This window comes from Anolis carolinensis, chromosome 3 (genome assembly GCF_035594765.1).
Source record: "Anolis carolinensis isolate JA03-04 chromosome 3, rAnoCar3.1.pri, whole genome shotgun sequence".
Classification (NCBI taxonomy): domain Eukaryota; kingdom Metazoa; phylum Chordata; class Lepidosauria; order Squamata; family Dactyloidae; genus Anolis; species Anolis carolinensis.
Genome location: NC_085843.1, coordinates 115,593,030 through 115,665,118, shown reverse-complemented (window position 1 = coordinate 115,665,118; position 72,089 = coordinate 115,593,030). Strand labels below are relative to the sequence as shown.

General features: G+C 38.2%; 1 long non-coding RNA gene across 1 annotated transcript; it reads right to left on the bottom strand.

The window, feature by feature from the left end:
* Positions 1–17,123: 17,123 nt before the first annotated feature.
* LOC134297546 (uncharacterized) lies at positions 17,124–57,977 on the bottom strand. The gene is made up of 2 exons (XR_010004325.1): positions 57,672–57,977; positions 17,124–18,991 (listed from the first exon to the last, which is right to left on the bottom strand). It is a non-coding gene; the product is annotated as an uncharacterized LOC134297546 (long non-coding RNA).
* Positions 57,978–72,089: the final 14,112 nt, after the last annotated feature.

Genomic DNA, 72,089 nt, shown 5'->3' with positions numbered 1-72,089 from the left:
AAATGTCATTCCTCTCCAATCAGCCAGAAAATATCAACAGTAAACAAGGAACAGGAGAAAAATCCTCTGATTAAAAATATGGCAGAAGTGGTAGCAAAAGTGAAAACTCTGGGATCTTCTCAAGATTGTTATTCCTGTATCTTCAGTAGTACAGGTGGATGGCTTCTGAAATGTGTTATTACTTTTAATAAAGAATAACCCACAGTTAGCAATGTCACTCAAAAAATGCCTTAAAAAGAACAGAATTTTACCCATTATGGTTGTTTTTGTCCTGGCTTTGGCATTATAAAGTATGTCAACCAATCTTTCAGTCTCTGATGAGCAGTCACTAAATTCAGGACTAAAATCCATGGAATTAATTTGCAGGCTAAACATCCCTTGTCCAGAATTCCAAAATCTGAAAAACTCTACATTGTCCACATGGATAGCTAATATGGTGACACCTTGTTTTTTTTTTTTTTGGGTGATTCAGTGTACACAAAGTTTGTTTTGTACACAAAATCATATCAAATATTGTTAAAAGAATAAGAAGAAAGAACCCAAACCTTCAGCCTATGTGTAAAATATGTATATGAAATATTAATGAATTTTGTGTTTAGACTTCAGTCCCATCTCCAAAATATCTCATTATGTAAATAAAAGCAAAGACAGTTATTCCAAAATATGAAAAAAAACCCCTGAATTTATTTATTTATTTATTTACAGTATTTATATTCCACCCTTCTCACCCTGAAGGGGACTCAGGGAGGATCACAGTGTACATATACATGGCAAACATTCAATGCCATTAGACATATAACATACAGACACAGACAGAGACAAAGACACAGAGGCAATTTAACATTTTCCAGCTTCCGGCTTCATGAGAGTATGCTTGATTCTGGCCACAGGGGGGAGCTGCTGCTTCATTATCCACTTGTGACACCGAGTCCTTGATCGAGTACTTCCTCATTCTTCCGCACACACGCTGCTGGATGGTTTTATGGTGATGTAAATTAGTTAAATTAGCCTCCCCACATAAGTGGTCCCTAAATTTTCCTATTTGACAGATGCAACTGTCCAGGGCCGGCCCAAGGTAATTTTCAAGGGTAAGCGAACAGAATTTGGCACCCCCCCCAAAAAAAAACAACTAATAACTGAAAAATAAAAGCATTGGATAAGCAAATATGTTGAATAGTAAGGAAGGATTAAGGAAAAGCCTATTAAACATCAAATTCCATTATGATTTTACAAATTAAGCACCAAAATATTATGTTTTACAACAAATTGACAGAAAAAGTAGCTCAATACATGGTAATGTTATGTAGGAATTACTATATTTGCAAATTTATCACCAAACTGGGATATAGGGCAGTGTGGACTCAGATAACACAGTTCAAAGCAGATATTGTGGGTTATTCTGCTTTGATATTCTGGGTTATATGGCAGTGTGGAAGAGCCCTGAGGGTCCTTAGGAATCCATAGGAATTAAAAGGTCACTGAAAGGGAATTTGGCCCCCGGTATTTAAAAAACTCTAAAATCAGGACAGTAAATAAAGAACAACACTCTGAAAACAGGGGAAATCCAGACAGGAAACAATCAGGGCCAGCTAACACCTCCCAATCAAGGATTCCCCCAGGGAGGAAGCAACCAGGCTTTGAAGCTGCAAGGCCATTAGATTGCAGGTGAACTATATATCTCAGTCCCTACAACTCCTAGAAATCATGGTGAATTCTCTCCAAACCTCTCTCTCTAGTATGTTCAGTTACTGATCAATTCCTCTGTTTGCTGTGTGCTAGAGGAAAGGGTAAGAAAGGGTTAAGGAAGAGGCAGTGGGCAGGGTCATGCAAATGGCCAGGGAAAGGAACACTGAGAAGTGCTTGTTGTAACCAGCAATGTCCCTGGAGGGAGTGACTTATCTCATCTCAAAGTATACATTTCAGTAATATTTAGTTACTTTTGGAAGATCACAACTAGAATATTATAGAATAACTCCAGGCGTGTCCAAACATCATCCCACCATTGCTCAATAATTAATGGTCATTAGTTACCATGCAAGATATATTTTTGAATGTGTTGTGATACAGTTTTTGAGCTGAGTGCTGACCTACAAATTTCAATGAGAAGTAAATAGGATAACTATGCTCTAGTCCACACGGTAGTTTGAGAGGTGCAGATCAAGTCAAATTGCACTGAAATTTGTAAAGATCAAATTCAAAACTATTTAATGAGCATAATGTTATACTACCAGCAGTATTTACAGCTCCATTCTCAAAATTTGTAGAAGCAATCTTCTCAGCATCCAGATTGTCTTAGCTGATTGGGGTGGTTATCTGTAAAATATATTATATATATAAAATATAATTATCTGAAAGACAATCCAAGTGGATTCAGGATGAGTAAGGAAGGCGGTCATTCACAACAGTGATATATTCATCCTACCAGCCATGAGGATCTAATTTAATTGCAGGAAAGAGACACAGACTTCCAATTAAGTCCAAACAGAACAAAATCAAATATGTTGTTAGATTCTAGTTCAGTGATCTCATTCTGGAGCTTCCCTTTGACATCAAAGGGTGCTCCAACATGAAACTGTTCTTTTTTATCAGAAAATTAGGCTCCCTTTGTTCTGACAATTCAGTAATCTGTGCCATTTGGCCCACAGTTTCCATTTCCCCCTTCTGTACCCATGTTGATATATATCTGTCAACTGAAGATAACATTTCATGCATCTTGAAGAATGGGCTTTAGTCCATGGACGCTTAGGCCTGAATGAATCTGTTAGTCCTTAAGTTGCAATAAGGATCTTTGTTGTTTTTACTGCTACAAACTAATGCAGCTAACCCTTCAAAATAAATTAGGTAACTTTAGTGACCATAGCTGAAGGAGGATATGTACTTGAAGAAAGTGGATACCCTTATAGCAAACATTTTTTTTTCTACAAAAGCATACAGCAGTGCAGGAAACACAGCTATAAAGGCAACTAGTTAGCAGCTGTCACTATGACCTTTATCTGCATCCATGGTAACTGGCCTGAAGATGGAGATCCATTTTATTATTCTCACACCCACAATGTTAAGTCTATGAATCCCATTGCAATTTAATGGCTAAAATCAGAAGGCAGATCGGTATTCATTGGACCAGTGCCGACATCCGCTTAGCTAATGAGCGCTATAAACATTTTCGTGCCAGGAAACCAATGCGAATGGAAATATTATGCCATCCACCAAACACACACATGGAGACGCACAAAATGGTCAATGAAATCTTTGCGATCTTTACTGGGATGATCATTTCCAGGAACACAACACTTTGGACTTCCAGTTTATTTCTTTTTTTAAAAAAAAACACACACACACATTTCAGAGAGTGATGATTCTTCAGAATTTTCTAAATACAGTATTTTTATGTTTCATTTTCATTCATAAGGAATTTCATTCTTATATGTAATGTCCAGATATTCTTCAAAATGATGAAAATTACACCCCTCCATTGATGTGGCAAGAAAAAGCATAAGGAATTTCATTCTTATGTTTAATATTTACATATCCTGCAGTGATAAAAATTTACCCACCCATCCCTGATTTGGCAAGAAAACATGAGTTTTTCTTTTTATGTATACCCTATTTTAATTTTTTTGTACTGTATTCTAATTCTTGTCAAAACCAGATGGCGGCAGAGAAGAAAAGAAAAAAAATGGACATAATTGAAGAAAATAAAATATAAGAAGGTCAAAGTACATGTTACACAGGGGCCAGGCTGTGGCCAGCTGCAATAAATCACTCTGACCAAGAGGTCATGAGTTTGAGGCCAGCCCGTGTCGGGGTGAGCACCCGACAATTAAAAATAAAAATATAGCCCCTGCTCATTGCTGACCTAAGCAACCCAAAAGATAGTTGCATCTATCAAGTAGGAAATTTAGATACCACTTATATGTGGGGGGGCTAATTTACGACACCATAAAAATCACCCAGCTGCTGTTGGAATGAGGAAGTGCCGTCGCAGTGGATGATGAAGCAGCTACCCCCGCTGTGGCCGGAATCAAGCATAACCTCAGGAAGTTGGAAGTTGGAGAAGGTTTAAATTGCCTTTGCGTCTGTCTCTGTCTCTGTCTCTGTTCTATGTTATATAGCATTGAATGTTTGCCTTATATGTGTACAATGTGATCTGCCCTGAGTCCCCTTCAGGGTGAGAAGGGCAGAATATAAATACTGTAAATAAATACATAAATAGATACACATCACATCTATGATTTGATCTCATAGTATTTTCCATTTTCAGTCATAAACAGCTACAGTGGGACTTTGACTTAATAGCAACCCAAATTCAGAGCATTTTAAGTTAAGAGGCATTGTTCAGCCTGAGTTTTGCTTTGACATAAAAGCAGCATTTTGAGTTATGCCTGCTTTGTAGAAGTTTGGATTAGTTGATTTTGTGTGGTTTTTATTCCTGGTATGTTTGACTTCATGAAGAGAGAGAGGAAATGAGAGCAAGAGGGGCTGATATGACTATAGTATGAAGAAAATGATGCTTCTGCCTCTTCATCTTGTGCTTTGTGCTTACATGGCAGAACTTTGTGCTTCTATCATTTTAAAGTTGATCTTTCTTTTTTATTATTCCAAGTCAACGTGCATTTATACATTATTAGTTATTTATAAAGTATATTTTCTTATTTAAAAACATGTAACATAATGGGGGTTCAGGGGGCAGCAGAATGGATTAATAGCATTTCAATGCATTTCAGTTAAGTCACAGAACAAATTAAACTCTTAACTCAAGGTATTACTGTATGTGGCAGATGTCAAAACAGCAATACTGGTGCCTCTCTTCCTGGTATTTTCCCTACCTAAAAATCACACCCTAAAGCTGTTTTTAGATCTATAGGTGAAGAAATACTATTTTTTACTCTGGTAAGAAAAAAGGGATGGCAGGGTATTTTGACAGCACCCTCTATCTCAGTGGTTCTCAGCCTGTGGGTCTCCGGGTGTTTTGGCCTACAATTCCTAGAAATCCCAGCTAGTTATCAGCAGTTAGGATTTCTGGGAGTTGAAGGCCAAAACATCTGGGTACGCACAGGTTGAGAACCACGGATCTATCTCCACTTACATTTAATGCAGAGACCTCAAATTTAGACATTGCTTTTAGGATTTTTCATTGCACTACAAGAAAGGTCAAGCCTTCAGATGGTAAGATCAACACCCAGAAACTGAAACCTGTTTGATTTACATACATCAAACTGAGCAGAGTTATGGTCCTGATTTTAATTTGACTTTATTTGATTTATATGCCACCTTTCTCCCAACAAGGTAGCCACACCTTTTATGGCTTTCATTTATCCTCATGCATGGAACAAATCATTTAGAGATATTTTAAATCTTCCCCAGTGTTAATTGGCACAGAGTAATAACCAGCAACCAACTCAAGAACTGGGTTTCCAGTGATATTTCTTTGTGAGGTATCACAGAAAAGAAGCCTCCAGGAGTATATTGGTTTTCCATCATAGTTAAAACCTGTTGGTTAAGCCATGGAAAATAAATTGAAACAAATCCAACATTGGTTTTATCTAAACTGTTGGAACATAAAATAGTAAATCTCATTTGTTTCACTAGGTCAGAACTCACCCACTGTTTTTAGTTTAAAAAGTCTTTAAAAGTCCCTTTATGTTTCCCTCTCTTCTTTAAGTTATCTTTTGTCAGCTCCAACCTGACAATAATATATGCACTTATTATAGTTATAGTGTATGACAACCCATGTAAATGTGCAGCTGAGGGCAAAAGGTTGATGAATATATCTCCTTCAGCCTTTAGGTAAAGCTATCATATTTGCCTCAGTATGTGGCTGTCAATGACGTAAAAATGCATTAATACATTCATACAGTGTAATATATGAAACATTCCTGTCTCTCATAGTCAGTTTCCTTCTTCATCTTAAAACACCCTGAGATTCTACTTTTGCTAAAATGTTAGCCCAGCAGAAGAGGGGTGAGGGGAAGGCCTTAATAACTTCTCCTGTCAGGAACTATATATTTCTCTCATCGAATAATGCCAAATATTCTTTGTAATAAAAAGCTTGAACTATTTTGCTAATAAAAACTGCTTGTTCTGGTAACCGTAAAGGTCAGGCTGAAAATAATGTCGCTGGTCCTTATCTTTTAAAATAATGTCACATCCTATCATTACTGTAACATTTTGGGGGCAACACATTGCAGAGCAAACAAAAGATATAGTGTCTTGTCAAGGGGGCTGTGGTCCATTAGAAAGTGTTAGGTTTGTTAAACCTGTTAGCAGGCAACTAGCTGGAACCCCCTAAATGTCACAAAGGATGGTAATATCTCATAGTACCACCCAGAATAATTAAAATCAAAATCAGCTTATTTCAAATGGCAACACTAATTTAGGTGGATTGCCTCCAAAGTCTTTTGAGGTGTTTTAAGCTGTATAGTTGCTTTCTTTATGATCTCACTATGGATGAAAGTGTGGTAGAATGCATTGTTAAAGGCTTTCATGGCCGGAATCGCTGGGGTGTTGTGTGGTTTCCGGGCTGTATGGCTGTGTTCTTACAGCATTTTCTCCTGCCGTTTTGGCTACATTTGTGGCTGGCATCTTCAAAGGATCCTGAAGAACACGGTCATATAACCTGGAAAGCACACAACACCCCTGTGGCATAATGGTTTGAGTATTGGATTGAGGCTCTGGAGACCAGAGTTCAAATCACTGCTTAGCAATGGAAAGGGGGACATGAGAGAAGCCTCCATGCAGGATCATGACACATCCATGTGTCCCCTGGGCAACGTCTTTGTAGACGGCAGGTTCTCTCACAACCAGAAGTGATGTGCAACTTGCAACATGCAAGCAAACAAACAAACCATCTAATGGACCTTTTCAGGACCAACTATGACAATAACCTCAATCAACATCGAAGGCATGTCAGCTGCCAAAGAACAGCTCCTTTATGAACTGTGCCAAGATAAGGAATGTGACGTGCTGTGTGTCCAAGAAACACACAGGGATAAACAACAGAAATGACTAAAAGTCCCAGGAATGATCTTAGTGGCAGAAAGACCACATGCGCAGTATGGAAGCGCTGTCTTTGTCAAACTAGCAGTGTCCATAACACCGAAGAAAACAATATAGAGATTATAACAGTAGAGCTTAATAACATCACAATTACCTCTGTCTACAAACCCCCAAATGAAGAGTTTTATTTCTCCTCTCCAGAGAAATTTGATAGTCACCAAAGGACTGTAGTAATTGGTGACTTTAACAGCCATAGTCATGTATGGGGCTATGCTCAGGAGGATAAAAATGGAGAGGCTGTCCTTTCCTGGGATGAACTGCATAAACTATCACTTATTCACAATAGTAAGCTCCCACCATCCTACAACGGTGGGAGATGGCACCGAGGATATAACCCAGACCTCCTATTTGTGAGCGACAGCATTGTGCAGCAATGTTCTAAATCAGTGGGACCACCAATACCAAACACACAGCATCAGCCAATAGTATGCCAGATGTTCCCACCCATAAGGTCTCTGGAAGTTTGATTTAAATGAAGATTCAACTTCAGAAAGGCAGATTGGTCCAAATTCTTAGACATGCTAGATGACAAGATCATATTGGTCACCCCAATCCCTGAGGAATAGTATTTCAGTCTCTCACATGAGAACGTTATAGCATTGGTACTAGGCCACTCTCCACAGCACCATAATGTTAACCATAGTATTATGCAGCACTCCCGTTCAGCATCAGTAAGATACAGCATTGTCATTCCTGAATCTCAGTTTGGAAGAAGGTATTCAAACAGAGTCTTCCAAAAACATTATGTCCCAAAGGTAGCAACATTGAAAATCAATTATTTTGACCTCTGATGCTGCGGGAATAAGAGTATCTTGTAATCTTGCAGAGACAGAATCTTTATAACTGGGAAAAATCTGATTTCAATTAGATTGAGTTTGTATATCCACTGACGTCAATGGGATCTTAGGTAGTTTGTTACATCAGCTCACTTAAATCTCATTAATTTCATTAAGTGTTCTCTGAATGATCTGCATCCAACTCAGACAGAGCCGGCCCTAGGTATTTTTCAAGTGTAGTCAAACAGAATTTTGCCCGCCCCCCCCCCCCAAAAAAAAACAATCACTGAAAAATAAAAGTGTTGGATAAGTGAAAATGTTGGATAATAAGGAGGGATTGAGGAAAAGCCTATTAAACATCAAATTACATTAAGATTTTACAAATTAAGCACTAAAACATCATGTTTTACAAGAAATCAACAGAAAAAGCAGTCTCAACTGCGCCTCCCATATATTTTGCGCCCGAAGCGACCGCTTAATTCACCTCATTGTTGGACCGGCTCTGGCGCCGATTGTGTTTAAGTGCAGTCCAAGGTCTTTAGGCACTGCATCCAGTGTGCCAATCACCACTGGGACCACCTTGACTGGCTTGTGCCAGAGTCTTTGTAATTCAATCTTTAAATCCTCATATCGTATCAGCTTTTCCAGTTGTTTCTCCTCAATCCTGCTGTCACCTGGGATTGCAAAATAGACAATCCATACTTTGTTTTTTAACACAATTGTGAGGTCAGGAGTATTGTGTTCCAAAACTCTGTCTGAATTCGGAAGTCCCAAAGTCGCTTATAACTATAAGATAAATATTATCATTATTATTATGTATAGCTAACAGTGGAGAGAATGATTGGATTGAACTTTATGGGCTTTTGGGCAGCTTTTTCATTTCTAGTCCATTTCAGAAAGTTATATTTGATGGGAAAAAAGCATCTTTCTGATGCTTGTGTGTATATGATACATGTAGAATCTTCTAAAATAAAAATGAAATCCAATGTTTTTTAACTGATTGGAATGATCTTTTAAACAATTCTAGGTTATTTATTCCACTTTAACCAAGTGTGTTCTAATATGAATTCCTAAGAATTACTTGCCTCAGCACATTATATATAACAGAGACATAAGAACTGGATGATGTTGGATATACCGTATATTTTACGAGTGTTGATTCATTTGACCATAGCACAATTTTCTGTATAAAATTATATGTTACGAGGATCTCTGGGAGCTTCTTTGCAAGTCTAGCAAGATATCTCCTGCTAAGTGTTCTTGGAGTTCCAGTTTAAAGGATAAAGGACAAACTAACTGATTAATGATTAAAATGATTGCATAGCATATTTTTCTTGTTTCTTTTTCTCTAAAAATGCAACTCTGTTCAGAGAAGGGGAAAATTACAATACAGAAGCTGTGAAGGGGAAAAAGAAGTGTTTAAACCATTCTCCACCAGTTTGTCCCCTGTCCCACGTGGCTTTTGTTGCTGCTTCAAACTAGTGGAAGTGAAAATGTGGAATCTCACAGGGTGAAAAGTCTATTTTGTGGAGATTTGGAGCAGTTACATGCAAAGGATCAAGTTCTCCCTTCATTCCTACTATTTGTTTCTACTCAGTTCCTGCTTTTGTGGTTGCGGTGAAGCATATCTTTTAAACTAAAAACTCAATGTAAAATGTCAACATATATTAGCAACTCTAAACAAGAGAGATGATTATCCTTTCTGGATTTCTCAGTCTTTGAAAGCCTGTTCCTGGTTGGTTGCATGTTTGCTTGTGCTATGTATTTATTAGCCCATCTCAAATGGGGCCCATGTCATTGTTATACTGTCAACAATGTCCTGACTTTCTGTATAGTTAGACGAGTCAAACTGCAAATGGTTTTGTACAGCTATCCTAATAGTATTTCCCTGTTAATCTCTACTCATACGTATGTCCGATTGTTTTTGGTGGAGCTTCCTACTTAATTGGTGGGTTTAGGATTTCAGGGCTATTGTGGTCTCGTGATTTGAGTGGTGAACTAGATTTCCAGGAGATCTGGATTCTCATTCCCACTCAGCCATGGAAACCACTTGGCCATGGAAATCCATCTTGAGCAAATCACATTATCTTGGCCTGAAAAGAAGATGAAGGAAACCCTTTCTGAAATTACTTAGCCAAGAAAAGCCTGTGATAGGGTTGTCATATGACAGAATGACTTGAGGGCACACAACATAGGCGTCCAAGCAATTTTGACTGAAATCCTGGTACAAATGGGTTAGATCTCTCAACTTAGATCCTTAAAAATGAAAATTATTGGCTTTATAAGAGTTGAATAAGAAAATGCATTTGTACACTTGCAAAATTGTTGTAGGATTTATAAATGTGGTAGAAATGTTCAAGTTAGGCTATACTTAGTCTAGATTAAAGCAGAATGGAACTAACAATTCAGTGGTCTGCATCCTTTTAAGACATCACTGTGATACACAAAGAAAGAATCTACAACAAAACATTTGCTTAGGTCTTTTTTCATCTGACCTCTCATGTATTATGCAAGGATTGATTTAATTATCCTTAAAGCCTAACAGGTTACCAGCCTTGAACATCCCTAGCTTCCTCCATAGTCTAATTGCTGCTAAGGATATAAAGCTTTCTCTAATATTTACAGAAATATATTATCGGTGTTGCAGCTTGAGCCAATTACTTTGCTTCAAGTTTGGTCCCTTTTGGCTAATAAGACTAATCATTCCCCACTGCCTTGCCAATGGCCCTTTCTGTAGTTGTGGAAAGTTATAATGTCTCCCCTTTGCCTTCTTTTGTCTAGATTGAGCATGTCCACTTTTCTTAAGCTTTCCTCCTGGGTCTTATTTTCAATATATTTTATCACTGCTGATGATGTTCTTTTAATTACTTCTAATTTGTCTATATCTGGAGAAAGCATGGTGCCCTCAACTGTATGCTGCACTCCAAATGAAAGTCTAGCCACAGCATCAAATAGAGCGGAAAAACTGCTTCTCTTGCACTACATTGTGATATGCCCATTAGCATGAGCTTATCACAAATTCATCATCTTTCCTTGACACCTTGGCTCATCCAGCAGAGTGACCTTCTTCAGCTGCTTTTCTGTGTGGCTTTCTAGCCACCTGTCAATCCCCATTTCCCCCTTCTGAGCTTTGATTTAAGGGTTGCCCACAGAAGGAAAATGCAAAGGAGTTTATCAGGGTTGGACCTTTTTATTTATTTATTTTTGCAAAACTCCAGAGCTGTTAGGATTTTCTTGGAATCACAAGGGAATTTGCATAGAAACTATTTGTGATATCTACTGTAACTCATGCACTAATTTCCAGATTCAGCTTTAAGCATTGGTTTCTCATGGATTTTTGCCTTCTTATGTATGAAAAAAACTTTTCTAAGAAATATTTCAACTATTACTTGTAATTTTGCAGGATTGGCTCTAGCTCAGTGGTAAAGTGTGTGCTTGGCATAGTACCTCCTGGTAGCTTCCATGATGGTGAGGTGGTGAACTCACCTTGGATTTTAGTCTACATCTTAAAAGAATGTCATTTTAAAGCTTGGATTTATTGCCTCACTACATGGAAGTGCACATCCACCACTGGCTTTCATGAAACAATTCTAGGTTCTGTTCCCAGCATCTCCAGGACAAAGCAAAGCAGATAATCATGCCCAAAACTACAGAATCACTGTCAGTGCAGAAAATTATAAACTAAGTTTATACTAAGACTCAATCTAAACCAACTTTATTGCTGACATCTTATTTTTTCTTACTCCGGTTTTTTATCCCAGAATGAGTTGCAATCATTTGATATTTCAGACTTTCAGAGATGCTGAGATATTTCTGATATTCTTCTGAGGAAAACCCCTCTTGTGCATTATATCTACCCACTTCTGAGAAAATCACTTGCAGGTTATATTGTGAAAAACTTCCATATATCCATATCATTTGACCTCTTCTAGCATTACAAGAGGTCTAATATATAGTTTGTAAGAATATTTTTAAAGTGGGATTGTGTGTATTGCAGTTATTAATTACGAATAGATGAAAGGTCATGAGGATAGCAATCCTGTGACTGTTGGTTGTGTTTCATATCAATAAAGCATATACTATTGATGGGACTAAATTTCTCAGGAAAAAATGTGTTCCTTCGTTAACCCCCTGTCTTCCACGGTTAAATGTTGGAGAATCTTCCTTCACTTCCAGAGAATAGTTAATGAAATGAGAAAATACACACACATTTCACCATCCCTATGATAGAAAATGCAGGCATGACAATAGTCCCAGTTTTTAAAATGTTGTTTTTTAAAAATTCTTGGAGAACCTACAGACTTGCTTCCTATTCCTATTGGTCCTCTGCCCTGACAACCCAGAATGAGAACTGAAAAATTCAGAAGATGATTTCTGATCAGTCTATAGTTGTCTCCACAAGCCAGGACTTGAGGCCACAGTAAAAAAAAAATTCATTTCAGTGTTATACAAATGAAATAAATATTGGAATAACAATAGCAAACATCCTTGTTGATATGTTTGCCTCCACACTTCTCAAATGAACATGTGTAAAGTCCTCTGCATGACAGAGGCCATACAGATACTTCTAAACATAAGTTTAGAACATAAGGAGATATGTGAAGGCATGAAGATCCAGCCAAGGCAGTATGCTTGTAGAAGGATCTTTACATGTTCCAGTCCTTCACACGGTCTTTGTGATTCCCTTAACAGGAATAAGATTAAATCCACATTAGACACATATACACACTTCAGAAGATTGATATTTGTCTTGTAATGGCATGAAACCATAATGCAGGATTCTAAGAATAATTACACTGGAATTTATTGATGTAAGCAATCATCTGCTTTTCTCCTTTATTTTGTTGTTAGATTTCATTATGTCAAATATACATTTATTTCATTGGATAGAGAATGTATTAGGGTAGTAACACTTTGCCAGGTTTTTTGTGCCAAATTTTTTTAGAGAAATTTAATTTAGTGGCAACTTCAGATGATAGGAATTCAAAATGTCCAATTGGTTGTGCTCCTAACTGTCACTTAGATTGGGTCTTTGATCTTTCAGTACAAAGCTCTTTCGTGCAGGAGGCTATGATAGTGCACATCCCCTTGTCAAAGAGCAAAGCGTTTGAACTTCCTCGGGTGTAACTAAGAGAAAACAATAATGAACTGGCTACCAGCCAGCACTCCACACTGTTCTAAGTATACAGGCAGGTGAATCAACAGGAAATTGAGGTAGCAAGGTCTAGTGGACTAGGACATGCTTGAAGGTAAGCTAGAAAATAGAGAGTGAACATAATGTTGTTGGCTTTCAGACACAATGGTTTCCAAATGTGAGGACGACTGCAACCCCCCTCTTAGCAACTTATTATGTATGTACAAGAAAGGATTTTCTGATCACCTCTAAGTAAAATATGGGTCCCATATTGAGAATCCTATGTAAAGGTGCATCTACACTTTTGAATGAATGCAATTTGACACCTCTTAAACTGCCACTATTCAGTGCCATGGAATCCTGAGATTAGTAGACGTTTTGCAAGGTCATTAGTCTTCTCTGCCAAAGAGTGCTGGTCCTTCACTAAATTACAAATCCCAGATTTCCATAGCATAGACTGCAGTTAAAATGGCATCAAAGTGCTTTAATTCTATAGTGTAGTAGATGGACCTTATGGCTATCATCACCCTGACGCTTTATCCTTTGCTGTCTTCTGAGCCAGACCAGGATGAGTAACAGCTCAAGGGCCCTAACTGAGCTTCATAGGTGAATAGGATTTTGAACTTAAGCCCCTCTGGGTCTAGTATAATAACTTAAACTAGGTATGGATAGCTGTGTTTCTCCAAGTGTTGTTGTATTGAAGCTCCAAGCAGTTCAATCCTCACCATTACCTATATTAGCTAAGGCTGCTGGGAGATGAAGTCTGGCAACATCTGACCACATGATCCTCTCCCTTGATTTATATGGAAGAATGTTCCATCCAGCCAGACATATTTATACCTGGGATACTCATGATGTCTGTAAATGAGACATTTAAAAAAAAACCTGAAATCCAAATATGCTAGAAAATGTGTTTAGTTATGGCAAGAACAAGTAAAGACCAGTTTCTGATCCAACCAATAGCTGCACAGAGGAGCATACAGCTTTGCACAAATGACCTTTCCACAACAATGGTGAAAATTCCAGGATGAGGGGTTGTCCAATCAATATGTGCAATCCAACATACTATGGGAAATGGCGCATTCCATATCAATGTGCATGATTAATCCAATCTAAGTTTTAGCACAAGCTTTGAAGAAATTATTATGGTACTTAGCCTATTTTGGATACATGGTCCAACCCTTTGGATAGGTCCTTCAAAGTTTAGGCTAAAACCTGGAGTATTTCATTGACATGGAACCCACTTCAAAGAGTGTTTTGTTATCTTTGAAGTCAGAGAAGAAAACGGCATATGGAAAAAGCTGGGAATCTTTTGGACAGAGAGGAAATGACTAGTGAATAAAATAATGTATATCCCACCCATGGTACTGATGCGTAGCTAACTTCCTCTGGAATAGACCAAATATTTTGCTTTGGCTCACACAGGTCTTTTATATCCTTTCTTTATAAAAACTTGCCCTAGAATATTCCAATGTTAGTGAATTTTTTATTTAAAAAATTAAGAAAATTTACTTTCCAGGAACACAGAGAGTCAGTATTTCATTATCATATACATACTGGTACATTTACTTTGCTTGAGGAAACAATTTCTGTTGATATAGTTCAAGTAGACTGAAGGGGAGGGAAAAATTGTAGTTTCGAACAGATGGTTAGGACAGATGACTGACTGACTACAAACCATGACTAGGAAGTGACTAAATGTTACTTGCATTATGCAGAGAATCTTTTTTCCTGTACATCATTTCTCTGCCTGCCATCGTCTCCTCCTCATGAAAAAAATAGAAGTAAAATAAACTTAATACTTTCAACAGCTCCCCCGCATCCCGCCCTGCTCATTCCACGTATGGTTTTGTCTGCACAACAGCTTTGAATCACAAAAGGCACTTCCTTTATTGGTTTGTCATAAACAGGAAACATTTGAAGTTTATCAAATGGGATGCTCTTATTTCTCACAGCTTTTTTGTTGCTCTCTAGATTCATCTTTTAAATTATAGATGGTGCTGTATTGTTGTAGTATCAAAAATGAAGTCAAGCAGCAATACAACAAAAAGGCTTTAGCCCCATAGCAGAGTACCTGTTCTCGAAGGCAGAACTTCCCAAGTTAAATTTCTGACATTTCCACTTAGGGCTGAGGAAGAACTCTACCTGAATCTAGGAGAGAGAAGACCAGCAAATCTAAGTTTCTGCATGAATCAGTGATCTGACACAGTAAGGGTGTGAACATTTCTGCATATCAGAATAAGAAAATTGACCACATACTGGACTTCTCTGAATATTGCCTTCCCTTCCTTCCTATTAGAATACAAATTGGTGTTTTCCTCCTGCACTTATATGTGCATATTTTACCCTTTTCCCTGGAAAGCAAATTCATTTTGCAGTTTATCTGAGTTTTTTTTACATTTTTCTCCCATTGACTAAAGCTTGTTGTGCATATTTTTCTGCACATTTTAGCCCCATGCATTTTAAAATATGCGCATTTGTTGTTTTGAGGACACACCTTTGAAACTGCCTGTGATTTTTGCAGGGATACGATTCTGGCAAGTGAGGGGCACATTTTCTCACAACAAATCTCAGAAGGTGTGAAAATGCTGTTTTCTTAAGACTGTCCATTCCAGCTCAGTTTCTTTCTACCTCCCTGTTAGAGATATCCCTCATCCTTAGTAAAGCCCCATTTCACATGTTAAATTAAAGCAAACACCATTGATGTCATTGTGTGCCTTCAAATCATTTCAGACTTTAGCAACCCTAAAGCAAACATATCATGGTGGGTTCTTTGCCTTACTCTGAAGGTGAGAATATGTGACTTGCCCAAACTTAAACAGTGGGTTTTCATGGCTGAGTGGGGATTCAAACACTGGTCAGAAAACATATATCTTGAATGTTGCAAAACCCTGATGACCTGGACTGAGAAGATTATTTGCAGTTCTATGCAAAACTGACACTTTTCCTAGCATTTCTAAAATTATTTTGCTAAGGTTAAGTGGGGAGAATCTGGATGTTCCAGTCTAGAAAAAAAAATCCAAACTCTGACAGAAACAGGTTATCACAGAGTAATTGTCTTTTTGGATTTGGCTCTGTGTTCTCATAAGGATGCTGTGCAGCAAGAATTTGTCTATTGTTTCTGATGAGTTGCCCATTGCTGTTCCTGTATGTCTTTTCCCTGCCATGGGTAAGTAACACAATATTGATAGTTTTCTCTTAGAAAAATCAAGCATCTTGAGTATGTGTGTGCGCATTTTACAGCCTTGAAAAAACTATTAGCAGAGAAAAGAATTCAAAGGAAAATTGAAATGTATATCCAAGTCACCACAGGTTTCCCATTCATGCTACGCACTGATTTAAAGCAAGGTTGATTTCAGTTGACAGGACCAATCATTTGTTCAGCAGGGCATGCACGGAAACATTTACACATCCTGTGGTTGCACAGAGGGATTCTTTGGATCAAGGCCATTATTTATTTTAATTGATTTAAAATAATAATATAAACAGTAATTCTAATGCACTGAGTTAGCTTCTTATACTACTACGTGATGGTGTTTCCCCCCAGTCCTGTCTTCGATCATCGCATATCATAGTGAAAACTACTGCTCATATCGTAAGGACTCTTTACTCAGATCCTTACATCAACATGTGATGTAGCTTCATTTCCTCATTTTTTAGAAATCTAGGGAAAACATTGGTATAGCCAAAGAAAGCTCAGTAGTTTAATCACTCTTTTGGCTACTGAAATTATCCTGACATTTTACCATAGAATCATAGAGTTGTAAGAGAACACAAGGACCATCCAGTCCACCCCCTGCCATGCAAGAACACACAATAAAAACACTCCTGACAGATGGCCATCCAGCCTTTGTTTCTAAACATCCAAAGAAGGAGACTTCACCACACTTCGAGGCAGCATATTCCACTGCTGGGCAGCTCACACAGAGATAATGTTGTGAAGTGTAATTTCTTCTCCAGCTTCGGTTCCAGGTATAAAATAGCCATCCACCCCTGATAAAATTTCCAAACTACACAGTTATAATACAATCATTCCACTTCAGCTATCATAGTTCCATCCTATGGATTCTTGTGGTTTGCAATATGATTGGAGGCACTAAATCTCTCTGTGTTGCACCTCAAGGCAGCTTGAACACTGGAAACCAAACAGAGACCAATAATCATATAATATCTTTATTAAAACAATAATAAATTCAGGAAAGAATAAGTGGAAAGGATGAGTGAGCAATAGTCCTTTAAGGATTGGTATGAATTAGTCCAAAGCATTGAAGAGATATGTCCAATATTATTGTCCAAAGTCCAGAAACCGAAACATGCTCAAAACTGATGAAAAGTTCTTGAGTGGGGAAACAACAAGAAAGCAGGAGTAAATAACAAAGTCCAAAGTCACTAGAAAGTCTTGGATTTCAAGGCAGGCAAAAGACGAACCTAAAAGCAATCTGGATTCAGGAACAAGGCAAGGACGTGAATTCACTCCGGATTAAAACGGGAGTTGCGGCTCAGCTTGGCCACCAGGAAGCATGAGACTTGGCTTGAAAATCAGGGAACTGGAAACGGTGAAGTCGCTACGTTGACACCACAACTGGCTCACAGTGCAAGACACTTTTATAGAAGTTAGATCTAATAACAGCGAAGGGAACCCAACTCCCCAAAGGTTCCCAAAGCAATCTGCTATCCAGTATCTCCTCTAGATGCCAATCGTTGACTCCTGCGAAGCTGCTGTGTCTGGGATCTTTGTTGCTGCAAAAACTGTCTTCTGTTAAAGGATACATTCCCTGGGGAGCTTGGAACATCTGGTTCTTCCATGGGAGTAATGTTATCAGTATCTCTCCCAATTAAGGAAGCCTCGGAGCTATCCACAGCTCCCCAACTGTAATTGGAAGGAACTCGGAGGAGAAATGGGTGAAAAGTCAGAGTAAGCTTCATCCTGGTCAAAGTTCATTTCTGAACCAGGTTCAGAACCCAAAGGTGGCTGGGATATAACACTCTGGCTGAAAATTCAAAAGTTTTCTTCCTTAACTGACCATCTTAGGATTCCATGGAATAGAACCATTGCCATTGAAGTATACTAATAATACTATAATTTGGTAGTGTCAATGTGCTCCTGGGCTATGCAAGAATAATTTACCCCAAGTATTCTATTAAGTGTCTGTCAAGGTTAGAACAAGTAACTTTGGTTAGTGAAGAAACCACAGGACAAAATTCTCAATCCTTTAAACATCTAATGAATCCATACCATTCCTTCAGAAAACTCCAGGCCTATATATATAAAAAAATACTACCTCCTCTCCAAAAAGTTTACCCCAAAACAGATCTTACACTGTTTAATTTTGCTTTGAATGACACTTTGACATCAGCTCCATGTTGAACAGTACTAGCTCAAATGTCTACTATTTTAAAATGTTATTTATTATCAGGACATTAAACTTAATCCATGAAGCATAAACATTAAGAGTTACTGGTATTCTCTCATATTTGGATGAAAGCCTCTGCCCCTCATCTGGAATCCTTTTGAATAACATTGACCAAGAGCAGGAGAGAAGATCTGATCAAACATCAGCACTTTCACATAGTGCTAAACTGCACACTAAATTCTTTCTTACGTGCTTTTGAAATTATTGCGAATAAGTGCAAAGGCAGTGTACTCCATGATTACTGTTCTCCACAGTTAATTATAATCTTCATGTGTTTGTTGATGCTACACAATGAAATCAAGTATAGTGGTTGTGAAGAGTTGCCTTGCCTCCTTTCAGCAGTAGCTTTCATCTTTTATAAAAACAGCAGTACAGGGAGTGTGGGAAGGGTGTATATCTACATCTGTAGATTGCCATTAACTTGCCATTAATCTCCTCTCACTCAGAGCTGGGTAAAAGATGCTGTAGATTGTGGAGAACATTTCCAGTAGTGATGACAGCCCCTCAAAAAAGAAGAAAAAGGGTAGGCTGTTTTAGTAAATATTAAGGAACCTGTAGACTTGAAAGAGTATTCTCCCAGCAGGATGGCTTGGAAACACTTAGACAAAGATCTGCAAAACATAAGAAGTTCTCCAATGAAGTCATCCCCTTAAAAGTTCATTTACCACCCAAAACTTTGTACAGAGTCTTTCAGTTTGTACTTGAAAATGTTCCAGCAGTCATAACACATTGACCTCTTCCTTAAGTTTATTTATTTGAATTAAGTCGGGAGAATCACTTTACCTGTGTGAGCAAAAAATGATCACTCTGGCACCCTTTCTCAAAATGCAGCATTGGCATCTGTGTGAAATTGCCCTACTGGGGGAAGCATGTTTAATTAAATAAATAGGTGAGTGAGTGACAGTTTTAATATGTAGCTATGTGTGTATTTTTTTAAAGGATCATTTTTTCCTGGAATGACAAGGTTCTTTAGAGTGTGCATGCCTTTCTGCAAGAGATCTGTGATAATTGGACACTGTATAATTAGAAATGCCTTGTGAACCAGGAAGTCACAGAGCTCTAGTTGTTAAAACACAACAAGTTCAGCTTGTATATCTCCCCCTTCCTTCAGTTATCATAGAAAAAGAAATGTTTTTCTCTCTGACCTTTAGGAAATTCCTGACTAGTGATCATGGCAGTGTTGGCCTAGGTGCTGTGTCAATGCAAGTCAGCTTTCATTACAAGACTGCAGTACTGTATTCACAACTTCCCATTTCCTGACAACTAAATCACTGTGAAGCTAGTATATGATTGGTAGACCTCTGCAACATGAAAGATCATGGATAGGATAATTAGGCCAAGACTATCCCAGCTCCTGAGATTTCAAAGAAGGCCGAACAAAGACTGAGACCTATGGGCAATCCCTGGTGATGTCACAAGGAGAAGGTGTTCATGAGGTCACAAGGGTGATATAAAGACAAACCCTGGTGATGTCATTAGCAATGCTATCTAGATTTTCAACTACAATTGCTCAAAGGATGCAGTTTAAATAATAGTGACAAAACCACAAAATCTAAGATAGTAGGAATACCAAGAGACTGATTTTTCAAGGCAGCACTTTCGCCTTATGATTCATCCTCCTTGTCATCTCAGACTGAAGGTCCAGGCCCTGAGAGCAGGAAACCCTAGCTGGGAGAGGGGATAGTCAAGGTGATAGTAAACAATTGATTTGACAAAAGCATGACAATTCCATTTAAGATAGTTGCTGAGGAAGAAAGACTTGCTCAAATATCTCAAACTGAGAGACAGTTCCTTGAGTGGCAGTGGTGGAGGGGGTACCCTGCTCTCTCATTTAAAATCAACATATTCATCAAGTAGGTTTGCTGATTCATTAGTCACAGTTTATTCTTGCAAACACCACAGTGACCTCTTTCTCTGTGTATGAGATAGAGTATGTGAGAATTGTAGTTTGTGGGAGGAAATTATGACAAGCAATAGGCATGCTACTCATATAGCCCAAGAATGTCTATGAGATATGCTTATATGGATGATCTTAGAAAGATTTCAGCAACGGGTTCCTGGCTTACTTCTTCCAACAAGATTCTTGGAGAGGCAATGGCAACCACATGCATCCTGGACCCCTGCCCATCCTGGCTGATAAAGGAAGCCAGAGGGGGTTTGGCAGAGTGGGTGAAAGTGGTGGTTAATGCTTCCCTGCAAGAAGGCAATATTCCAGTGGGCGTAAAGGAGGCCGCCATAAAACTGCTGTTATAAAAACCACATCGGACCTCACGCAATTGAACAACTTTCAGCCATTTTCCAATCTCCCTTTTTTGGGCAAAGTCTTGGAACCTATGGTGGCTTCGCAACTCCAGGTGTTCTTGGAAGAAACCGATTATCTCGATCCAGCTTCAGACTGGGTCATGGAACTGAAACAGTCTTGGTCTCTGTTGTAGCCCAGCCTCCATCTGAGCTGTCAGGTGAGCCTGAGGTTGGGCCTGTTCAGCCTGTGATTGTCCCTGCACCTGCCTTGCCAGAGGACTCTGGGTTTGGGCCTATGATGCAGCCAGAGTTTGTCCCAGTGGATTCTGGGACCAGAGACAGAATGGTTGCAAGTAGGCAGTTTGAATTGTATTCCTCAAAGCAGTCAAGGTCAGATCTCCAGGTGCCAGTCTGCTATCGAGCACAATTCAAAGTGCTGGCTTTAGCCTATAAAGCCCTAAACAGTTCCTGCCCAGCTTATGTGTCTGAACATATTTCGCTCTATGAAACATCTTGGAGTTTAAGATTGTTTGGGGAGGCCCTGCTCTCAGTTCCAGCTCATTTGCAGGTACGGTTGGTGGGGACGAAAGACAGGGCCTTCTCAGTGGTGACCCCTTACTTGTGGAACTCCATCCCTAGTGACATCAGATAAGCCCCCTCCCTCTTGATCTTTAGGAAAAATGAAAACGTGGGACCAAGCTTTTGGATAATATATCAGTACAATATGTGAATGTGGAATGGTGCAATGATAATTGGAATGGCCTGGAATATGATACTTTATTATATGATATAATGGTTTTAATTGTTGAAATGTTTTAGCAGTTGTTTTAATGTATATGTTTTATTTGTTGGATTTGTGTTGTATGGCATCAAATTGTGCCTTTATGTGTGCCGCTCTGAGTCCTCTTTGGGGTGAGAAAGGCGGGATATAAATATGGCAAATAAATAAATAATAAATTACAATATGATGACATATAATACAAAATGAATTACTTAGATTGCTTCTCGATCTTGCAATATCCTATGTGATCAAATCAAGATGCACAAAATCTGGGTATAATTTAATATACTTATCTGCAACAAAGCCCTGAGTCACCATTTGCCATCTAAGGGCCTCATCGGATAGAGGTGGCCTCCATTTTTACATACTTCAAAGATGAAATTCCATGGATTCCATGGATCCCATCAAATGACGCAAAACCCATTTTGTGGTTTGCCTATGGGAATCCATCTCCACAGTGTTTGTAAATGGGTGGGTTTGAACGATCAGCAGGAATTGACTACACCCCTCTCCCTGAACATAGAAATTGTTATTTTTCAGTGGGATGAGAAATTGTATGATGCATGGCACACCCTGCCCAAAGTGGAGTGAATGCACTGAAAGGCACCTTCTCCTCCATGACAGGGAGGAAAGTGCAGTTTGGGTAGCTCCATTGGAGCTATTCACACTTTCTGGCCCATTTTGCCATGTGATAGCAGAAAGAGCAGCAGGGCAACACATGTTGCCACCCTTTCTGCCATGTGATGGGGGGATGGAAAGGGTGCCAAAGGACCCTCTCCTGTCCTCCATGTGATATGGGGAGAAGGAGGGCATGCAGGGCGCCATGAACAGAGCCGGTCCAATATGGAGGCCAATGAAGCCCCCGCTTGGAGCTCACGTTCCCCAGGGGTGCCATCGAGCCCCCCCCCCCCCCCGCGGGGACCACCGGCTCCCTCGCCGGCGAATGCAATAGGCCTCAGTTGAAGCCTTCCGCATTCGGCGACGGCAGGCATGGCTCTTTCTTCCCTTCTCTCTCTCCCCTCCCTGCTTTCTCTCTCTCTCTCTCCGACCTCTGAGGCCTGGATCCACCCTCCGGGGCCTTCTCCTGGCCTCAGAGGCCTGGATCCACGCTCTGGGGCCTTCTCCCGGCCTCAGAGGCCTGGATCCACCCTCCGGGGCCTTCTCTTGGCCTCCAAGGCCTGGATCCACCCTCCGGGGCCTTCTCCCGGCCTCCAGGCCCTTCGCTCACCCTCTGGGGCCTGTGGCAGGCATCCTCAGAGGTTGTGAGGTCTGTTGGAAGCTAGGTAAGTGGGGTTTATATATCTGTAGAAGGTCCAGGGTGGGAGAAAGAGGTTGGATGGCCATCTATAGGGAGGGTTCTAATTGTATCTCCTTGCCTGGGAGTCTGGGGAAATTTCCTTTCCTAGTGCCTTTTTAAAGCAGAGGCAGGGTGGCCATCTGTTGTAAAGGTTCTAATTGTATCTCCTTGCCTGGGAGTCTGGGGATGTTTGCTTATCTGGTGCTTTTTTAAAGCAGAGGCTGGATGGCTATCTATTGGGAGGGTTCTAATTGTATCTCCTTGCTTGGGAATCTGGGGATGTTTGCTTATCTGGTGTTTTTTTAAAGCAGAGGCTGGATGGCCATCTGTTGGGAGGTTTTTAATTGTATCTCCTTGCCTGGGAGTCTGTGAAAGTTTCCTTCTCTGGTGTATTTTTAAAGTAGATGCTGGATGGTCATCTGTCAGGACAGGTCCTTTTCTCTCTCTCAAGTCTCCCCCCTTTTTTTCTCTCAAGTCATCTGGCATAAAGGTAACTATCATGTCTCCAGTGGATTAGTGAAATGGTGTCCTTTTGGATTGAAAAAAATATTTTCAAGCTATTGATGGTTGAATATGTGGGTACAGAGTTGGTCCAGATAACTTCATATAGCTTTATCAAATGTTCTTCTTCTTCTTTTTTTAAAAAAACATTTATTCAGGTTTTACATATGCAGTAGAGTCTCACTTATCCAACCTTCTGGATTATCCAACACATTTTTGTAATCAATGTTTTCAATACATCATGATATTTTGGTGCTAAACTCGTAAATACAGTAATTACTACATAGCATTGCTCCGTATTGAACTACTCTTTTTGGTCAAATTTGTTGTATAACATGATGTTTTGGTGCTTAATTTGTAAAATCATAACCTAATTTGATGTTTAATAGGCTTTTCCTTAATCTCTCCTTATTATCCAACATATTTGCTTATCCAACATTCTGCCAGCCCGTTTATGTTGGATAAGTGAGACTCTACTGTATATGATAAAAGAAACATGGCAACGCCAAAAGACAAAAGAAAAAGAGAAAAAATAAAAAGGGGGAAAATGTGAAAATCAAATCAAATCAAAAAATAAAGTTCCCTGCTTCTGGTCTGTAGGATTCAGGAAGCAAGGCAAGTGGGGTTTATTTATCTGTGGAATAATGTTCAGGGTGGGAGAAAGAGCTCTTGTCTGTTTGAGGCAAGTGTGAATGTTGCAATAAAGTAGAGTCTCATTTATCCAACATAAACGGGCCGGCAGAACATTGGATAAGCGAATATGTTGGATAATAAGGAGGGATTAAGGAAAAGCCTCTTAAACATTAAATTAGGTTATGATTTTACAAATTAAGCACCAAAACATCATGTTATACAGCAAATTTGACAGAAAAAAGTAGTTCAATACGCAGTAATGCTATGTAGTAATTACTGTATTTATGAATTTAGCACCAAAATATCACTATATATTGAAAACATTGACTACAAAAATGCCTTGGATAATCCAGAACCTTGGATAAGCGAATGTTGGATAAGTGAGACTCTACTGTACTTTTATTTTTGAGCTATTGGTTTGGGGGGGGGCAAAATTCGGGGGGGGGGGGCGCCAAAATTCTGTTCGCCTACACTTGAAAATTATCTAGGGCCGGCTCTGATCGGCGCTGACAAAATTATCACCTGCCAACTGCAGAAGGCCACTTTACTGGCATCTGCACACATTATTCGCCGATACATCACACAGTCCTAGACACTTGGGAAGTGTCCAATGTGTGATCCAATACAACAGCCAGCAGATCGTCTGCTGTGGACTCATCTTGTTGTGTTTCAAATAATGATGATGATGATGATGATGATGATAATAATAATAATAATAATAATAACAATAACAACAACAATAACTCAATAAAGTTTCCTATAATAAACTGTTTCTCATTTGTATAAACTATATTTGCATTGCACTCATGACTGATGCTCTAAATTTGACATTTTGAAGTGAAAAGATCTGATAAAACAAAACAATACTGGATGACGACCACTGACCTCAATAGAGTAGTTTCCTCTCTGAACAGAACATTATCCTTTCAAAGGAAAAAAATATAGCATCAGTCATTATATCAGATTTAAGGTAAGGGTCAACACTTAGGAAGGCTTTATGTCCCTTTGTTTATTTTCCTTCATTCTAGTTTATGATTAATTTGGTCAGAAATATTTCCAGTGAATGTCCCAGAGTGTACTTCTGGGTAAGTGCGTATATGATTTTAGACTAAGGATGCATTTACACTGTACAATATAGTTTGACACCATACTGTGGAGTAGGCACAAAATATTGCGGATGAAGATGCATGGGGCACATGACTTTCCCATCAACTAGCCTGCTGCCCTCAACTTTTTTATTGCCAGTACTGAAATGTCAGCTAAAACTGTGGTCTTGAATGGAAGAGGCCTTCTTTTCAGACATCAGCATGTTCTGAAGTTCCCTAAAGGCTGGGCCGTTCACACAATCCTTTCCCAATTTGCCATCACTCACTTGGGCATCCCAACCAGAGGTAGGCAACCAAATTATTATTCTAACTCAAGAGAACTAGAATAGGAGGCAATTCTTCTCAATTGTGGCTGCTTTTCCTTATTGGAGTTATTTTGCTTTTTAGAAAGGAGGTTACCAGCTTGAGCTGCACCCCTGCCTTCCCAAAGCAAATAACAGCTCCAGTTTAATTTGGAAATTGTCTGAGGATTGGCTCACATGTTTGACTAATAGCTAAGATATTCTGAAAATGAAAAGGGAGAACTATGAAGGCTTAAAATGGACTGCAACACAAAACAAACACAAAAAGGCGTCACAGGCATTTTAAAATGTGGCTTTAATATGTATGTGTAGCAGCTGGACTGACACAATAGACCCTAACGGCTCCTTCAGGTTTCTTTCATACTGTATTATTCCCTCTTCAGCGACAGTACCAAAAACGTTTTAAAGAGAGGTGGGGTGAGAGAGGGAGGGGACAAACCTCCTCATATTTCTTGCAAACAGCTGCACAAGCCAACAATGACACAGGCAATTTCATCACGCAAGTGTCCCCATGAAAATGCAAGCCTTTTGATTGAAGGACTTTGAACAAGGGAGAGAAAAATAGCCAGTACAGTAGCAGAGTGGCAACAGCCAACACAATCCCACCCTAAGCCTGGTGGGTTCATTGTATGGCACCCACACAACAGCACTGTGCATAACAACAAGAAATCCAGCGCAATCTCAATTCTTCACTGCAGGAACAAACTGTCCTTTTGCTGCAAAACTTTCTTACACACATTGAAAAGTGGTTTGAAAGATTGGTATTTGAGATTGCTACTGACTCTTAATCCATTTGTCTTATCCAAACAGGAAAAGGAAAGAAGGTAGGAAGGAGGGAAAGGAAGAAAATATCCAGTCACCTTTACAATGATTTTATAATGACACAAATTTTGAGTATGATTTTGTTCACATAGTTTCTACAGATCATTATGTTCAGTAATCAGAGCAAGAAACCTTAGCATTTGGTTGCCCATTTGCCAGTTTTTAAGCAAATGGCAATCTGATTCTTACACTACTGTCTATTTTGGAAAAGGACACAATTTAGGATTTTCCCTCTTAAAAGTATAAGATCAGTGTGTGTGTGTGTGCTTGTAGAATCTTTTGGTTGCTATTTCTATAAATTTAAAGTCAAATTTATAACCATTGGTCTCAAACTCTTTTCAGTTAATTTGGTTGTACCTTTTTACTTTGTGCTATGTGATTTATATTAACATATCCATCCAAGTCCAAATTAAGGTGATGGGATGTTACCAAATTCCATTTCTGGTAGCTCATAAGCATGCAAAATATCTTCTGCATCTTCTGTGACCGTTGGTTTCACATCTGTTCTTACAGAAACACAAACTTTTGCTGGACCGAGTTGCCTGTTATAATGACATTGGCATGGATCTTGCCTAAGAGAAGGGCCGTTTCTTATACACACCAAAGCAAAACAACCAGAAAAGACTTAGGTGCATGAAATATATTAACTTGTAGTAGATTTTGTTATCCGGGGGGCTCAGAATGAAACAATGGACACATTCCTTCAGCTATCCAATCCTCCATGTGCCTAGATACAGATGAAAGCCTCCATCCCAACCTGTGGATTGTTTCTGGTTCCCCAAGGCAGTTAGTTACCTGTGGTCCCTGGACTTGCTGTGCCCTACCTAAGCTCCTCTAGCTTTAAAAGAATATCATTTCCTTTAACCCTCCCCTCACCAAGAACAGTGATTTTGCTCAAGACAATTTATTCCCTTCCAAGCCCTCTCGTCCATGCGTACTCAAAAACAAAACTTAGACATCTGATGTGTGTGTGTGTCATTTTGTGTGTGGGTGTATCTTGAGGTTCATGCAATCCATGGTCCTCTAGTTACTGAGGTTGCCCAGTCACTGAAGCTGCCATCCCTTAATCTATCTACTCATTTTCATCACCAGGGTCGTTGATGGCGAGGATGTGGCAGGCATTCTAATATGTTTAAATCAAGCCCTATAGTCTGCTTAATTTCTGTCTGCTGAATTTTGTTATGTATGCATGTGTATATATCTTCAAATTGTCTGTTGATTTATGGCCATCTGACAAATTTCATAGAATTTTCTTAAGCAAGGAATATTCAGATGCTATAGGCTATATTTCCTTTCTCTGAAATATAGCCTATTGTATCTTGCATTCATTGGTGCTCTCCAATCCAAATTTTAACCAGGGTTGATCCTGCTTAGCTACTAACGAGAGAAGGGATCTGGTGCTTTTACAGTATTTAGGACAGAGTTTTGTTACTGTGGGTTACATCCCATAATGTTAGTCCCATTTAAAGAAGAGTTAAAAAGAGTTTCTTACCAAAACGTAATTTAAAAGACAACATCAGAACTGTAATTGATGCGATAGAAGTTTTCGAAACCAACCATCAAAAGGAAGTGGCCTTCCTAGCAATCAATGCAGAAAAGGCCTTTGACAATTTGAATTGGGATTTTTTAAAAATTTTGATGCAGGAATTAGATTTGGGATACCAATTTACCAACGCAATTAACACGGTTTACGACAAACAATTTGCCAGGATTCAAATCAATGGTCTAACGTCAGAAGTATTTGAAATTAATAAAGGAACTAGACAGGGTTGCCCCCTCTCCCCACTTATATTTATATTATCATTGGAATTATTATTGAAAAGCATAAAAGAAGATAATAATATAAAGAGAATAAAAGTTGCGAAATATGAACTTAAGACGAGAGCATTTGCAGATGATATAATAGGAATAATTGAAAATCCATGTAAAAATTTATAGGCTTGGCTTCAAAAAATACAAGAATTCGGAAATGTGGCAGGATTCAAACTGAATAAGAAAAAAACAATGTTATTAACGAAGAACATGCCAAAGAAGAATCAAGAAATACTAAGCAAAAAAACCGGTATCCAATGTGTGAAAAAAATAAAATACTTGGGGATTTGGATCACCTCAAAAAATTCCCAATTATTAACAAATAATTACATTAGTGTGTGGAAAGAAATAAGAAAGAATTTAGAAACTTGGAAGAATTTAAATTTATCCCTTTTGGGAAGGATATCTTTGGTTAAAATGAATATACTGCCTAGATTAATGTTTTTATTCCAAAATATTCCAATAATACGAAAAAATAGTATATTTAAAGAATGGAATAAAGATATATTGAAATTTGTCTGGGTGGGGAAGAAACCTAGGATCAAATACACAATATTAAGAGATAAGAAAACGAAAGAAGGTTTTGGACTCCCGGATCTAAAACTCTACCACGATGCCTGTGCCTTAGACTGGATCAGAGACTGGATGAATCTCAAAAAAGAAAAACTACTTGCTTTGGAGGGTTTTGACTTGAGGGTGGGATGACTTTGGAAATCATTTTATTCGGTCTTCTCTACTTAGGATTTGGCAAAAGTATAAAAAATTATTTTACTTAAGGACGCCATTATGGTTATCGACTATGGAAGCCAAACAGAGAAGACTTTTAGGATGGTCCAAGTGGCCAACTTATAAGGACCTTCTAATAAAAGGCTTACCAATTCTGAAATCCCACGAAGAACTGAAAAAACAATTCACTCATATCTCCTGGTTACATTATTTGCAAATTAAGGAGCAATATAATAAAGATAGAGAAATTGGTTTCAGTCAGTCTGAGCAGTTTTGGGATAAAATTCTAGAAACGGATAACAAGACAATCTCAAAAATATATAATAAATTATTGGAATGGGCCACAGAAGAGGAAACAGTTAAAAATTGTATGATTAAATGGGCAGAAAATATACGAAGACCAATAACCTTAGCAGAGTGGGAATCAATTTGGATAAAAAAATTGAAATATACATATGCAATGGACTTGAAGGAGAATTGGCTAAAAATGTTCCACCGCTGGTATATTACACCAAAGAAATTAAACCAAATGTATACGAATACTTCAAAAAATTGTTGGAAATGCGAAGAACAAGAGGGAAGTTTTTTTTCATATGTGGTGGACATGTAAAGAAACAAAAAAGTATTGGGAGATGGTCCATAAAATTTGTCAAAAAATACTTAAAATAAATTTTCCTAGGAAAGCGGAGTATTACTTATTGGGAATAACGGATCAGGAGATACGCTTAGATACTAATGATGACATTATATTTATATATTTAATAACTGCAGCTAGAATGAGCTTTGCCAAAAAATGGAAGCAAAAAGAAATACCGTCTATGGAAGATTGGCTGCAGAAAGTGAAAGAGATAAAGGATATGGATAAATTAACTTTTTTATTAAAGAAAAACACGGGGACGCCGATAAGACACACAAATTGGTCCAAAGTAGAAGAATACGAAAGAAAGGGATGTTGTAATCTAAGTGATAAAGATTAGAAGTACGAAATATCCTAGAGTCTCTTCTTGCAAGCGTTTAGTAAAGCAAAGAAGCACTGACTAAGCCAACAATAAGGAAAACTCTCATCTTTTTCGAGGGTTTGTCCTTTATTAATAGACAAAGAGGTTGATTAAATATTGTTTGTTTTTTTTTTTTGGATCATCCTCTTGTATCATTACGTATTGGGAAACGCAAAGGCGAAGATGGAAGTCATTTTTTTAATTTTTTTGTTTTGTTTTTTCTTTTTTTCTCTCTCTTTTCTCTTTTTTCTTCACTTTCTGTCAAAAGCAATGTTCTCACTCTTTCGATGTTATTTACCTATTATATACACTAATAAAAATATATTTTTTTAAAAAAGAAGAGTTAAAATGAAAGAGCTTACTAATCACCATTATGAAAGTTCCATTAATTCCAGCAAATCTGTTCTACTTAACATTGTGTCAAGAACTGACATGTTTCTTACAGGACACTTTGGAAAGTGTGCCTCCCTAAAAAAAAACCAGTGTTTTAACATTCAAATGACCAAAAAGGTATATAACTTGCTTTTTGAATAACCCACAATCAACTAGATTTTAGTTGATGGGGAAAATTAAAGAAACTGCACCTATATGTTAGGAGACATGCATTAGACGTGCATTAAAATATGTGCCAATTTCAATGTAAGAAGAAAAAAATATTAAATTTTTCAAACTGATAGGAGATCAAGATGGGAAGCAAATGTTAGTGGGGTTCTTCGAAATGCAATGAAATCAAGGCTGAAAGGCTTTCAACTGCCTGAGGTGGCATCGGTTGCTGCAATGAGATGCCTCCCCTTCCCATCTTTACACTGATCATCTTCATAGAACTACAAGTATGACATTTTGAAAGGAAGATTTTACCCAGCTGCACATTTCTTAAGAACGGAAACATTGCTTCTGCAGACCTAACCAAATTTCTTCAAGTAAAGCATTCTGTTTTCAAATCTTCCCAGCTGGATGATTTGGGTAAGCTGGCGACTGGTATACCTTTTGTGCCTTCATTTTGAATACACACCCATTTATTGCAACAGCTTCCTCTTTCTGTTCATTCAAAGAAAAGGTATGGACACAGATTCAGATGTTTGCCAGGCTCATATACTTCCCAAATTAAATACAGTATATTTTGATCAGCTGTGAAAATAAGCACCGGACAATTGTGCCATTCACCTATAGCATCTATTCATTTAACTTTTTTAAAAAATCAAACAAACAAACAACAACACTTACCCCATATACTAATGAATAAGATTAAAATGTTTAGTCTAAAATCACTCCCAAAACCTTGATCAATTTATCCATGGGTATCTTAATTTATCAAACAATGAACAATTCACTTCTTTGACTGGATGTGATAAGCAAGACCTTAGTGCACACCAGAAGAAGATAAAATAAACATTGGCCCCCTCTCCTCTTTGTTGCACTGCTTCTAGCCTTTTTGAATGCCCAGATGAAAAATAGTAGTAGCAGGCAAGCCACTGGTTTCTTAAAGATGTATTGGTACTTTCCCCTCTCCATAAAGTGACCATGAACATATCCATGTGTCATATCAAAATCCACAATTTTGTCCCCAAAATATGCCTTCAACTTAGACATATCAGTTCAACTTATACATGAGTATATATGGCATTTAAAAATCTAGTGTATAATTATTGTATTGGGAGGTAATTTCTTTTTTGTATGAAAGCTGCAGCCCAAACCTACAGTTCAATGATGAAATTAAACTTAATTTTGGACTCTTGTAGAGGGATGCCACATACTGTTTTGAAGGAACATGAAGGATTGGCTACTAGGGGAAAACTGTATATCACTCCCAGTATCAGGAAAAATGTATATCTCTGTATTATTGATGCACATGTCTTACTTTTGAGTTTGTAATCTACTTTGTTGCTGTGGATCTAGCATGGGTTTTCCTATTTTTTTCTTGCCTGCTCTGATTTTAAAAATATTAGTTTTTTAAGATCCAATGTTATCAGATAGATCTGTTCTCATTTGTGTGTAGGGAGAGGCAGTGGTGGCAGCAGAGGTGTGTTGGAGAGGCACTGGTACTATTCAAATAAAATATATATTGCTCCAATTTATTCGTTGGCATATTCTTATTTTGTATAACATTTTAATTTATTAGTCTGATTGCTTAATTGCATTACATTGAAATCTTAAAACCACTCAGCAGGGAATAAGTGCAAGTAACTTCTGAGTGGGAGTAAGTGGAAGTTACTTCTGAGATAATAATAATAATAATAATAATAATAATAATAATAATTTTATTGTTATCTCACCTTATCTCCCCGAGGGGACTCAGGGCGGTATACAACAGAAAATTGGCAAACATTCAATGCCATTTTCACTCTCCAATCATTTTGGATTTTCACTTTCCAGACAGAATTCCCTAAAGGTTTGAATGATACCAACTCTTATGACTGTTTTTTTAAAAAAATAAATCTGTTGTATTTCTTAAAATGTGACTCATGAGTTAATGCTACACACTGCTTTGTAGAATACCTGTGTGAGATTCTTTGCTATTTAAACATCAGGTTGAGCCGTTTAGGCGCATACTCGCGTAGAATAAAACCTGAATGTAGAGTATCATTGATTTGAAACAGAACGCTTTGTAAGTATAGACATAATATCTTTTCATTATTTTATTATCTTCTCTATGTTTAATGTATCAAGAGAACAACTTGTAAGTCACTGTATGTTCCCAATAGGTTTCACAATATTTATGAAAGACTTTATGGTTCATTGAGAACATTCTTGAATTGTTTGAACTAAATAATAGAAGTAAGTAGTATGTATTAATAGTTGTCAATTTTATTAAGCTAGTAAACACTTTGTACAATTGTATTAATGTTACTCAATACTTGCAGACCCTACCACCAGACAAAGACTATAGGAAGTCGAAACTGGTTGTGGATCAGGGGTCTACTCATCTTTTATGAAGAAACAAGAAAATAAACAAGAAAGTTTACTCCATTGTGAATGCAACTACAGTAGAATCTCACTTATCCAACGTTCTGGATTATCCAACGCATTTTTGTAGTCAATGTTTTCAAAACATCATGATATTTTGGTGCTAAATTCGTAAATACAGTAATTACTACATAGCATTACTGTGTATTGAACTACTTTTTCTGTCAAATTTGTTGTATAACATGATGTTTTGGTGCTGAATTTGTAAAATCATATCCTAATTTGATGTTTAATAGGCTTTTCCTTAATCCCTCATTACCCAACATATTCACTTATCCAACGTTCTGCCGGCCCGTTTATGTTGGATAAGTGAGACTGTTGTAATACCATTCATCATACTGTGAATGCAAAAGTTTGATTGCCATTTGTAGCCATTTATCTGAAATCTATATTCATTTATTGTACATAATACAATGTTTAATGATATTTAATACATTGTTATTATTCCATTCATGGATACTTGTTAGTTCAAGCCCTCGGGAACCCATTTTTTCTTATAAAACATTCAATGCCGGCATAGCAAGCAAAGAACCATGCTTCCGTTATAATTGGTAACAATGCAAGAACGGAATAGTAAGTAAACATAGCTATGTCACCCTCTAACAAAATTGAGTGTCTGCTAAATACTTGTAAATCTTTAGAAATATTATTTTTTGAATGTGGGATCAATGAATTGAGATGAAAGACCATTTTAAAGGTTGGCTTGCTATGCACAACTGCATAAAATATTTCTGGATAGCACTGGGACAACAATTAAAACAATTTCTTGCTGTTGTAAGTTCTATCTTAAAGCAGGAAAGTACCCAATTTTTCTTATATCAACTGTTAACTGATTCCACATATGTGGAGCCTTAAAACAAAAAGCTTTTTGTGCTTGGCTTTTATTCACTCAAATACAGTGGCTTCAGAGCTATAAGGTAATATAAAAGTCATTCTGTATAACTGTGGTGGAAAGAAATGTTGAATACCAAGCACTGTTAGATTCCTTACTTAAATAAATCATTTACATTTTCCAAATCTCAGAATATTTTATTAAAAATGTGCATGTATGGTATCTGTCCCACACACAGAAACAAGCACAAATATGAAATAAAATAAATGTGGGCAGTGGCATGCTTCTAGGCCTGAGAGGATGTCAACAAACACATTGCTCAATTGCAAGAATAGTGATTCCACCTAAACATTAGGAAAAAACTTCTGATAGTATAGGCTGTTCAACAGTGGAAATAATGGCCTGGAGAATGCTGAAGATTTCCTTTCTTGAGGTTTTAAAAAAGATGCTGGATGGCCATCTCTTTGGAATGTTTTGATTGGGTGTTCCTGCATGGCAGAATGAGGTTGGACTGGAATGCCCTTGTGGTGTTTTCCAACTCCATATTTATACAATTCTATGACATATTCTGGGACTAGTAGTAGCAGTTTTCTTCAGTGTTAGTGGGTTGATGCATCTCTTCTACTAAATCTACAACAGTGCCAACTTTCAGGGGAGGGGGGGACATAGAAGCAAAGGAAGATCAATTATGATATAATATGTACATATCTGTATATCTTCCAACTATTCTGGATTGTCTGGGATTAATCATCTGTACATCCATTTTTAAAATTTTAAAATTTTTCCCAGTTTTTTCTCTTTCTCGCACTTTCACTTTAGCTGATATAGAGTTCAAAATACATAAATAATTTGTAGGCAATTAATTCAGCAAGGAAGAGGGGTGGCATCTTGCTACTCCAAGTAGGCTGACATAAAAGCAAAGTGTTGCAGGTTCTCCTGGGTTCTAGAAATAGCCTTCCTCTATAGCAACCTTGTTCTATTCACTAATGATAAATTTATTTATTTATTTATTTACAACCTTTATACCCCTTCTTTCTCACCCGAGAGGACTCAGGGCGGCTTACAAAAATTGGCAAAATTTAATGCCCAAAATGCAATCATAAAAACAAAGGTTTTTTTATGATTTATAAAGGTTTCCCCCTGACATTAAGTCTAGTCATGTTCGATCCTGCAGGTTGGTGCTCATCTCCATTTCCGTAGATGCCTCCATGACTGCATGGAGCGCCATTACCTTCCTGCCAGATCTATTTGATTTACTCACATTTATATGTTTTTGAACTGCTAGGATGGCAGAAGCTGGAGCTAACAGCGGGAGTTCACCCCACTCCCTGGATTCGAACCACTTACCTTTTGGTCAGTAAATTCAGCAGCTCAGCAGTTTAATCTGCTGCACCACCAGGGGCTCCTATATATTCACTATGCTCTAGTTATATATCCCAATTTTCATCTGTGACATGATGGGGAGTATGGAACTATCATGAAGTAAGAGATGTTAGTTCTACCTAATGTGTGTCTGCTGGTACTTTCAAGTCATCTGCTGACTTATAGCTACTCCATCTTTAGTGATTAATTTCTCTGTATTATTTTCCATCTAACAAGAATCTTTGTATTTTGCTTAATTAGGTATGTGTTTGAGCCAATATCTGTACTTGATAGATAGAAGACATAAAACATATAAATAATCTCCCATTGATCATTTCTTATTTTCTGCAACCTTTGGAAGGTCCCAGATATTAAGATTAGAACATTACAGTGTCTAGTAAAGCTAAATCTGAACTCTTGATCCCCATTTCCCTTTTCATTTCAATGAAATGCAGGCACTGGGGCTTTAACATCAGCTTTCTCCTTTAAGACTCCTGTATCATTTATCCAAATGATAAAGACATATTTACTAAGAAAAGGACATAGATCAGCTGCAAATCTGTGGTGAAATGGTCATCTGTCTCCACTCATAGCCTACTTTTCCAGAAGAAGAGCCGTGTTAGTCACAGCAAAAAAAAAATGTCATGTGGCATCTGGTCTCCCTGATTTTTTAAAAAATATACTTCTGCTTTCAATTGCAGCGGCCTACTTCATCAGATTAAAAATAAGGAAAATCCCCTGTAGAGCGCAGCTGGCCCAGTGCCCTCTGTTTTATAACACTCTTTCCCTTTTGAAACAGAGATCCTTTAGTCCCAGTTTCTATAACTTTCCGTTGCAGAGGACAATCTTGCAGCTGGTGTTTACTATGAGACTTCCAAATCATGTTTAAATAGCCCTTTCACTACATCATAGCAATTTGCAGCATGAAGACAATCCTGAAGAACTGTCCATCATATATTTTTAAAAACATTGCCCTAAAAATAGCTATGCACTCAAGGGGAGGGGGACTGGAAGACTGACATCGTTTTCATTTTGCAAATAAGATAATTCAGCGTAAATTAGTTGGCTGCAGAACTAATATACATTAAACATACTACTTAAGAATATTTCAGAAGGGCAACTTATCCTATGGATTCTACTAGACTGAACATGACTAAAGGATTGTTCCCTCTAAGGGGCAGACAAAATGTGACTTAGATTGCTTAGGTGATTTTTCTTTACTGTGCCAGCAGTCTATCTAATGAGATTCAATTATGTAGCAGAAGGAGGGAAGGTGTAGATGAGAAAATGCCTCACTCTAATTATAACTGTCCAACCAAAAAGTATTTTTGGTGTTTTGGTTTTTAGGTCTGTTCCTGGGGTTATTTGGGATGCTGATTCAGATATTGCATTGGATAGATCGCATCAACTCTCGTTTCTTAGATATGGTTATTATGGTTTTTCATGGACATGCAGATGAAGAGTGTATATGGCATATGTTCCGTACCTCAAAAACTAGAGCTGATAGGGGAAAACTGGTGCCATTTTTAGCATTGGCAGGGCAAATATACCACAAAACAGGTCTAATAATTGAGGCTCTACAATGTGTGTTGGCCAGTGTAATTGATGAGATGTCTCTCATAAACCCATTGGGTCATTTGGTGATGCCCTTCATGTGGCCTCTAATGTACATCTACACTGTAGAGTTAATGCAGTTTGACATGATTATAACTGCCATGAATCAATATTATGAATTCATGGGAGTTGTAGTTTTACAAGGTCTTTAGCTTTCTCTGTCAAATAGTCATGGTAATTTACCAAACTCCCATAATTGTATAAACATTGAACCATGGCAGTTAAAGTGGTATGGAACGACATTAATTCTATGGTGTAGATATATCCTCAGACTGTTTTACTTTCTCCAACAGTCTGAGGTTAACAATAACAGTTAGGCAAAATTGAGACAAATAGGGCAGATTAGATTTTTCTCATACAAACTCAATAAACAGACAAAATAACAATGAAGACAAACTGAAAATTAAACCAGAGCATTCCTCTAGACAAAAGTAATTTGAAAAGAGGAAGAGTTGGACACACCAACTTATATGACACATAACAACCACCTACTCTGTGCAGCAGCTCTTTATTATGACTTCATTGGGTGGGGCTGTTTTTGACAGCATATGCTGGTTCCTCTGCAGTTTTGCAATGGAGCCCGCTGGCTCCCATCCCATGATGTAGAACTACTTCCAGTAGGGCTCCATTGCAAAACTGCAGAACAACCGGCATATGCCGCCACTGCAGCAACATGGAAGATTTCCCGTGTTGCATTAGGATGAATGGGAGGGGGGGAGGAGCCAGGCAGCGGACACTTCTTCCTGTGGGATGAGATAGGAGGGAAGCCAGGCTTTGCGGGGCGTGGGGTGGCGAGTTCCCCATGCCGGGCACCACTGGATTCACCTCAATCTGTGGCAATTCTGGTGATGAGGTCACAAATCTGCTACTAACACAGAACCAAGACACACAGGAGGTGTTATTTTAGTCAACCAACTCCAATAGCCTAACCTGATCTTTCCCCATAAACAGTGTGATCAGGACATACTGGTGATATTATCCATGCCCACAGCTGAACGAGACCTGTCAATGAGCGAAATTCAGATTCTCTTCTTCCTTTTTGTGCCACATCAGTTTACCATTTTTATTGTATGATCATGCTGGACAGTTATCCTCCCAGTTTAAAAACAGCAGCAGTACACCACTCTGCCCGGCCATCAAAATGTTTGTTTTAAAAAGAGATTAAAATGTAAAATTTAATTTACATCATGAATATTTTCTCCCCCTCAAATCAGATTTTTGGGAAAAACATTAATGCATAGATTAAATATAGCCCCATTGAAACTGCTTACAATTCTCACCAGTTGCAGCCAGCCACCAAAAAAGCTAATAGAAAGATGTCCCAGCTAAACTTTATTCAAGCTGTAAGAGTTTTTGTTTTGTTTGTTTTATTGATCTCATTAATAGTTTTACTATAGGTCTTCCTAGTTCACCTGCTAGAAGGCTATGCTAATCTTGAATTAATCCTTTTAAAGCTAGCTATAGATCTCCTGAGTCAATATGTTTCAGTATTTGCTGATTTTATTTCATCTAACAAAATGCATCAATAACCTGGGATCCCAAAATAATTTAAATGATAGCTACAATCCTCACTATAAAATCATTAAAGTAGAAAATATCATATATGAAATGTTAGAATGGCAAGCTGAGTTAGGAAGAAGAAGCTTCATAATGACATGCAGACGGTAAACCCAGTACCCTCTCAACTCTGGAATCAGTAAAAAGTGCAGCTGGAGAAACTACGCGAGGGGAAATGAATCATTCTCTTAAATGACAACAAAGGGATAGCAGACCCTGTTTGTGCATCTCATTGACGTCAGTAGGACTAACATGAAGATCCAGGCCTTCATATTATAATAGCTGAATATATAACATAGTTAGGAATGCATTGTATCTGAACAGTTCCCATAAAATGTTTTGTTTGGGGGTTTTTTTGTACACGGTTATTAAGACATAATGAATGGAGCTACATTTCTAAAGATGTGGATTTACAATTGGGAAGATGATCAGGAGCACCTACATATATGGCTGGAAAGTGGGTTTCAGTGTCCTCAACATTAGCTATAACAGCATCCTTATTCTTGTTTAAAGGAAATACAGGGTGTATCTACATTGTAGAATGGTTGCAGTTTGGCACCACTAACTGCCATGGCTCAATGCAATGGAATCTTGGGATCTGCAGTTTGGTGAGGCATCAGCACTCCTGCAGAAGAGGCTAAAGACCTTGTAAAATGAAAACTCTCGCAATTATATAGCATTGTGTCATAGCTGAAGTCAAACTGTGGCAGTTCTATAGTGTAGATGCACCCAGATGATTTCTAAAGACTAGAAATGCAACCTTAGCCACTTTATTGCTTGTGAAAGCATCCTCCCCATATACTCTTTTTAGCAGTGTCAAAAAGAACATAACAAGAAGGAAAGGAAATTTCATTATTCTTGGTACCAAGGGAGCAGAAATAATCAAAAGCAGTTTAACATTATAGCGTACCTGTTGCGTGGCAGTGAGATCCACTGTGTGTTCAATTTATGTCACATGTCAATGTAGCACCCAACTATGTCATGCATGGAAACACAGAATGAATGTAAACCAGTGCAGCATATAATAACAGCAGCAAATGCTATATATTTCATTCACTAATTGACATACACTTATATGCATATAAATACCCTTAAGGAAACTGCTCCAATATTGCTATTTGAACAGAGAAAATAACACATAACAAATATTTTATGTGACAAACTTCACTTCTTTGACTCTTTGTCAGTCACAGTTCTCCCTAATTTAGTCATTATTCAAACTTGCTTGACAAGCCTTCTAATTTTTTTTTCACTTGATCACAAGCATTCAGGATTCAAGCTGTATTGTTTTATAGAGATTGGTTAGAGATGACACATGGTATTCCCTCACTTTATGAGTAAATTTTCACCTAGTCACATAGAGAATGAATGCCTCTTAGACATGTCCAAAAAATTGTTCTGAATCGTATATCGGATTTATTTCGGATTGTTCTCACAGTGCAACAGCAATGTAATTCGAACCATTGTTGGCTCATTCTCTAATTGTCTCTTAATGTTTCGTTAATTTTTTTCCCCAATTTTTTTTAAAATATATTTTTTTAAATATTATTTAAAAAATTGTTTCTGCAACCTACCTTGAATGGGAGCTTAGCGCAGCCTAACTTGGCTGCCGCTCCCCAGCCAATCAGAAGCTTCCACGATGGACGCAAAGGTGGGGGCTAGGGTCCTCTGCGTCCACATGGAAGATTGCCATAAAAGCCTGTTGTGTAACCTGGGTGAGCCATTCTGGGCTGGGCTTTGCACGGAGAGGGTGGTGGTCTGCAAACGGAGAGCAAGCAAGCCTCTTGAAGGAGAGAGAGGGTGAAGGGGCCCAGTTTGGCTGTTCCCACAGAGGGGTTTGGAGAGGGGTTGTTGCTGGTTCTTTCTCTTAGCAAGGGAATTTCTGGTTTTCAAAGTATCTTTGCACAACTTGCAAGGGCATTGCAAATTTGATGAGGAGAGCTCAAGAAATGAGGGTGGGAGAGCCCTGTAAAAGCCCCCCCCCCCCGGGTTCCTTTTTTTTTGGCGATTGCGCATGCACGTCCGCCATTTTAGAAACATTTAGAATCCGAAATTTTTGGGTGAAAAAAATCGGAAATACTTTCTATATCGAAGCGCCAGCGCCCCCTACTTTAGAAACGAGAATTGAAACATTTTTTTCATCGATCGGACATGCATAATGTCTCTACATGTGAATTTTTCTTTCCCAAATGTGGGACCATTTTTAGTAGTAAAATACAGAGCACAGAAACATAAGCAAGCATGGGCAGTGCAAATTATGCCAATAAATAAAATTCATGGAAATAACTGCTCTCTTTTGCTATATTCTTTTTCACAGCAGGTTTTCTTTAAGCACGACAAGCTAGTTTCACAACAGAAGCTGGTTTTTCTGGAAAAAAGCAATACAGTGTATGAGGAAGGGTCCTTCACATTTCTTTCATGCTTTATTTTAGGTAAAATTTTGAGACGACTCTACTGGCAAGGACCCAGTATTCTCTAGCAGAATCCTGCTTATCATGCTTTGTTATTAATTTCCAATTTGCAAAGTCCTTTTTAAACATATCACAGTGGGCTCCAAAGAGCTGAAATGAATTGTGCAGTAGAAACCCATTATCCAGTTCATGTACTAACTTCCAATAATATATGGCCACTCCAGGTATTTTCTAGAGTATCTAGTGTGACTATATGGTATTTGTGGGTTGTAAGTCCTTCATTTCAATTGGGTTCACTATCATCCACAGTTTCACGTATCCATGTGAAGTCCAAGAAGGTGTCCCCTCTGTTAATAAGAAAGTGGACTTCATATGGTTTTAGCCAATATTTAATCAGGAATAACTTCCTGCTTGTGTAATGTGCTTTATGCTCTTGGAAATTAAAGAAAGGAGAAAGAGATAGAGAGATTCTGTTTCTGGGCATTACGAAACAAAAACACAAACTATGGCCAATATCTTGCATGCTACTGGCAAATCATAAAGATCCATTAAGTGTAGTTGTCTGGTTCCATCATCCTTCATATTTGATCTGCCTGTCTTGTGGTAGGATGCCCCTTCCTAATGCCATTCAATCCTCTGGGAAGGATGAGACAGATAGCTGGCTCCTTCTCAATTTCTGAACATGATGTACTTCTGAAGCCCTGTGAGTTTTTATTCTTTTGAGTGGAATCAGGAACAGTACTTTTGTGTGGTTTCCTGCCCCCCTCACCCTGCCTCATCCTTTCCTTGTGTTTGAATGGCCATGAAGAAGGCTGGCAAGCCAGAAAAAGGTGACTAGTGGAAGGAGTCAAGATTAAAATAAATAAAATATGGCATTTTTATTGTAACTGTCCCACAGTTGTCAGTTCATCTCTTTTTACTGAGATTTCCCCTGCCTTTCATAAACAGTAGGCGATGAAGGAGAATGCATCATAATCACAGTGTAACTGTACTGTGTGTCTTATTTAACTAACATTAGCAATTTTTCCTTCCCTTAGGGCGCTTCCAGACAGCAGGAAAGGCCACTCTGAACTGAGTTTTAAAAACCCATTTGGGGTGGCCTTTAGTCCACACACCTCCCCGTAATCATGTGCTTTCCCCGGAAGGTGTCTAGATGCCCTCCCGGTAACTTCCAGGAGGGCACTAAGACATCCCTCCCCCAATGCCTTAACATAGAAAATAATTTACGTGGCCACCAGTAAGGTCCTGCCAGAGTGATTTTCCTCCTCCCCACCTCTCCTGGTGCGTGATTTTTAAATTACAGTAGAGTCTCACTTATCCGACATAAACAGGCTGGCAGAACGTTGGATAATAAGGAGGGATTAAGGAAAAGCCTATTAAACATCAAATTAGGTTATGATTTTACAAATTAAGCACCAAAACATCATGTTATACCATAAATTTAACAGAAAAAGTAGTTCAATACTCAATAATGCTATGTAGAAATTACTGTATTTACGAACTTGGCACCAAAATATCACGACGTACTGAAAACATTGACTACAAAAATGCATTGGATAATCCAGAACGTTGGATAAGTGAGACTCTACTGTATTGTCTTTTTAAGACCTTTCTGGGGGGGGGGGTTGGGAGGGGGTTTCCTGCTTTGTCTCAAATTAATTTGATTTTACCAAAGGCGCTGTTTGGAGGCCTCCAGAAAAAGCACGCGAGCTCGTGCATTTAGGGCCCTGTCTGGATGGGCCTTAGTAAGAATAAGGCAAGTTCTTCAGGTTTTGATGAGCAGTTTGCTTCTGAGTCTTTCAACTATTCTCTGTCTTGGAGGACAGTGTTATGTGTGATACATTTTTTAGTTTATTTATTTGGGTCACATTCGTAGAGCATAATATAAACACATTCCTCATGAGGAAGTTTAGAAGATAACATAGGCGACTTAAATTTTAAGAATTTAACAAAAAAGATAAAATATTTCAAATGTAATCTATCCCCTTTGCACTAAGTGCTATACATGACCTGTGTGGCTAGGGATATGACAAAGATGAGCAACAACCATTTGTTTCTCATAACTCATTGGTTGAGATGAGAGATACAGTCACTTAAGTTGTAAATGAGTTGCAACTTTTAATATAAAGGGGCAACAATTAAATTTATCTTTTAAATTTAATCAAATTGTAATTTCAGCAACTTTATTTCAGATTGACTATGTACATAAAGGAGTATGATAAAGAGCCAAAAGATTTTAAATTTCCTAGTCAGTTCTTAACCAAACCCTAATTCTCTTGGCTTTTTGCAAACTAGCTTCTGTTTTTTATCAGTTTTTTTTTAGGATTGGAGAAGTACAATGTTTACCTCAAGCCATCCAAACCACTTATTCTAGTTTATGATTAAAGTATGAATGTTTAGTTAATTCCAAGGTTAAAATGTTTTTTTAAAAATTAGTAAGGTCTGCTTTGAAGGTGGTGGTCTTCTTAATGTCCAGATAGTTTTCCTGTGTTCTACACCAGACATCATATAGGTGCTTGTATTATGCTAAGAAACTGAATTTTGAAGCTCTTAAGCCTGGGAAATTTGTTAGGACACATGTGGGAAGAATCTAACTAAAGAAAGTGGGGAGGTAAAGAGATAAAGGAAAAGCAGCAAGGAAAATCAGTATTGATGTGGTGGATGAAAAATTGATTTTTGAAAAATGGATGCACTTTTTCCTTCTCTAGTAAGTGAGAAATTAGAAAGTAAATGTCAAAGTAAACTCATAGATAGTATTTCTCAGTTTCATTCTGGTAGCATTTTCAGTGCAGGGAGTCAATTTTAATTCAAACAGAAATTTGGCACAAACCTAACAGTTTGTCTTCTTTTATTATAAAGGTAATTGTCTTAGATTTTTAAGGTAATTAATCATAAACCAAACACATTAACCCCTTTCTACTAACTACTACCCAATTCCATGAGATAGAATACAGAAGAAGATATAAATAACAGGGAGCACACTGAAGGGCATTAAAAGTGGGGAAGAAAGGGACATAAGAATGAATCTGACTTCTTACTGAAGCCATAATGTTTTATAATGTTGAATGTACTTCGAAACAAACAATACACCCCAAAACTACAACTCTTATAATTCCGTAGCATTGAGCTATGGAAGTTAAAGTAGAGTCAAACCGTGTATATTGTAAATGCACCCTCTGTGGTCACTCAGAAGTCCAGGATTTCATGGCTGCTGTGACAACCATGGTGTAAATTTAACTCTCAAATGTTGTAGGAAGTACAATAGATTTGTTCTGTAAGTTGCTGCTATATAGATGGATAACTTGACAACTACTTACTGAACTACTCACAGTGATTCTAGTCATGTTGTGTATCAATTAAGCTGAGCCTTCCTCAAAAATGGATAGATCTGTGAATTTCCAGAATGCTTTCAGTGTGCTGCCAAGCAACTTCAAAGACTATGTTGTTTACATTACTGCAATGTGAGTTGTCTCTGACAGGAAACTTTTTGCCAATGTGAGTTGTCTCTGACAGGAAACTCTCCTACATGCCACAGTACATGCTTCTTCATGAGATGTCGTGTTTGAGGATTATGATAGAAAATGTAGAGCATTTTGGGGAAAGCTCTGTGCAGACAAAGTTTGAACCCCATTCAAAGGTCTATTTTTGCAGAAGGAGAGGGTGCAAGAAATGTCCATAGTCTTTACATCCAAAATCCTTTTAAGAGTTGAGCTGAACTTAGATGGACTAAAGCAATATAGTAGTAACTCTGTGTCCCAGTCATGTAGGCTCTTCTTTAGACCTTTTCATATTGGTCCCAATATGGAAACATTCCTAATCACATAGACTACTTGATCTAAAGGCATTCATATCTAAATAACCAACACCCCGATCTTAATATGTGAATGCCTACAAAGAAGTCAGACATATTAAATTGAGGGTCTAACTGCCTTCTGGAACCATAGATAATTGTATTCCTTTAGTTGTCAGGCAAACCAAGATGCGTGAATGCTAAGCAAAACTTCCCTGAATTCAAAGCGTCATAGTATATTCCTGACTAAAACTGTTAGTCAAGCACAGCCCTCTCTAGCCACTCTAACATGCCTATAAAGTACTTTAAAAATCAGAGCTCTCCATTGCTATGTTATGGTAAGAAGGTATCATATTTGAAAAAAAGGTTGGTTGGTTAAGTTTGGGGAATTTCAGTATCAAAATATCGCCCGGAATGTCTGTCATTAAACATTATTGAAACCTCTACTGATTTAAACCCCTTCTCCTGCTATGCAAATCCCATTGAACTAAATAAAAATGTATTTAATGCAGGGCAATATTTGTGGAATTGTGGCTTATGTTGTTTAAACAAAACACTGGCAATCACCAGTGACTGAATATGTATCAGTGGTGGGTACAGCAACGAGGACTATCAGATCTTTGAAGTAAGCCAATGTGAAACACAGCTAGACCAGTCCCTTAGTTTTTGGGCAATTATGGCTTTTGCACACCTTTCAAGAACTGCTTGCTCTTATCTATATATACTTCAACACTATGTCTCCAACTCCACTACCCAGCTTCTCAATATTCTAAGCGAATACAATAACACTGTTCATTTGTAGATCATTTTAAAAACAAACCATGTTCAACTGGCCATTGCTTTTATCAAGGATTTGTTTTGAAAACCCAGTCACGCTACACAACTATGATTGTGCTTTAATTGCCATGGCTGCATCCTTTGCAGTCCTGGGATTTGTAGTTTAGGGTAGGATATTTTGAATTCTCAGTGAGAGAGTTCCTCTAGTACCTCACCAAGCAGACATCCCAGAGTTCTGTAGAATGGAGCCATGACAGCTTGAATAGGATTACAGTGCCAGAATGGTGTAGTGCGAAACTGCTATGGGAATGAGCAGTCAACCTCCAGTTAGCTTCATTACTAAGATCATTTTTAAAGAAAAGAAACCATAATGATAATGTATACTAATCTATTAGTATAGCAGGAATAAAGTGCTTTGGATGTCTTCCAGTAAAGAAGATTGGAAACAGTTCACTCAAATAATAGTATTATTAACGGTGGTAATAATAGAAATGCAAAACTTGTGGCAAAGCCGGCCCTAGGTATTTCTCAAGTGTAGGCGAACAAAATTTTGCCCCCCCCCCCAAAAAAAAACAATCACTGAAAAATAAAAGCATTGGATAAGTGAAAATGTTGGATAATAAGGAGGGATTAAGGAAAAGCCTATTAAACATCAAATTACATTAAGATTTTACAAATTAAGCACCAAAACATCATGTTTTACATCAAATCAACAGAAAAAGCAGTCTCGACTGCGCCCCTGTATGTTTGGCGCCCGAAGCGACTGCTTAATTCGCCTCATTGTTGGACCGGCTCTGACTTGTGGGCATGGTGATGAAGCAGCAACAATATTTTCCAGACACACTGCAAATATTATAGCAATAGTTAATACCCCAGCCTAAGGGTCCTTCAGCTCAGTTTATTATATCTCCTTTCTGGTCCCCAGCCACTACATATTCCAATAATTCCCTCCACCGTTCATATGGTTTACTCACCTTGGTTTTAAGGAACATCTTTCCTACTTCCTTCACCAATTCATCACCCTTCTCACAAGTTTTGTATTCCTATTGCTATTCAAATACACAACCTGCTCATTCATAGCTGTAAAAGTATGTTTCTAGGCACTTTATTCAACACATCTTATGCTATAAACTCAAGCCTACTAAAGCTTATGCTACAACCAACTTCTTTCTCTCATTTAAAACATGTAGTGGTGCTACAAGATCCCTTTACATATGTTATTGTCCCAGAGAGCATGTATGTGTAAGTGATGTGGTTACAAGAGGCCCCTAGTGAATACTGCTTTCATATCCTTCTGTCTTTCTCATTCTAAAGTGCCAAGTACATGAGAGTTCGGTCAAGATGGCAAAAGTTTTTAATGAGGGAGAACACACAAGTTAATAGAGGCTGTCGCATCTGTAGAAGTAAGATGACATAGGAAGTAGGAATTATCAGAATCATCCCTGTGAAATCAGGATGGTTGTAAGGTATGTATAGTTGTTATAATTAGTGATAGTAAAAACAATTCAGCATAGTGCAGAAGTGTCAAATTCATTTTCATCGAGGGCTACATCAGCCTTATGCTTGCCTTCAATAATAATAATAATAATAATAATAATAATAATAATAATAATAATAATAATAATATAATTTTATTTTTGTACCCTGCCACCATCTCCCCAGAGGGACTCGGGGCGGCTTACAGATATAAAACCAACATACAATAATATCAAATACAAAAACACACAAATAAATTTAAAAGGCATTAAAATCACAATCATTATAAAACAATTGAGAAACACAGCAATAAAAACATAAAATGAGCTGGGCAAAGTGCACTGAGTGGAACTTGTAAACAAGAAGGAAGTTAAGGTGCTACAAGGTCATGGGAAGAGCCTTAGACTGGGGTGAACACTGAGGCTATGTCAGGGAATTAACCAAGAGGTACAACTGGTCAGAAGGGCCGTTGAATCCATGGATAGAGAATCTGTGGATATGGAGGGCCAACTATAATTTCTTTACACAGTGGTCACTGGTCTTTAGTTTTTACCCAATTTGGGTCCCCAGTTGTTTTGATTGTTCTCCATGTGAACTGGGGATAATGGGAATTGCAACCCAATACCACTTGTGACACTGAGGTTGAGGAAAGATTAAAGGACATTTTTAAAGTCAAACTGCATATCCACAAGCCTTATTTCTAAATTCAAACCCTGCTATTCTGACTGAACAGAACAAACTCCCATCAGCTCTAGTAATGATGTCTAATGATGTCTAGTGACATGGACAACATTAGCCATGGTTGACTTGAATATGCATAACTACTACTGTTTCCACATTCATCCAAATACATACACACTTCTGCATCCATGCACACACTATCTGGACTTTTCAACATTTAGGTCTCTCATTGGCCTTTTCAGAAATCCCTTCTGGGTAAAATGAATGCACATGTGAGGGGCAGCATACCTCTATTTATTAGGGATGAGCAAATCTTTGAACCTCCGTTTCTTAGTTCAGAAATCCATATGATTCATTAATATGAATCTCTGAATTACTAATTGGAATGGCGGCCTCACCACCATCTTCTCCTCCATTGGTGGTTTCTCCTAGATCCCCTTTGAGGTAAAAATGGGTGCACCCGAGGCAACAAGTGTGAATGGATGGGGTCACGAGAGCATGATTAGTGGGAGGAGGAAGGCAGGTCTTGTAGCCCCTCCCTCCTAACAGCCAGCTCCCCCTCAGTATCTGTGTATCTTACCCCAAACTTATATTTTCTAAATTCCCACTCCCTCCCCAAACTTTAGCCCTTACCTTCCCCTCAATTCTCATAAAACTGCAGACTCGTACTTCTGCCAAGAGCAGAATCATGGGAAATGTAGTTTGGGAAGGCTAGGATCTCTGTAGAGTATTCAAATAGCCCCACCCTAAACTATATGTCTCAAAATTCCGCTTGCACAAGAAGAATGAGGCTGCCCACATTAAAGCCCCAGTGTACATTAGTCATATGTGCTTAAATTGAAAAAAATCTTAAAAATCAGTGGATAGACTGATTTTCTGAAAAATGGCAGGCTTACTGCCTTCTCATATTGTCTCACTGTGCCACAATTTGAGTGGATAGCCTTGTAGTTTTTAAAAATATTTTTTAAATTGAAAATATTTTTAAACTTGGCAGGCTTGCTGTCCTGCGCATGTCATCTCATTGTGCAGAAATGCAAGGGGATACCTTTTGTAGTTTTTAAATATATATACAGTAGAGTCTCACTTATCCAAGCTAAACAGGCCAGCAGAAGCTTGGATAAGCGAATATCTTGGATAATAAGGAAGGATTAAGGAAAAGCCTATTAAACATCAAATTAGGTTATGATTTTACAAATTAAGCACCAAAACATCATGTTATACAAAAAATTTGACAGAAAAAGTAGTTCAATACGCAGTAATGTTATGTTGTAATTACTGTATTTACGAATTTCGCACCAAAATATCATGATATATTGAAAACATTGACTACAAAAATGGCTTGGATAATCCAGAGGCTTGGATAAGTGAGACTCTACTGTATTTGAAAAAAACTTAGTTTTTTCTAAAAATCAGTGGATGACTGAAACATTTTGAAACTTGGCAGGCTTAAAGTCATAAATGTTGCCTACAAGTGTGCCAAGTTTCATCCTGATAACCACAAAAATGATGAAGAAATAAGCCTTGAAAATTTTCCCATTGCCATTAATGAAATGAATCTTAATGAAGCAATTTTGAAGCTTCAGAGATTGGATTACAAATCAGAACGTGACCCTTCAGAATCCTTACTAGTAGAAGTGGAGGCCATCTGAATCTCCAAAACGAATTGCTAATTGGATTTCAGCAGTTTCGCATAACTCTCCTGTCAGTCTATCTGTCCGTCCATCCATCCATCCATCCATCCATCCATCCATCCATCCATCCATGTGTCATCTTTCACCCAAAACAGGATCCAAATCTGTTCAGAAATAAAACAAACATGTCTGTCTATCTCTCATCATATATTTTGTTAAAATTGAACTTTGTTTAAAATGCAAACTTTATAATATTAAACTTTTTGTGTTAAAAATTTAAAAGTTTTACATTTGTGTGGAAGTGGGTAAACTTGATTTTTGTTTCCTTTAGCCAAAACATTCTCTGAGTTGTAGATTTCTTACCCTCTTTGAACCTCATAAAAACTCTGTTTAATGAAAAAGATATCCCTGGGTGTAACTTTGTTCTGATAAAGTCATCCCAAGGGTGGATTTTCTACAGAAGTGTATGGTATAAATAACAGGATTTTCTGGTCACCTTTTCCCTGCTGATTCCAAATTTCCTTTTCTACTCCCTTCTCAGGAAATATTAGATTTCCAAAGTAGCTTCTGGCTAAGCGGTTTGGTTCTGCCTCTATAACAAAACAATGTTTTAAGCACCAGCTGGTTAAGTTCCCTTCTTTAGCTGTGGTGCAAACTTCACTTAATGTGTATCATTTCAATCTTTTTACAAGCTACATAGCCTGTTTGAAGAGACGTTCAAGCATTTAAAAAACAACATAATTCTATATAACTTTACAAAGAAGTTAACCCCACTGAGTTCACTGGAGTTTGCTTATAGGTAAGTGTGTACAGAATTTTAGCCTTAAGGTTGTAATGTGAAAATATTATTAGGGAATATATAAACATTTTGTAAAAGTAGACTTCTTGTAGACTAAATCTGCTTTAATATATCCAAGCTATTAAATGTATTCAGGAGCAATATATTATGCATATATCTCCTGAAAACAAAAGTGATATACATATGCATTTTAGAGAAGAAAAGTTATTTGAATTAGGGGCAAATCTTCCAATATTTCCCCAATTAAAAACAGGGGTGTATGTGGACACAATTGGAAAAGTTATTAATGAGGAAGAACAGATGAACTAGGAGGAACTGCAGCAGTTTGCTTTTCCTTGAGTCAATAGAGAAAGTAAGATTCTGCCTCTCCTTTCTTCTTGCTAAATGAGGGCAAATGGCTTTGTACATTGAATTTCATATGCAGCACTTGAAATCAGCTCAGTAAAAGGGAAAATGTAGCAGTAGAAATAAAAGCTGGGGCATTTTAAAAACAACTGAAAAATGAGATGACCAAGAATTAATAGGAATTGCCATTGCCAAATTAAGACAGTTGGAAGAAATGAGGATGAACAGACGTGTTCAACTTGTACAAGGAAATAATTAAGAAGAAATCCCATAATCATAGACTTAAACAGGCTTAGGTATTTGAGATGAGATGAGGTAGGTGAGGCCCTTGCTCTGTTACCTAATATTCATGTTATTGCAGTCCAACAACATCTGGAGGACTATCTCTCACCACATGACAATCTCAAAGTTCTTCATAATAGCAGCATTTATTTGATTTTTTTAAATCACCACAGCACCACTATTCTCCTCATCATCATCCAGTTATTCACATTATATTTACTTCCCCTGCCATAAATCACCTGCTCGTTAACTTTGTATTGATTTCTCCTCTTATTGTTCAATGGGCAAAACAGCTAGACATGAAGTATCCAAAGTTGGTCTGTAGTAAAGAACAAAAGTGATCCTTCTGGAGTAGATAAAATAAACTCAGACTTTTGAGATAAGTGGAAGATTTGTTAAGACCCAATCTATTTATATGCCATATACTAGCAGTCCTGGATCCTAATTTGTCTTTACTTCCACAGTATCAGGAGCAACAAATATCTCCTATAAATCAAAAATCAATCACAATAAGATGTTGCAAAGCACTCTAAATCCTGAGCATTACTGACAACAAGATAATCTATATATGTCTATACATTTGCACTGTACAAAATGCTAAAACAATTTTTTGCCATAGACGAAGAAATAAAGTTAAATGCCATGAAAAAAATGCCCACTAAAATAAGGAGATTTTGTTAAAACATTCAGCTTCAATTTCACTTACTTCAAGAGGGCATAGGATTTTATGTAATTAAATACTGTGGATTGTATCCCAAGTTATGTATGCTCTATTTGTCCACAACAAATTAGCTATTCCATTATGGACTATATTGTCCCACATTTGAATAACCTGTTCTGTTTACAGAACATGGGGTACTACATTCCAACACCAGCAGATGTGACCAAAATGACTAGGCACTTGAATACAGTTCCATGGGCAGCAAGCAGGGCTGTAGACAGCCCTGTAGGTTCAACCCCCCCCCCCCCCCGAAAATTTTCAGGTTTAAAAAAAACCTGGCTTACTCATGAATTTTAACTGGTTAACCAACTCCCCATACTAAGTCTATGAGATGCAAATAATTAAGAGTCTCTTCAGAACTACAAGCACTATCTCAAGCAAATATTGACAGGCCTGTAGCAGGGGGAGGGGAGGAGAAGGGGGGCTCACCCTCCCCCCCAAATTTTCAACCCCCCCCCCCCCAATTTTCTGGCTACGGCCCTGGCAGCAAGGAACAGTGGTGGCAACAAAGAGGATGAGCCATCCCTTTCCCCATACTGAACAGCTCAGGGAAATTGTGATAGCAGCAATAGCCGTCTGGAAAAAGGACCAGGCTGAAGTAGATCTGATCCAGCTATCTAGATTGCCTCAAAACCCCAGGATAATCTGGACTATCCCCCAACTTTGCCTAAAGTAGAGCAAATTCAGATTAAAACCAGAAAACCTCGACATTTCTATAAATCATGGAGACAGAGAGTGTTTGTCCGTAAGTCCCAAGTTTTTTGGGCAGGTACAGACAAGCTCTAGGAGCCTCGGTGGCGAAGTGCGTTTAAGCGCTGAGCTGCTGAACTTGCACACCGAAAGGTCCCAGGTTCAAACCCCGGGAGCAGCGTAAGTGGCTGCTGTTAGCTCCAGCTCCTGCCAACCTAGCAGTTCAAAAACATGCCAATGTGAGTAGATCAATAGGTACCACTCCGGCAGGAAGGTAACAGTGCTCCATGCAGTCATGCCGGCCACATGACCTTGGAGGTGTCTACAGACAATGCCGGCTCTTCAGCTTAGAAATGGAGATGAGCACCAACCCCCAGAGTCAGACATGACTGGACTTAACGTCAGGGGAAACCTTTACCTTTACCTTTACAGACAAGCTCTAAGTCATGTTGAACAATTTTCACTGATTTCAACAGTGAAAAGTCCAACCAGTTTCATGTAGATACAATCCAATATATTTGATTAATACTATTCCTTGCCTCTTTAATTTCAGTTCAGTTTGAATAAAAATATATTTCACCACCTACTGAATTTAACTTTTAGTAGCCTATAGGGGACAACATAAAAAGATTGCTAAGTCTTGAAAGCCATCATATGCTGGCATTCCCTTGTTTCTAAATACTTAACAGACATTTTAAAGACAAAGTGCCATGGAGCCCATCAAATGACCCAAGAGTACTTCTGTTGGTTGCCCATGGGATTCCATTTCTAAAGTGTGTAGAAACTGAGGTTTTTTTGAGTTGGGGAGTAATTGCGTAGGAACAGCAAATGGTGCTTGTTTTAAAACAGTCGAAGATCTCTGTTCTAGATCATTTTGGTGACATGAATTGTCAAATGAATAACCAACTCCTGCAGGGAAAAGGTTCACAAAGTTAAAACACAAAGTGAGCTCAGGCTTGCCAGGGACATTGAAAACAATAAAAAGGGTTTCTTTGCTTACCTCAGTAGCAAAATGAAGAACAAGGAGGCAGTAGGGCCTCTGCAAGGAGAAGATTGGGTAATGTAGGGAAAAGGCAGAACTACTTAATGCCTTCTTTGCCTCAGTCTTCTCACAACCCCAAATAGGGAAACAAGTTGTCCAGGAACACCTGGTCTCTCTAAACAAATTCAAGTCCCCAGGGCCAGATCAGTTACATCCAAGAGTATTGAAGGAACTAGCGGAAGTTATTTCAGAACCACTGGCAATTATCTTCAAGAGTTCTTGGAGAACAGGAGAAGTCCCAGAAGATTGGAAGAGATTTGTCCCTATCTTCAAGAAGGGAAAAAAGGATGACCCAAACAATTACCGTCCGGTCAGCCTCACATTGATACCAGGCAAGATTCTGGAAAAGATCATTGAGGAAGTGGCCTGTAAACACTTAGAATTCACATATTAAAAGATTTGTACAAACATAAAGAAGTGGCCTCTAAAATCTTTCCAGTTTCAGACCATATGTTTGCAGAAGTAAGCTCCTGCATGTGTATCTCTAGCATGACCAAGAAACTGTGCACCGAACAGAATGTGTGGGTTACCTCTCCAATCTGGCTAAATATACAACAGTTTTTAAAAAAAAGACCAGACCATTGATGAGCTGTTGGAAGAATGCAGTGGGAAATAGATTTAGATCTACTTCCTTGCCAATTGTTGATTGATACAAACAAATAGTTAATTGGTGCAATTACTATATATATATATATTTAAAAGAAGGGCTTGTGCATATAGCCTTGGTCCTGGCACATAGGAAATTGGACTATGGCAATTGAACCATAAATCCACAGAGTTTGAATGCAACACTTCAGTATAATTGCTTGGTGAATGGCAGTGACAATTCATTAATTTTGGTAAATGATCATGTAGAAGCCAAACAGCAGCTTAAACACACATGAATAGCATTGTCATAAGTCAGTTAATGCTGACAGCAACATTTATATGAAAGTTATCACTACTTATTTTGTTCAGAATGCTGAAAATTACAGACCATTTTTCCTTCCACCCACATGTCTTTTGGAAACAGCCATCCAGCTCAGTTTGGCGCTACAGAAGGATGTGTTGTGGACCAGGAAGGATTACTCCCTTGCTGGCTCCAGTTGACCCTATACAACTGTATGAAAAACGTTTGACTTACACATAAGTGATGTGAAAACTATATTTCAGTGCATTTATCTTGCTTCCTTAGACCACATCTACACTGACCATTTAGGCCAGCGTGAGTCTGGATCAGCCCATAGGTTGCCACAAAATCCACATGGGCGGATCCTGTTTAACCAGGGGAAAGTCTCTTGTTGCTGCTGCACACCAGGTTAAAATAACTCAGAGGAAAACTTGAATCCTGCAGCAGAATTTGAACTTTCCTCTGAGTTCTGCCATTGCAGACAGATACAATACCTGCTGCTGTTCTTTCGACAGCTATCCTGTGCTTTCTGGGGTCCGGCAGCTCAGGGATGCAGGATGGCTGTATGCTCCTACCCCCCCCCCCCCCCATCGCTACCAGCTATAGTGGTCACAGGACTTCCTACTTCATGCCTGGCAGTCCCTCTTCCTCCTTCCATGCCATATGATTGGCAAACGGAGAAGAGAAAGGGGATGCCTGTTGGACCCCTGCCTAGCAGTGCTGTATTAACTTAGTGCAGCTGGATAAAAGGTGTTCCTTTCCACCACTGAAGCAGCTCAAGGTGTTCTTCTTGGGCTGCAATGTTATCTTAATTATCTAAGAAGTTTTCTGTCGCGATGCACAATTTATTCCAGTGCCATATTCCAGAACTGCCAAATTCTACAGTGTCCTCCTGTTCTCAAGATAGGCTGCAGGTAATTTGTACCACAGAACCCCTTTATGTAACATGTGCATCTGTGACGCATTCCCTTAACAATCTTGCTTATAAACATCAATCTAACATAATTACTTTTATCAGTGTATATAGCTCAACTCTTCTGAAATACTTCCATACAAAAAAAAATCACTCCAGAATTTCCTGTTATAAAATTGCAGTAGACTCTCACTTATCCAACATAAATGGGCTGGCAGAATGTCGGATAAATGAAAATGTCAGATAATACGGAGTCTTCTACTGTTAACCATCTGAAGCAGTGCTAGACACCTAAAATACTAACAACAGGGACTCAAAGGGTTAAGGCAAGGCAATGCCTCGGGGCTAGAGTGGCCCAGCAGGAAGTGCCCCAATATGGAAGAGGAGTGTGGAAATCACAGAGGGAAGGAGGAAGGACACTTCCGCTTCCAATCCTGAGTCCCTTCGGGTGAGAAGGGCGGCATATAAATGATGGAAATAAATAAAATCCTGCCTCTTTTCCCCTTTCCTCCCTTCTCCTCCTCCTTGTCTTGCCTTTTTCGCTTATTGGGAATGGAGAGAGAGTTGTAAAATAGGCTAATGCAGGCCATAACTTCTATACATCCCACTGAAATCTCAGTATCTCAAAAGATATAAATTCATGACCTTAAGTAGGAATGTACTAATTTATCAGTTTCATTTTCTCCTAAATACATTTTTTTTAAAGTTAGATTCTGACAAATGTAGGAAGACATTTGAGACATTCTTACCAAAAGCAACCTAAGGACCTCATCACATTGACAAGATCCAATGTCATGATTTGCCAGCCCCTATGGCGAAACTGGGTGGCAGCGGGAAAATCCCAGTGCTTCAGTTGCCAGCTGACACTTTCCCATCCCACATGGGAAAGCGTAGCCATTTTGCCGAAGCCCCATTGTTACTTACAGAACATGTGGTAGCTTTCGTGTTGGTGGCAGCAGCTTCCATCATACTAAAACCCCAGTTTGCCCATGGAGCCCCACTGGAAGTCCCCCTACATCATATGATGGGTGATGTGGGGCTCCATGGAGGAACTGGGGCAGAAGCATCCTAAGGTCATAAATGAATCTTGCAACTATTAGCAAGAATCAAATTAAATAGCTGTTCCTTGTATGCAAAGGATCATACTCTACCTGCCTTCTACATAGTTGTTAGAGAACCTGTGTGGGGTTTGTGTGTGTTAAAGAACCTCACATTCTTTCTGTTGCAGTTGTGAAGAAATTTTCAAATTCTGAAAATTGTTGTAAATATATGCACACACAGACAGTCTTACACACACTTTATTCATAACTTCAACTGAAAGAATTTGGGGTTCTTTTTTTAAAAGAAAAAGAAAATTCTGAACGTGAAAGAAAGCAATTCTGACAGAATTACTCATCCAAGAATAGAGTTTAGAATATATCCAATACTTAAAAGCTTGGTTTAAATCTCTGCGTATTCATCAATGATTATGAAGCTTAATAAGGATTGTCATTCTATTTTTTCCCACTTGGACAGAATGCATGTTTCTCATGCATCTCTAAAAAAAAGAGGGATGCCGATGAGCCAAATTAAATGAGGGAATCCATAAAAACAATGCCTGACATTGTTTCTCCTTCTGAAAGCAGTCAAACTGAGGAGATTGTGTGGGTTAGGCTGTGATACATGGGGAGAAGAGTGGTCCCAATCCAAGTCAGCTGCTGAGGCCTCAATTAGCTATAGATAGGAAAACATAACAAACAGGCACAATATGAGTTGCAGTTTTTAGCAAAATTGAAAATGATGCTGGGAGATGCATCAGTGCTTAAACCTGCATCATGTTTAGTCTGATGACTCAGTGAAAACAATCTGCACTGAACTCTCACTGACTCCACTGGGGATTAGGAGTGCCTAATATTCTCTGGATTTCACCCAAATGGTCAGAATTTTAACAAGGGTGTTATGCCACAGAAATTAGATTCAGCACTCCAGTGATGCCGAGTGCCAAGAGCTAATCTAAATAAAGCAGTTTTGAGGGTTGAAGTCCCTAATGCTCTATTCCACAACACAGCTAACTCAAAAATATACAAAGACTTTTGTTTTATTCCTAGTTAAGTGAATGGGACTAACCTCCCTGTCCTATACCCACTTAACTGGGAATGAGTTTCAAATGGTTTTATTGGAATTTATCCCTGGGAAAGATGTGAGGATTATAGTATGCTTAAATTTTGACATTTTGGATTAATCTGGTTGTAGACTTACTTGTATCCAGTATCACCTGTATACCTTAATGTGCTGGAACCTGGCCTGGATATCTCTCCATTTGCTTTATTTGGGGGGTTATCGTTTTAGACTGCTATACCTTACTCCTGTCAAAAACGAGCCATGGTATACATTAGCTTTAACTCTAATGTTTAAACAAAGGATAAGCTTATTGTTTTTATTTAAAGGAAAATATTTTTGGAAGAACAGAGAAAACTTGTAAATCTGTACATTTTTAAAATCCCGACAGAATACCTGAAGTCTCTACAAAGTATCAAAATAGCAGGTTGTTACCCGTGGCCCAATCCATATTTTAAACCATGGGCCAAAGAGAGTACAGTCAAATTTTAGATGGGTTATAACTGAATATGAGCTGATGTCAGATGAACACTAATATTTAGACATGACAATATTTATGGATCTGCTTCAGCCCTGGACTAGGAGAGCCTTCAAAATATGTGGATTTAATGTAAAGCTCTTCACATTTTTGGAACAAATTGTATGTATATGTAAACACACACCCATTTTAAGTATAATGGTTTATGGCTTGCTTGCTTGCTTAAACACATAAAAAAGGACTGGCAACAGCATGCAAGACTCTTAAAAGCAGCTAAATATTTCTTCCATCAAATGTTCAACAGAATTTGTTTTATAAATGTATAAGAAAAATCTCTGGAGCATTGCAATCTGTATGTAATTCCCCATTACCTCGGCATTTGTGTATCCAACATTTTTTTTCCAGGGAATATGGATAGTGGGGGGGGGGGGGGATGAATACAAAGGCAAGCAGCGGGTGGGTGGGTGTAGGTGGGAGCAGCAACCTCAAACAGCCATGCAGCTATTAAACATATGCCAAAGTAAACAATAGTGTTAAGGTCTGCCACAGCTTTGCCCTGCAGGTAGATGACAGGCAGCACAGAAGAAAAGCAAATGGGAAGGAAAACAGAGAGACAGTACAGGATATGGATGAGATGCCGAGCTGGAGCCCTGGAAGCCTGAAAGGCCTGGATTGTGATCCTCAAGCCACATCAGCATCAGCCATGCAAAGCAGGACATACCTTTCTGGCTTCCTTGTTCTGTCGGCTGAAACAAAGCAGTCCCATTCTCAGCGGGAGGCCAAATCAAAATGAAATTTTATTTAGTCTGTACTGTCCTCAGATTGGGTTTCAGAACGACTGCTTTAGGAGATAGCATGGATATGGCTGATGCATGCTTTGCATATGAAACTGCAGTGGGGGGAAAATCTACATAATCAAAAAAATCTGTGCGGTGTGCATGGAAAACACATGCACACACACACACGCCTGGACGTTAGCAATTCAACTGCAAAAAGGTTTGCTGAAATGGCCTTTCTGAATCAAGCAAATTGTTTCCAAAAAGAAGGATTTTATGGAAGAGTTTGAAAGATCAGTTTTAGAGATACTCTTGGAGAAATACTAGAATACAGATGCCATTCTTTTTCTGTTTTTTATTGTTAGTGTTAGAAAGAATTCAACAGAATAATGGTCTGAAAACAAATGCTGGAAAAGACAATACTTTTGTGTCTTGCAATGTCATCTATTGTTCCTCTGAATATTAGTAATGCATTTTATTTAACCCCTTTCTTCCTTCAGCAACCGAAAAAACCTTGGCCCATGTTGTACAAAATAACATCTGTTTTTGCAATCATTAATATAACGCAGACCATGCTTAACTTATGAGAAACATTTCTGCAATTAGAGATTTAATTTCATAGGCTATTACATAAAATATCAAGAGCTCCCTATATATTTTCATTAAAAGTTGGAAAGAAGTCACAACAGCCATAGGAGAGATCTACAAAACATGCAGGATGGATATGCTGTAATACTTTTGTTATCAGTTATGCTGCAAATGTGATTTCCAAATAGGATTTGTGGTGGCAGGACAGCGAACACATAGAATCATATAGAAAAAGGAAGTTGTGCACAGCATTCATTGGGGCAGAATGGAGCCTGTGACTTCATCCATATTCATATCCAAAAACAAAATCCGTTTAAGACTGCTTGATTTTGCTGTGCAAGAGGCTAGTCACAGCACAATGCACACTAAATGTTCTGCAAATGCGTATGTGCAGGCCTTTCTCTGAAACAAGAAAACTCCAGGAACATGGTTTTGTTTTGCAATTATTGCCATGCTAAAATAAGCAGTGCTAAAAACTATAGTGTAGATGCTATGGCAGAATACCGGAAAGAACTCAATTTATATTTAAGCCAGGAGGATACAAAAGGGATAAGTATACCATGCGAACAGCAGAGCTACAAACTTACAGCAATAATGAGATACAGTACAAATCAAGCACACAATGTGCTTTCACAGAGCAATGACGGAAGTCGCTGACAACAATGCAGCCATGTGTACGCATCCCTTGGAGACATATTTTGTAATTCAGTCTTATGTCTCTTGTAGGATATAGGTTTGGGATCCTTAGCAATAACTGCTAGAGTATAAAATCCTTCAGTAATTGGGCCTTGCAGGAAGTAACCTCAAACACATATTGTGTACCTCCACAGCTGTTTATTAAATTCAGAAATCCATAAGGAATTGAGTGCAAACATATATATATTCTTGTAGGGAAAAAACACAAAAGTGCGTTTACAAGTATGTTTTTTTTTTTAAAAAAAGAAAATGTTTTCTATGGAATACAAGCAGGTGAATTAGCTGGCTGTAGGCACCTTACAGTAAAATGTTGTTTAAATAGACCAGATCTTTTTCTCTCTCCTTTGGTGGTGGTGGGGGTACTGTTTCTTCTGGCCACAGATTCTTGAGTTCTGTCTGCTGTATTTTGATGTCGAAAAGTATATTTCACATTATAACAGGAATCTGCCTCACCCAAGGCCATTATTTCCCAAATCCTGTGCACCTGGCATTTGTTTTAAACCTAATAAGCATCTGTGAATATGCAAATGTTTGATGTCTCCAGTAACCTCATTAATTTATTCCTCAGGCAATCAAAGAATGTGCACCAGTACTCTGCCACAGCCACTAATACTGGGAGGGAAATGAGAGATAAAAACAGCTGGAAGAAGCCAGAAAACATTTTGCAAACTGGAAAACTTTCACCCCCCCCCCCCCCGCCCCATCTTATAATTGCATTTCATGTTCCTCTACCAATAGTCTACAATGCTGGCTGAGATTTTTTTTTAAAAAAGCTAGAACAGGACAGGAAACAGTTAAGATCCAAAATGTAACATTTAAAGAGAAAAACCAAGCCAAAATACCACTGCAAAATAGTTCAAAGTCAAAAGAATGTTTGTTTTGAGCATAGCTTCTGGACAGAGTTCATTTCCATTGGGTCTGTACCTGACTTCCCCAATGGATTGTGTTTCTAACTTAATGTATTTTCATTTGGACCCGGTCTCAGATGTGTAAGGAAAGAGCCTGTCCTACCTTCTCTGTTGCAGAGCAGCTGAATAATTGCGTGCTTTGTCCACATTAAAAGCTCTGAATAATGTTTATAAAATGTTAGGGAATCCCGGTAGGTTTCCTATTTAACAAGCCATGTATGACAAATCACAGTGTAATGTACTACGTTCTTAATCTTTAATTAGAATGTGAATATCTGCTAGAGAATGCAGTTAACTTTGACACATTAAATCTTCTGGTTAAAGTGCCTTATAGGAAGTGCAAAGATGAAACAGTGTAACAATCTACTGCCTCTCTCCATTCACCCAGACAGTTGGGGAAGGATGATAACATCTTGTAATACCTGCTCTGTAGTAATTAATCGCTGTGGTATTTAGGACCATTCAAGTAGACAAATATGACAGAGACAGGGACAATTAGGAACCTTGTTCAAGCTACATTAACTTTTCCAGCTATTACAACACAGCAGCTCAAGTTTGCTTGTAAAAGCTGCAGAGGGATTGTTATGCATTAGCCGTGCAATTATTAATGAAAAGAAAAAGAGAATTGTGTTTATTGTACTTTGAAAATTGCAAATAAATTTCAATTATCTGCTGTGTCATTTTGTTAAACATGCATTTTTGAAATGCCTTTGTGCTCTAAATCACAAGCTACTTATAGCTAAGTGATACTAGGGAAACCTCATGGAAGTATAATGTCAGTTTTGTCTCTGTTTTTTCTCTCTCTCCTTTCTCTTTTATCTAATAGGTCTTCCCTGCCTGGAAACCATAAATGGATTTGTTGGAAGTGGAGATGTCGTTACCTGAAAAAGTTTTGGTTAGCTAGTGAACCTTGTAGACACTTGGCATTCACTGCCTCCATCTCCTAATAGGCATTTGAATCAGGCTCTTGCAGCCACTGTGAAAGCTGTGACTCCAAGTGCACATGATGCTCCCAATCAAATGGGTGAGTTTCTATACCTCCTGAATTTGTCCAGTGAATGCGTTTATGAGATCTTCACCAAGCCCTCCTTTGCATCCTATCCTAGCTCGTCTTATGGCAGATCTGAGAGCTTTGTTCATTGTTTGGCCCTATACCTGATGAGAGGACATAGAAACTGTATGAAGAAATTGGGGTGAGAACTCAGCAAGGCTAAATAAACAAATTGTCAAAATAGATCTTGCTTATAGTCTATCCTAACTTTTATTTTTCTTTACATAGATCTTTGAACTTTCATTTTTAGTATCCTGAATATTCTCAGAAGGTGGAGAAGCAAGTATTCGTTTATTTATTCACACACAGACAAGAATTTTATACCTACAACTGAACAAAGTGACACTATAGGGTCTCTTTTTTTTACCCAATTAGGAAACAGAAGGAAGGCCTCATGTTTCACCTATTGAGACAGAGACTGTAAAACAAACCATTGAGAGTGTCACTTAGAAAATGTTCACTGGGGTAAAATGCATTTTTTTTAAAAAAAATAGCCAGAATGCACAACTCAATAAACAACTTAAGAAACCTTCATAAATGCCCACTGTCTGGTGTCATCTTTGAAATGGATGAAATCCTATTATGAGTGCATGGAATAAGTTCTGCTAAATTGGATGAAATATACTTCTGAGTACTACTGAAAATCACCAAGAAATGTGTAATGCTCAAAAGCCTAGTGCCTTTATTGTGTAATAATCTTGTGGGCTAGTTTTTCAAATGCATCTGAATAGCAATTTGAGTGTATTTTAAGGCTTAATTAGCCAATGCTTTCGGTTATTTATTTAGCTGTAGTGAGAAGTATTTTCAATTACCTTTCCATTTCAAATTTTCCTTCATATACAAGTGTTCTTTAAATTATGAAAGAAGTCCAGATTTCTATATCTCTCCACCTCATTCTTCTACCTGTTCAGCTAGGCACAGGGGTCTTTCAAAAGTCTTCAACCAATATACACCTCAGAGCACTTTCTGAACCTGAAGGAAATAAATCCTGGTATTTGCTCCAGGGTGGGAAGGAAAGAGATCCCCCACATTTCATATATATAATTTTGCTTGTCTGAAAGCCATGCTCCAGTCATTTCCATTTCCTTAGCTTCCATCCTTCCCTCTCTCTGTCTCTCTTTCTTTCTCCTTTTGCCTCCCCCCCCCTTCCCCTTGTGGTTTTCTTTGAGACTGACAGACTTACATCAATTGTACTCTGCAAATAGAAAAGAAAGGCCAGCTTAGCGTGGCACAAATCTACATCCCCACCCCAGAATCTGTTGTCACCAAAGGAGAAAAGCAAGGCCGGGTGGGAGGGGGATGGGGGGGGGGAACCAACTCAGTGCACGGGAACAATCCCCCCTCTCAGCTGAGCTGCGATGATGTCAGCTTTCTGATTACAAACTGCTTATTTATGCTTCAACAGCTGCCAAGAGCAGCAAATAAGTGGCTAAAAGAGTGTCTAGACCAGGCATTCAGGCCTCTATTGTTTGCTGGTTGTTACCTGGTTGACAGCGATGGGTACAGCTGCCTGGTGTGAAAGAGAGCAGAGATGGGGAGGCTGTGATTGACAGCAAGGCCCTCGGGGTCAGGCACAGCCAGCCCCGATGGCCCCACGTCTTTATATTCCCTGCTCTAAAGGGAAGGCAATGGCCCTGCCTAGAGGTTGGAGGTGAAAGGAAATGTTTCAGGGTAATGAAAAAAATCCTTTGGCCACATTTGTGATCATGAACAGTTACCCTGGGGAATTTAAACCAGCTAAGCCCTTGCCTGCCCGTTGTTTGCTCCCTCCCTGTGTGTGTAAAATACATATACATAACATGTTAAGCTAGTACAAGGACTTCTGAAATATACACACACTATAGAAACCTCCCTCAATTTGCTAGTATCTGCAAGAAGATGCATGACTGGAAAATTGGTGTTTATTTCAAAGCTTTTCTTCAATATTCTGACAAGGGGGAGGGATCATCTGAGTGGATTGGAGTAAACTGCTAAATAAAAAACTCCATGCTGTTTATTTCTTTCTCCCTGTGTCCCCACCCCTTCCCTTTTTTCTTTACTTTTGAGCTAGGAAATCCCTCTGAACTAGAAACTATGCTTACGGTAATCTTCACGTCTCCCCTTCTGGTACACATGATCATCACCTGATACGCTCCTGCTTGATTTGGATCCCATTCAGTATGGTGTAGTTGCAGAAGTACAATAGCATTGATCACACAGAAGTATGCTTTATACATTTCAAGCTTGGCATGTACTCAAGCTTCTGGAGGTTATAATGATATTTCCTCTCTTTTTTACTTTTTTAAAAGTTCATAAAAACAAATGGCATAATTTCATTTTAGAAGCCTTTGGATATGTTCTGAAGAGGGCCTGATCCACCTCCACATTGTTTTTGTCAGATTTTTACCCCAATCTTAAACGTATTTCCTTGGCTCTAGACCCTCTAGGTTTCATTACCTGGAGATTAACATACACATGGGCTGTGCCTGTTACACTGCTGGATATTGAAAGCAAGAGTTTTATGATCTCAAGGCAGGCTTTCCTCTTGTGGTCAATTCTGGAGTAAGATCTGTTTATACATGGGAGGGCTCTCTTGATGTGTTATGGTTAAGGACTGATTGGAAAACCAAACATGCTATGTAGAAAGCACTGTTTTTTTTTTCAACATTGGCCATCCATACTCATGGGAACGCACTGATATATTTATATGCATGTGGATTCTTCAGACGTTCATGTGGGCAAGGAAACTCCATGGGTATAGCATTTCTCTATGTTCAATGCATTTCTCTATGTTCAGTGCATTTCATTTACAATCTGGATTTTGACAAAAATGCTTTGAATGCCATAAAAACCCACTATTTGCATCCCACAAGGTTTTTTTTGTGTCAGGAATGACTTGAGAAACTGCAAGTCGCTTCTGGTGTGAGAGAATTGGCTATCTGCAAGGATGTTGCCCAGGGGATGCCTGGATGTTTGATGTTTTACCATCCTTGTGGGAGGTGTCTCTCATGTCCCTGTATATAAATTCTACTGAAATTAACAAAGGTATCTTCTAATTTGTTAAGGCTCAAGATATAAATGTTCTTAAATTTTTATGCCTTTATGCTCCCTCACCCCAATAATGGGTTGTCTTCTTGCTTGATATAGCATAACAATCTTCCTCAAGTCCATCTGTCAGTCTATCTATCTCTTTCCCTAGTTCCCTTTTAACTATTAAAGTGAACATGAGTCAGAGCATTAAATTCATTATTTATCATTATCCATCTTTCCGCACCAACCTGTCACAGCAAAATAAATAAAATTTCCCTCTTCCCTCCACCCCCAGTACATTTTATATCAAATCTAATTATATGTTTTTCTTTATCTGATTTATAAATGTTTGGTATCATTTTTACAATGGAAATGAAGCAAATAAATATAGTAAACAATTTCTTTGTGGAAACTGAGAGCGAAACCAGAAAAGCAAGGTCCAGTGTTCAAGACTGAGCAGATTGCTCAGAAATGCAACTGAGCACCTAAGAAGCATTTATCTGATTGGATATACACTTGGTTTCCTACATAATATTCATTGCAGACTCTGTAACTAAAATGAAATCATGTTAAATTAACTGTAAAAAATAAGTTGATTTAATTAACCACAGAAAGACATATTAGATATAATAAATGTTAAAAAGTCAAATGATGTGCCGTTACATTTCAGTTAACACTGTTCCACAAATGCACAAAATTTATTCCTTTCGATAATGATGTGTTTTGAGCATTTAATTAGATAAATAATATTTAATCACTTCAGCAAATTTGAACGAGAAGAATTCATTGTCATCAAAGGTGACTCATACTTACTAACATCTACCTTTAAGGAAAAAATGAAGCCAGACGCCTCCTTCTTCTGAAGTGCAAAGTAGCGGGTAGGGCTAGTTGAAGAAGGTTGTCTCCAAACCTCATTAAAAATCAAGGTTTGCTAAACAAACTATTATTTACAGTAAGGAGTGTGCATATTTTATGGAGAAATAGATTTCAGATGTTTGCCACTTTTCTAGAGGCAGGACCTGTAAGTACATTGTGAGAAATGGCATTCAATAGTTGTCCTATAATTCATCATAATACTGTTTCATTTAATAACTACTTTGCTGAAGTGATTGGCATGATTACAGGAAAATTACTTCAAATTATTCATCTCTTATCTTGCATCTAAGATGTCCTAAACTTGCCTGATAGTTAGCATAATGGGACCCTATTAATTGCTAATGCAGCAAGCCCTTCACTATTTAAAAATGCTTTCGAAGAAGAATAGCATGTTACTTGGAAAATGAACATACAGAGAAAATGCAACTATTTCTTCTATTGCCTCTACTTTAAGGTGGCTCCATGCATTGTCAAATAAATAGGAATGTCAGTGAGACTACTGGCAGGTCTTTTAAGAAGAAACCAGGCAAAATTTCAACCAGAAAAGTGAGCACAGTTGTGGTGAGTACTCAGAAAAGATCCTTCTATGGAAATCACCACAGGGTTATAAATAATATAGCTACCCTGAGTGTTGAGATTTCAAAAGAAGGATGTAATATAAATCATCTAATAAACAAACAGATGTGTCTGATACATATCCCACAGTATATCTATATAAATGACAGTTTTCCTGTTTCTGTTGCAATAATACTTGCAATAACAATGCTATACTTCTTAAGGCTTTCTACCTCCATATTAGACTATTTTCTTTTTTTAAAGTATGTTTTAAAGGGCAGGTTATTTTTATTCCTGACCCTAATGGCAAAGAACCGATAGCTTCCCTTTGCTACATTACGTTGCATTTTAAATTTCCAGAAGCAATATGCATTTTATAGCTCTGTGATAAATACAGCTTATACTTCTCTGAAACTAGGATTCCCTATGATTGATTTCTATACACAACCTGCATTGCCCTGTAAAACCTGAAACCAAAAAGTGAAACAGCTCAAGCCTATGAAATTTTGTGTTTATATTGAGTGCAACCCTATCAATGTTAATGTGCTCAATGTAGGATGGAGAAGTGCAACTTTTCTGTTCATATTTTGGGTGAAAATATTGGTGTAACAATTTCATACATAGCTTCAGCTGAGTGGTTGTCAGATCCCAGGTGCCTAGCAGAGTTCATCTCAGAGTTTTATATTAGAAGCCCAAATGCATCAATGGAGGGTAAGGCCATATTCTCTTATAAGTAATTGCATGCGTGTGTGTGAGTGTGCCCATACCAGGGCAGAGATGAAGTCAGCAGTATGCTGTTCCCCACGTCGTTTCCCATCACACAATTATAGCGCTTTGATTCCATTTTAACTAATATAGCCCCATGCAATGGAAGCTGTTAGAAAGCGAGGGATCTGTGACTTCTATGGACTTCACTTCCAGGTTTTGTAGTGTAAGACAAAATGTGGTGGTGGTTCCATACCTAGTTTTAGCTGAGTCTCATACCCCCTGGAGTTTTCTGGAAAGAGTGTGTTTTGCCATTTTTCAGTAAAACTATTACTTGATTGGAGAACTTGGAATGTTTGGGGACCATCAAGGGTGTAGATGGCTTTTGTGAGACAATTTTGATCCACAAACCAGGCCATGCAACACCTCTGCCTTAGTTGCTGTTGCTACAGTGCTACCAGAAGTCTCCTGCAGTCCTCTCATACATTCATTCAACACATGAAGCCATTTCAATCTGGCTTCAGGGACATTTTGGGACACATGGTGTTGATCACCTATGCAAGGAATTAGACAAAGGTGTATGAGTACTGGTGATTTTGCTGAACCTATATACAGGTTTTGATATCACTGGAATGGGACTTAGAAGCACTGTTTTATAGTGATTCTGGTCCTTCCTGGAGTGTGGGTAGTGGGAGATTCCTGTTCCACAGCTCAGCAATTGGCTTGTGGGGACGCTTATCTATCACTCCTATCAATTTAATTACAAATAATAATAATAATAATCATCATCATCATCATCATCATCAGTTTGATTTATATCCTGCCCCCTCTCCCGGAAGAGACCCAGGGTGTAGTAAATAGCAAGTAACAGTTAAAACAATACAAAAAATAGTTCATAGGTCTAATTAACATAACTTAAAATAGAACCATTGCAGTTACTGAAAGTATATAAGAACATAACATAAGCATCAAAAATAGCTGCTCTTGCTGGAATAAAAGTATTAAAATGTTAAAAATGTTAAAATAAACTGTTTAGATACTAAACAGGTGCCTGCTATCAATAATTGACAATATGTAAAGTAAGTGATCTGACATTTACACAGGCAAATATGTATATGAATAGCTTAACTATGTGAAAGAGCCTTCTGAATGGTCCAGGATTCCACTCATCCTTGAAGAAACTTCATACCTTATTTATTTTACAATCCCCCCTTTTCTCAGCAACGGATAAAATGGAGAACAACTGCAAGGTATTTTTGCAAACAATTTATTTGTCTTCCGCAATAAAAATAAAAAAATCTTTTTTTTGTGTGAAGCAGTGCATTTTTGACTGCATGTGCTGGTTCTTGCACAAAAATGTTGCTTTCATAAAAAACTTTGTGCTAAAGCACAAAAGTCTGTTGTTTTGCAAAATGTCAAAATGGTCACCCAACACTGTACACACCCTCATATTTTCACAGAGCAGGAGAAATCACTGCTGTGATTACTTGGTCTTACTTGAAAAAATGAAAGAAAGGAATGGGCATGTGACGAGAATCCATTTTTACTGCAACTGAAAATGTAAGCAGCAGGAAGCATGGCTGGAAAGCATGGTGGGGATGGAGAGATGCCTGATACGACCGCTGATCCCCAAACATGTAAGCCAATCCTGTGAAGGGCTGTGTGTGCCCCCCTTTTGTCGTCTTAGTACTGTTGCCTGGATCAGAGACATGGATGCCTCCCGCCAATCAGGCATCACTTGGTAAATGATCTAAGTGCCAATAAGATTGGCTAACCACTAGATAATGAGATCACTGGGGGCAACTAAAGTCAATGAAGAAAGGGCAAGAGAGGGCAATGTAAATGAATAGCGAACATTTTACAAGCATTAGACTATTAAGTTCCTTGGGAGAAGAAGCTGCCTATTTTGCCTATACAAGCCTATATGATATGACACATTATACCAATTAAAACAGTATGAATTATAGACAATAATATTGCTGGGAATTATTTACGACTAATTTTTTTTCTTGAAATTGCTGAAAATGTGCTCTACAAATAGTGAACATGTTTGGCTCAGCCATAGGAGTGAGAATGAGAAAGTCCAAACATTCCTGATTAACAGCTCTTTGTTATTTATAAATTGACTATTTTAGTGACAGGGAATGAATTAATATATTGCTTTTTATAATGGGTATGTTATTCTGTATGCTGCTTTTTGTTCAGAACAATTGTCCCATTGACCCAAATATTTTTGATTTTTAAAAGCTAAAACCTGTATGATGCTCCAGAAAATTCAGATGTACATATACAAGGAGAAAAGACTTATGGAATGGACTGTTCTCATCTTCTCTTTTAGCTCTTGCAGTTTTAGTCTGTGTCAATTTTACTCATGTTCATTCACAAGCTGGTTCTACATTAATAACAGGTGTTCTTTTTTTAAAAAGCAAAAACTTCACATGAACATTCATACTTAAATATGACTCTCTCTCTCTTTTTTTTTTTTACAAAATGTACATTTATAGTTTATGTATTGTACATGTTTGCAAACATGAATTTTAAAACCAACTGGTATCCAAAAATATGCACTTTGTGTTTTTCCATGTGTTTGAAGAATGACCTGCATCACAGAAAAATGGGTGAGTGTAAAATTGGAAGGATCATTCATGTTCCAATATATACATTAATTTGGGTCATGTGGATCTAGTTACTTCATATCAGAGTACTCCATGTTCAGATTAAACAAACATCCTTAGTTCAGGGCCATGTAGCTAAAGATGGAAGACATGTTATCTGGCTGATCCTTTACACAGGACCATGACTACAACATTATAATAAGCAAACAATGCAAGATAAATCAATATGCTACCCATGAGAGTCAGTGGTTACTAATGCAGGAGAATGCTCTATGCCAGTATAGGACACGTTATACCACATTATACTAGTTAACTTCAAGAAATACATGAAGATATGAAATTTGAATGAAGACATTATCTGAAAGCGAAATGTTATCATTCTAACCCAGTAGTTCAATGTGGATATGAGAGATCCCAGTGATACCTAGGGCTACCCTCCATTACATTAAGATATATGGAAGACAGTGGATAGAGTCATCTTGGCCTCAGCTTTCACCTCCAGCATACTTACACCAATTTTAAGCCCTTAAAAGATGTTCTAGATGTACAATAGAAATGAAAAAGTCTATTTGATATATTAGGTTGTCTTAAAATTTTGTTATGGGCAGAATGACACCAACTGCAAAGTTATTTATACTTTTGAAGTCCCTCACAATCTTCACCTTTGCAACTTGCATGTGTTTTTTCTGAATGGAAAATATGTTCCTTGTAAAATAATTGAATTTTCTTTGCAGAAAACACATACTGCAAATTTTGGCATTTACACAAAATATTTCTTGAAATGTGAATAATGTCTAATGACTTCATGAAAATGTTTGTATTTTGCGAGAACAGTGAAGAAACAATTTTTATTGCTTGAAGAACCATCCATTTTCATCCCCACAGGCATGATTGTGAAAAATGGGAAAAAAACAACAAAAAACCTGAGTTCCACATCATACATTGTGAGTCCTCTGTACCATTCTATATGGAGCTTTCTTTTCAGATTCTATAAAAGACATCAGTAGGCTGCAAGGGGGCAGAATATGTAATAGCAAAGACTTCCATGCATTCATTGAAGATATAAATATTGTCTTTCAAATGACTATCCCAACATCACAAAGCTGAAAGAGACCATCTGTGTAAGCGAATTGGTCCTTCCATTGAAATGAATGAAGATGGACTTGTTTGGATTCCAAACAAATTGGGCATTACAGATTGGAGCATCATTGTGAAGACAAGTTCTTCATCTTAGTCTTGTGAATTTGTATGAAATCACTACCTGTTTTTGTTTGTTCCATTCGTATGGCTCCGTTTCTGTGTCCGTCTGCCGCTTCCAAAACTGAAATCCATCCAAATGAGCTTTTTAGTTTCACCATCTAAAGATACAAATGCATTTGCCCTATTGGGCAGGCTGCCCAGGCTCCCCTTCCGCTCAGCTTTAGAGCTAGAGGGGTGAAAATCACCACACATGGACAGCACATCTACCACTTTTAGCCCTGCAACTCTTACAAGGTTTGGGTCATCCACCAAATTTTAGGTTTTTTTTCTTTTTATAAATAAAATCTCCTTAAAAACATTCCCTCTTTCCCCACTGGTCCTGCTCTCTAACTTAAGGGCTTAAAATGCCAAGGATTCTGAGAGGTTTCCTCTCTTTATGCAGAGGAAAACTGAGGTTAAAGGCAGGGCTTAAGGTACCACTGATTCTGATATGCAGAGGAGACCTGAGTTTAAAGAATAAGCAGGCTGCAAGACAGGCACTAAGGCAGGCAAGAGGCAAGAAGCATGGCAGGCAGAGCAGCAGCACCACCACCCAACAGCTAAGAAGGACCCGCCCACAATGAGCTCTTTGGGGCTTTTACCCCATTAAATAAACAGAGCCTTGTGTGGCAAATTCAGAACATTCAGTTCCCCTAATTGGCCAAAGCTGGCTCATAAAACCAGGAAATACTCACAGGCCGCTCAGGGAGCACCACATGGAATGAACAGCCACAAAGCAAATGGTTTTGTGCTGCTTTCACTTTCTTTTCACTGCTTCATCCATATGGAGAGGGGTCTGCCATACCGTGCCATACAAATGAACCATGCGGTACAAAAGCACAGATGAAACATATGAAACAAATACCAGGCCCTACTCTACGGCATACCTTATCCAGAATTCCAAAATATTCCAAAATCGATAATTCTTCACATGGGTGGCTGAGTTAGTGGCAGTTTTGTTTTATAATGATGTACATGCATTTGTTCTATGCAAAATAATATTAAAATATTGGATAAAATTATCTTCAGCCTATGTGTGTATCAATGAATTCCATGTTTAGACTTGAGTAACATCTCCAAGATAGCCCATTATGTACATATCCAAATACAGTTATTCCAAAATCCAAAAAACTCTAAAATCCTAAACACTACTAGTCCCAAGCATTTTGGATAAGGAATGCTCAACCTATAATTACAATCAGTTCCAGAAAATACATAAATAACTCGTAGGGGTATAAACATTTCTTAGGCTTGATTTTTTCAATTTTTCTGAATCCCAATTTCTTTCCTTCCTTGTTTTATATTGCGATGGGAGACTATATATTTATGTCCAGTACTGAAATTTTATGCCTTCAATATTTTGTGGATGAAAACTAGGGGCTCAACTATACTGACCACTAAGGCCAACTTGGAACCAATTTGACAGAAACTGTTTTGGCTGTGTGAATGATTAGATAGACATTTTGAAACAGGTTTGAGGCCAGGGAGATGTTTACATTAACCATGGAACTGACCTTGAACTGGTTCCAGAATCATCAGTATCCATGGCTTAACAGCTGCAGGAGAATGTCTGTTTCCCCCCCTATTTCTGGGTGAGATGCGTACATGTGCTCCAGAGTCCTTTGAGGTGGAAACAAGAAGGGAAAGTGACAGTGAGTAGTGGAGGTAATCATAGGGGGTTGATTGGCAACCCCCCCCTTTTTTTGGTAGCTCCCTTTCCCCATGTTCTGAATTCTATCAACTGGGGTTGTCTACCATGCACTTCACATATTCCAGAGCCAAATTTGCTGTGCAGTGTGGTTTACATTTGAGGGTCATTGATGCACACTCAGGGAATTATCTGGGATTTTCTTGTAACTTTGCTTGAGGCACTTTAGCAACCTTAAACCATGCTGCAGTGCACTTTCACAGTGTGCGTTATCTAACTGCCAAAGTTTAAAATTAGCTTCAAACTGCATTATATGGTCAGTGTAGATAAAATCAGGATAAATGTGGAGAAGGTAAAAAAGTATGTGGTTGTAAACATGCTAATGATTAGGATCTAAGTACAAACAAACACATTGAAGCAGGTAAGCAAGCCAATTTCAACAGTCCAGTGTCAGAAATGTCAGATACAAGAGT